Source organism: Trichosurus vulpecula, chromosome 2, assembly GCF_011100635.1.
Source record: "Trichosurus vulpecula isolate mTriVul1 chromosome 2, mTriVul1.pri, whole genome shotgun sequence".
In the NCBI taxonomy this organism is placed as follows: Eukaryota; Metazoa; Chordata; class Mammalia; order Diprotodontia; family Phalangeridae; genus Trichosurus; species Trichosurus vulpecula.
The window spans coordinates 53,495,548-53,567,636 of NC_050574.1; positions in this window are offsets into that span (position 1 = coordinate 53,495,548).

Below are 72,089 nucleotides of genomic sequence, written 5' to 3' on the forward strand. Positions count from 1 at the left end.
TCCAAGACTAATTAAATGTTGTGACTAATTTGATTTTCAGAGACCAGAACAGATAGCTTCTCTGGTTACCTTCATCTCCGTGACCGGTCTTCCCATCTATAAAATGAGGATTTAGGACAAGATGGCCTCTAAGGATTTTTCCAATTCTGGGACCATGATCCTGGCCCAGAACTATTTACCTAGCATTCTGATGATACAGGTTGATTAGACCAGGCCCCTTTCGTCCAGAGGAAGAGGGCATTCACATAGAGATAGCTAGAATGATTGATAGACAGCCATGAGCACTAGTAGTGAAATTCTTTCAGCCCTGGTGCTTAGTCTTACCTCCTTACTCTAAGACTGAACTATATATGTAAAGTGCTTCAGCTCCTTTTATTTATATCAATATAAAGACCCACAAACCCTAACAACAGTGGTCCAGCCAGTATTTGTTGGCTTCTGAGACTGAGACAGATTGCTCAGTTTCAGTGACCTGGATGGGACTTCACTTATCCATGTTAGTCCAAAAAGGTATTTAGGAGAGGCAGTGAGGTGGAGCATGTATAAATATCTGGTACTTTTTGAATGAGTGACTGACCCATAATGATATTTGTAGCACATGCAAACTCTGGGGCTATTCTCTGAACTCCTACAAACTGACAAGTTGTGTACCTAGAACTAGTCTGCTACATTTCCCTTCAGAGTCCAGAGGTAACCCTGAAGGGTTAGGGGATTATCTTTCTAATGCTATAGCTGATGAGCCCCCATTTGTGTACTCCCTTCATTTATTGTCAGTCAATATCAATTGGTAAACCAGACAGTTGGCTTTCAGTAAGGGGATATTTACTCAGGTGAATAGAAGAATAGCTGGTACAAAACATCCCTGCCAAAAGTCTGTGACATACTCTCCCATCAGCATATACAAAGTCCTAGGCAAAGTGATCTCAAGCTTAGAAATCATGTACGGCAAAGGGTAATTTGCGGCTTCCATAAATCTTTTTTTTTGGTAAAACCCTCTGGATGTTCCCCTTACGTACAGTATAGCTTTTCTGCTGGGTTCTTTTCTGCTGAGTTTTGACTCTATTTTTTTGAGTTCATCTAATATGTCCCTGTCTCTTGATGCAGACACTGCTATCAGCCATTCATTGCTGTTCTAGGATGCTGATGAAAAACTCCCCAGAGTCACTAAGTTCTCCTCTGGCCAAAGGGTGAGGGGAGGACACTGAAACCTAGACATACCTTAACACTCTCTATTCTATTCTTTCTTAAAGGCTTGAATAGAAAGCTTCTACTATAAGCTACCTGTTGCTTAAACCTTTCAGTCCCTGAACTGGATTGGTATTTTATAGATGACCACAAGGCATGACCAAGTTTTTCCAACCAATCGGAACAGAATTTCTCTTGCACCTAAATGAAACATCTGATTGAATTCAATTAAGATGCGTTCTTCATTGGTTATGGTATCATGGCTTAAGGTCTTTCATTTACTCTAAGTGGGGTGAGATAATTCATCAATCTATTCAGTAACCCCTTCTCTTACAATTACATGCTTTTTTTCCTAATGGGTCTTGTAGTAGGATTAAGGTAAATGTAGCTGCATTTCTGTTCCTCGAGTCTCTTGAACTCAACTAGCTTGTTACCTAAAGAGCAGCACTTATCCAGTGAATCCTGGAAGTACCCTCCAGCATTTTGCTTTTTGGTTTTGTTTGGTCCGAACCTTTGATTTTATTAGCTAAAAAGAACTCTCAGTTCTCTGGCAGTGCAGAAACTCTTCTCTAAAGCTGACGATTCATTGATCAATAACTCATAGTCTTAGAAGTTTGCTCAGGATCACTTAGAGCTTAAGTGATGCCCACAGTCACATACCTTGTACATGTCGGAGGCAGGACTTGTACCTCTTCTTGATTCCTAGGCTAACCCTCGGGGCCTCAGTTTCTTCATTTGTAAAATGAGGGAGTTAATTGCATTAAATAATCTCTAAGGGCTCTTTTAGCTCTAAATCTAAGATCCTCTTCAATGTACCATGGAACTCTCCAACTCACTGGATTTAAGACAACAAACTCTTTGTCTATCTCCACACACATAATGATTACAAAAACAAGAATATTGGACATTTATATAATACTTTCTAGCTTGCCAAACACTTTAGATTCATTATCTTAGTCAAACTTCCCAACAACTGTGTGAGGGAGGTACTACTGTTATTGTTACATACAATTTGTAGATGAAGCAATTAAGCTTCACAGATGTTAGAATATCCACAGTCATACAACCAGGAAGTCTTTGTCATAAGGTTAGAGATTTAGAACTGGATGGTGTCTTTGAGCTCCTACAAACAAACAGAGCAATCTCACAGTGATTAGGTGACTTGCCCAGGGTCACAATGTTAGTAAACACCAAAAAAATTCAAACTCAGTCCTTCCAAGTCTATGGTTCTATTTCTCATAAAATTACGTTTGCTGCTCCTCAAGCCTATTTCTGACATTTGCCAAATGTTCTACTAAATTAAAGTTACATCCCCAGATGGCAGCTAAAAATTCTAAGCCAAACCATTCCGAATCCTTTTTTAAGCTGGTGTGTAGTTCAGCATCTGGTTTGGGGTTCTCTTCCTTTATATTCAAGTTGCTTAGCTAAATGGGGAATGAGAGGAAGGAGGATCAGGCAACTCTCAGAGCCAAACCAAACCTCTTAACCAAAAGTGTCCCCAATGAAGCCGAAGCCAAGAACCAGCCAACGTCATTGTCTACCCACATACCTTTGGCATGGAGTAACCTCCTAATACAATGCTCTGTATGTAGTAGGTGTTAATAGATGTTTATCAAAGGAATGTTTTATTAAATTAAGTGTGAATGCACAAGAAGAGTCCAACAGGAGATGAGAGAGATCAGATGAGAAGGAGATGACAATTGAGATGCGCCCAGGTCTCCACGCCATTTTCCAGCCCTGAACTCAGACCATCACCATTGACTGGGGTCCTGGATTCTAACCCAGGGCCCTCAGCCCAGGTGGGTAACTTTTGCTTTATCTTGCTAGGGCTCAGGACTACATGACACTTCTCAGCCCCGCTTCATATCATATTACTAAGTGTGTATCCTGATCTCTTTCTTTCTTGCTCCCCTTAGTGTTTTATTATCCTGCATTAGAATGTAAGATTCTCAAGGACAAGAACTACCTTGATTTTTTGTATTTGTATTCCCTGCACTTCTGTCTATTTATTTAGGCATATTCCAAAAACCCAGGTGGTCCAGGAAAGACACAGCTTGGATATTTTGCATCACCCTCCCTCCCCTACACACCCACACTCACACCCACACCCACACCCACACACACACACACCCACACACACACACACACCCACACACCCACACACACACACACACACACACACACACACACACACATGCACACACACACACACATGCACACACACACACACTCCCTCCAGTCACTGTTTCCTTAACTAGGAAAAGGAATATAGAGAACCCAGAACAATTCCCAAAATCCAGTAGGTCCAACATGAAGGCCTTGGGAACACTGGATCTCAACCTTGCTTCTTCCTCCCAATGTGGGCCATGGATTCAGGAAAACCTCCAGGGTAGAGAAAAGTACTTCCAATTGTTGCTCTTCTACTCAAAAGTCCTCTTTTTGGAAGGGTCACCATGGCTCACTTATCACTTGTGGAACAGGTTGGCCCTAGCACGGCCTTGCCCATGGCAGATATCTCTCCCTCTTGCCTCCAATCTTGAGAACATTGGTTCCCATTTCTGGTGGTGAAACCATCTGTCCCGTGCCTTTTGTCCTTTTGGCTTTCCTCACCTTAATGGGCAGGGCCAATCTGAGCCTCATTAGTCATCAGATAGAGAGTGGTTATTTAACCCTGGTTCTATAAATACCCAGAGTCCAGGATTTCAGAGACTAGAACTCAGATCTTCTCATGACTAACTCAAGGATCTTTCTAATACGTCCCTTTGTTCTGACATATTAGAGTCAGAAGATCTAGGCCAGGGATAAGGAACCTGTGGCTTCGAGGCCACATGTGGCCCTCTAGGTCTTCAAGGGCACCCCTTTCACTGAATCCAAACTTCACAGAACATGGAATTTGTTCCCCACCCCTGATCTAGGCTTTCGCCTTCTGCCCTGTCTGGCTATTTAGATAGTTGTATAAACATGATGAATATGGAAACATATTTTACATGATTGCACATATATAACCTATATCAAATTGCTTATTGCCTTAGGGAGGAGGAAGGGGAGAGAGGGAAGGAGGCAGAAAAATTTGAAACTCAAAATCTTATAAAAAATGAGTGTTAAAAATTGTCTTTACATGCAATTGGGAAAAATAAAATACTATTTCGACAGTTGTGTAGTCTCAGGTAAATCATCCTTCTTCTTGGGCCTAAGTTTGTAAAATGAGGGGGTTGGATTACATAATCTCAAAAGGACTCTCCAATATACAATTCATATTTATGCAATTTACCTACTGCTTTTCTTTCCAATGTGTCATTGATGTCTAAATGTTTTGCAAATATAAATCCTTAGCAACTCCTGGTAAAGCACTTTAAGGGTGATGAGCAATGGGAAGTTTCAAAGCAAAGGATTGAGAAGTAATAGGAGGAAAAATTCCCTAGCCTTTAGAGCCAATCTGATGGATTAGAATGGGCTTCCCCAGTAGCTAGGGAGTTCCCCATCACTGGCTGTATTTGAGCAGATGATAGCTGACCACTTGGACCTCTCCTTCCTTCAAACTTCCTTGTTTCTGTTGAAAGGACCACCAGTCTTCCTATTAACCCAGGTTCATGACCTTGGTGTCCTCCTCAACTCTTCCCTCTCCATCAACCCTTATATCTGATAAAATCTTGTTCATCCTAATTCCACATCTCTCATATCCTTCCTCCTTCTTTCCCTGACATGGCCACCATCTTTGAGTCCTCATTACTTTTCCCTTGAAACTATTGCTATGGTCTTCTAGTTGGTCTCTTGGTCTCTAGTCTCTCCTCTGGTTTGGATACCACCTGTGGGATGGTTACTACCTGTAGGATCTTGGAACAGTCAGCTTCCTGGCCTCAGTTTCTTCATTTGTGGAATGAGGGATTGGACCAAATGGCCTCTGAGTTCTGTTTCAGCTCTAAATCTACAACACCGTGATCCCACAATGCCTCTCTAATAAATCCTCTGCACGGCTATCAAACTGATCTTCCTGAAGCATATTTGATCAAGGCATTTCCCTATTCTTCAGTGGCTCTAGAATAAAAGACAAAATCTCTAGGCTGGTACTTAAAAGTCTTCACGATGTTCTTTTTACCCACCTTTCTAGTCATTTCTTATTGTTCTCTTTCACTTACTCTCCATTCCAGTCAAACAGTTGGAAATCATGAAACTTCATTTACCACCTGCACGCCCTTGTACTATCTGGAGTGGACTGCCTCCTCATCTCCACCATGTAGACCCCTCTTTTCCTTAAAAGCATGGCTCAGATGCCATCTCCTACACAAGGCCTTTCATGATTCCCTTGTTTTTATCATGTCCTCTTCTTACTGAAACCACATTATATTTATTTGTGATTCCCCCTCTAGTAGAATGTAACTCCTTTGAAGATAGGGACTATTTAATTTTTACCTTTATTAAATCTGCAGAAACTAGCCCACTACTCAGCACATAACAGGCTTTTACTAAATGCTTGTTAAATTTAACTTAGTTGAATTGAGATTATAGAAGGCATTTTTGTTCAGGTACCAGTGGAACTACCTGACTCCTGAGGTTCGGGGATTCCAAGAGTCTCTGATTTAGTAGAACTTTTTCTGAGAAGATCTTAAAAATGTATTTGAAATGCCTTGGCCTGCCATAAATTATTAAAATAGCCCTGGGGAAAATGTTCCAAAGCAGGCCAGCCGGTCCAATGACGTCTTCCCTTTAAGGTCATTCCACCTTCTCACTTTCTTGGCCTAGTCAGACATACCTGTCCACAAATATGCATTAAGTACCCATTAGGCTTTGTAAAAGTTTCTGAGTTGGTAAAGCACACAGACTCCATTCTTGGGGAAGTTTACAATAGACAGTAGGAAATAACAATGGGAAGGACTGAAGAATTCCACTCCCCTAAATGCTCACAAGGTGTCTTTGGCAAAGTTGGTAGGGTGCTAGACTGCAGTCAGGAAGTCTTGAGTTCAAATCCTGCCTATGGCACTAGTTGTACAGCCTTGGAAAATTTCCAAGATCAGAGATTTTGAAATGGAAAGGACCCTAGAGACCACCATCAATAAGTTGAACCTCCTCCTTTTAACTGAGAAAACTGAGAACTGGGAAAGGATAAAGGACATGCCCAAGGTTGTAGTAAGTTGGTTGGTTGGTTTCTGTTCTTCATGGTTGAAGAGGACCAAAGCAACATTACTATGTCGGGCTCATGGCACAGTTTGTCCAACTGCGGCTGCTCAGATCAATACGAGCTCAGAAGGCTCTACCAGAAGTTGGACACAAATAGTTCATATGAACATTTGGAGTGGAGATGTTTCTAAATTTGCTCATCTCACATTTCAAGTAAGTATGTATGTGCGTATGTAAGGAAGTGTAGGAGAAAGGATAAGCACCGGAATTTTCTTTATTCTGAGTCTAATGGCCTAATCACGTTCTACAATTTAGCCTTTCTTTAAGCCCCTGGTTCCCATGTCTGTCAAACAGAGATAATTATATTTTACCTTACAAGGTTGTTGGGAGTTAATGTATACAAATCATTTTGCAAATGGATGATGGAGTGAATGAAAAGTATTTATTAAGGACTTTCTATGTTCCAAATATTGGAAATTCCAATACAAAAGCACCATCTCTGCCCTCAAGCTATTTGCATTATAAAAGAGAGGGGCGATATCTAAAGGGGATGATACCCAGGAAAGGGTACCACCAGGGTCTGGCAAATTAAGAGGAGGTGAGTGGCACATTAGAAATTTGGGTTCCTCTCCATGACATCCTTTTCTAAGGCAATAGTAGGGTTAATTTGATTGCAGCTCTGGAACAAGAGTTAGAAAGGAGGGTAGGACAGCCCAGAAGATGCCTGGAGCAAAAATAAGTGAAAGGCCACGGGCCCTGGGAGGTCAGAGACCAGTGAGTGGGGGCTGGTTTCAGGTGGTAAGGTTTGAAGATTGGAGAAGCAAGGCAGAGGCAGACTTTAAAAAGCCATATAAATGTGGTGCAGTGGATAGAGCACCAGTGACACCTGGGCAAGTCACTTAACCCTGTTTGCCTCGGTTTCCTCATCTGTTAAAATGAGTTGGAGAAGGAAATGGCAAACTACTCCAGTATGTTTGCCAAGAAAACCCCAAATGAGGTCATGAAGAGTCGGACACAACTGAACATCATCCTTGAAGTAGAAGTTCATTTTTGTAATTCTTCTTTGTTCTAGATCCTGCTTTCCCCACCTTTCCAATCTGTGTCTACCAGGACCAAGTGGTGCAGTGGACAGAGTGCTAGATGTGCAGTCAGGAAGACCTGAGTTCAAATCCTGCCTCAGACACTTACTAGTTCTGTGACCCTGGACAAGTCACTTAAATGCTCAGTTTCCCCATCAATAAAGTAGAGACAATAAATAGCGCCTCCCTCACGGGGTTGTTGGGAGGATCAAAAGAGATAACGTTTGTAAAACACTTGGCAAATCTTAAAGGTCTATATAGATGCTACTGAGCTCTTATACCAGAGACCATGTCCTGGAGGGATGTCAGTCCCCTAGCTCTAATCTACTGATGGATGGCTGCTTCCAGAGGTTCCCAAACTTATTTGGCCTACTGTCCCCTTTTAAAAAAATTACTCAGTACCTCCTCCCCCACCCTGGAAATCTACTTGCTTTAACCCTTTAACAGTTTTTTTTTAATTTGCATCATTTAAAAAATATATAATTTTTTTTCAAAGTGGCCCATCTTAAATTTAATAATTTATTGCAAATGTGTGGGCTTTTTCCTGCATTGACATTTTGATGATGCAATATTGTATCATGTAACCATATAGTATCGTATTGTAAACAAGTCATTACACACACATATTCCTGTTGATGAATGCTGGACTCCCCAACAACATGCGACACGCTTGCCTGCCAACATTTGTTTCTTAAGACCTGTGGGCAGACTTGACCACAGATTGGTAATAACTTGCATTTTGTGTGTTTATTTGGAAAATAATGTAATCACTGTGACTTTAACTCTGTTACACAACAGATGAAACATGTACCAAGGATTTTTTCAAAATTTTCTTCTCTTCTCTCCTCTTCTTATGCTTCCACATCTCCCCCGTTATTTTTATTCAATTTCACCAGAGGCTACTGTCCCACCCCCAATCGTTCCAGTGCCCCCCCCAGGAGGCAGCATAGCCCGCTTTGGGAACCTATGGCTGCTTCTCTCCGAATGAATGCTATTTCAGACAAGCTCCGGCCATCCCTCACGTCATTCCCTCTTCTCAGGCTTCCATTTAGCGACAAGAGTGACATAGTTGTGCATATTTTTGCAAATCTCTTTAATGTGTGGCTCAATAGAAGACAGCTGGATTCTCCTATCTGCTTCCACGTTCAGTCTGTTGAGATGTGTTGTTTTGGTTGAAGTGTATGAAGACAATCTGGCTTCACACAGACATATAGTTGGAAAAGGAACTATAGAAATAGTAATAGCTAGCATTTAGGTAATCCCTACTATGTGCCAGCACTATGCTAAGCAATTTACAAATATTATCTCATTCAATCCTCATAATAATCCTGGGAAGTATTATTAAACTCATTTTATAGTAGAAGAAACTGAGGCAGACCCAAGTTAAATGACCTGTCCAGGGTCACACAGCTACTAAGTGTCTAAGGCTGGATTTGAACTCAAATCTTCCTGACCCTAAGTCTAGCACCATTTCACCTAACTGCCTCTAATGGGCAAATGAGACACTGCTTAATGGGCAAGTGTTATTATACATCTTAGAATTATTATAAAACATCTTAGGATTATTATAAAACTTAGTATTGGTATAAAAGTAGTTTTTAACCTAGAGGACCCATGAAAGGATCTTGGGAACCCCCAGCGGTCCACAGAACACACTTTGTGAACCACATGCTGCTTCAGTAGATTGAGAAGGCGTAGTCAGACAAAAAAGAACTAAGAGAGATCAGCGTCTCAGCAGAAGAGAGTCCAGGAAGGAATGGCCAGAGTTTCAAAAAAGAGCAAGGGGGATGGATATTTACTAAAGGTCATCAAATTTAGTAACTAAGAGATCATGAGATCATATATTTAGAACTGGAAGAGTACTCAGAAACCACCTTGTCCAACCTCTTCATTTTGCAGATGAAGAAACTGAGGCACAAGTTGCTTGATGGCTTGCCTGGGATAATATAGCTATTGAGTGTCTGAGGGAGGATTTGAACATTTCCTGACTCCTAGTCCATCACTCCGTCCACTTCAACAGGCTGACCAGGAAAGTGGTTTTAGTCTGGTGGTGAGGTCAGATGCCATATTGCGTGGAGGCGGGGTGGAGAAGTATAGGCAGTGAGTTAAAGATAGTTTTCTAGGTTTTTCCAGTGAAAGAGAAGGAAAAAGCAAGGGAGGATGACAGCTTGATAGGGTCAAGGGAAGGATTTTTAGTGATGGGAAGATGAGCACATTTATAGATTGTGGGTCAGAAAGCAAAAGAGAAGGAGAAAGAGCAGATGGGAGAGAGACAAAGAGGGAACGATCAATGTGGAAAGGTCCTAGAAGATGTAGGAGGGGGGAGGATTGAAGGCACACATCTCAAGAGGTGCTAGTCTTGACAAGGAGAAAAGCTATTTAATCTTCTGAGATTGGGATCAAGAAGTGATTCATGCTCTTCATTCATTCATCCATGCACTCATTTCTGAGATGGAGTCGAGCAACCTGGGTTTAAATCTAGACTTAAACTCTTCCTAGCTATCTGTGACCAGGGATAAATCTTTTAACTCCTCTGTCTATCCCTGTGTTAGCCATCCCTCCCCACTTGGCGTCATCTGTCAATCTAATGAACATGCCAAGTCAAGGTTCAAAATGTCAAATGCCATGAAGCCAACCAGTGATCCCTGAGGCACTCCACTGGAGATTTCTTGCAAGTTGACGTTGAACCATATATGACTACTTTTTCAATCTGGCCATTCAGCTAGTTCCAAATCCCTCTAACTGTATTTTCCTCTAATCTGTGTCTCTTCATCTTTTTCTATATACTCTTCTTTCTTTGTCTCTCTGTCTGGGACTTAAAGTATTAGAGAGTTGCAAGGGCATTGAGATATTAAATGACTTATCCAGGATGACAAAGACAGCATGTGTCAGAGATTGGACTTGAACCCAGGTCTCCTTGACTCTAAGGCTAATTGTCTCTCCACCACACCATGCTGCCTCTCCTAACATTCCCTACATTTCTAAAATCTTATGATTCCACCTTTCAAAACTTACCCCCTCCTATTCCTTTATGTACTCTGTGTTCCTGCCAATCTGGACTATTCCAGAATTACTCAATCCTAAGAAGTCAGGGTTGGAGAGGCCCTCAACAGCCCAGCCATCTGGTCCAGGCCATATCTGTCACCTCTACAAACATACCTGACAAATGGTCCTCTGGCCTCTGCTTCAAGATCTACTACAGTGAGCAGGAACCCCGCTTCCCTCCCAAGGCATCCCATTCTAGTCTTGTATCATCTCTTACACTCTTTCAACTTCTGGTGGTTTTTCTTGTCATCCTCCCTATGTCTGAAATGCACCTTCCTTCTTGTGCTGAAATACTCCCCCTTTTCTAGAATGTTATCTAGTGTGTTACCTCCTAGCTTGGTGACATCTGCCAATCTGATAAGCATACCATTTATGCATTCCTCCAAGACATTGACAAAAATGTTAAACTACACAGGTCCAGGAATGTTCTGGGGCATTCAGCCAGAGATCTGCCAAGTGGACACTGAACCTTTAACAACTATCCTTTGGGTCTAAACATTCAAGCATTTTTTGGAGGGGGAAGGCAGGGCAATTGGAGTTAAGTGACTTGCCCAAGGTCACATAGCTAGTAAGTGTGTCAAGTGTCTGAGGCCAGATTTGAACTCAGCTCCTCCTAACTCCACGGCTGGTGCTCTACTCACTGCGCCACATAGCTGCCCCCATTCAAGAATTTCTTAATCCAAGTAGTTCATACTTTCTACCTTTTCCACAAGAATAGTATGAAATACTTTGTCAAATGTTTTGTTGAAATCCAAGACCATAGAATCATTTGCCAGTTTAGTAACCCTATCCAAAAAGGAAATAAGGTTAGTCTGGCATGAGGCCAAGCTGGTTCTGTGTGATCACTGCTTTCTTTTCTAGATATTCATTAACCACCTCTTTATTAATCAATATGTAATTTCCTTGGGAATCAAATCATTATTTTCAAATCCCATTATATTTTTTTTGAAAAGGGTGTATGATGTAGGGAGTTTTCTTGGTCAGGTAAAGGGATGGACTCTCTCTCTTTCAACTCTGAGAATCTTTGATTCTTTTTGACCCTCAGCGTCCACATCTGCAAAGTGGAGATCATAACAAACTCCCTGCCTCAAAGGTTGTGAGGAAAGTATTTTGCAAACCATAAGGTCCATAGAAATGTGAGTTACCACTATCACTATAGCTATTGTCCATTTCTCCTCCTGGATCACTGCTTTGTCACGGCAGAGGGGCTCATATAGCTCAATGAAACTATGAGCTATGCCCATGCAGGATGACCCAAGATGGACAGGTCACAGTGGAGAGAGGTCATATTCATCACAGGGGATTAGAACGCTAAAATAGGAAATCAAATGGAATAACAGCAAATTTGGCCTTGAACTACAAAATGAAGCAGGGCAGAGACTAATAGAGTTTTGTCAAGGTAATTCACTGGCCATAGCAAATATTCTTTTTCACCAACCCAGAAGGTGACTCTACACATGGACATCACATAGTTAATGTCAAAATCAGAATGATTATATACTTTGCAACCAAAAGTGCAGAAGCTCTATGTAGTCAATTAAAATACTACCTGCAGCTGGCTGTGGATCAGATCATGAGCTTCTTATTGCAAAATTCAGACTTTAATTGATGAAATTAGGGAAAACCTCCAGACGGTATAGCTACAACCTAAATGGCATCCCTTATGAATATGAAGTGGAAGTGAAATTAGATTTAAGGGATTAGAACTAAGAGATGGAGTGCCTGAAGAACTATGGACAGAAGTTTGCAGTATTGTATAAGAGGCAGGAAAAAAACATCTCCCCAAAAAAGAAGAGCAAGAAAGCAAGTCTGATGAGGCTTTACAAATAGCTGAGGAAAGAAGGAAAGTGAAAGGTAAAGGAGAAAGAGTATAATAAACCCAACTGAATGCAGAATTCCAGAGAATAGCAAAGAGAGATGAAAAAGGTTTTCTTAAATGAGCAATGCAAAGAAATAGAAGAAAACAGCACAATGGGAAAGACAAGAGATCTCTTCAAGAAATTAGAAATATCAAGGGAATGTTTCATGCAAAAATGGGCATGATAAAAGACCAAAATGGTAGGGATTTAATAGAAACAGAAGAAGTGACAAAAATATACAGAAAGATATATAAGAACATAAGAAAGATCTTAACATTACTGATAACCATGATGGTATGGTTACTGATATAGAGCCAGATATCCTGGAGAATGAAGCCAAGTGGGCCTTAGGAAGCAATGCTAACAATAAGGCTGGTGGAGGTCACAGAATTCCATTTGAGCTATTTAAAATCCCAAAAGATAATACTATTAAAGTGCTGGACTCAATGTGTCAGCAAATTTGGAAAACTCAGCAGTGACCGCAGGATTAGAAAAGATCAATTTATGTCCCAATTCTAAAGAACGGCAATGTCGAAGAATGTTCAAATCACTGGACAATTGTGTTCATTTCACATGCCAGCTAGGTTGGGCTTAAGATTCTGCAAGCTAGGCTTCAGCAATATGTGACCTGAGAATTACCAGAAGAGCAGACTGGTTTTCAAAGAGGCAGAGGAACTAGAGACTAACTTGCCAACATTTGCTGGATTATGGAGAAAGCTAGAGAGTTCCAGAAAAACATCTACTTTTCCTTCATTGACTACAGTAAAGCCTTTGACTGTGTGGGTCACAAAGAAGTGTGGCAAATCCCCAAAGAGATGACAGTAAAAAAAATCATCTTACTTGTCTCCTAAGGAGCCTGGATGCAGGCCAAGAAGCAACAGTTAGAACCTAACATGGAACAACTAATTGGTCTGATTGTCACCTTATTTTTTGAACTTATATGCAGAATTCATCATGTGAAATGCCAGGCCAGATGGATCAAAAGCCAGAATTAAGGTTGCCAGGAGAAACAGCAACACAGATATGCAGATGATGTCACTCTGGTGGCAGAAAGTGAAGAAGAATTAAGAAGCCTCTTGATGAGGGTGAAAGAGGAGAGTGTAAAAGTTGGCTTAAAGCTTAACATTAAAAAAAGCAAGATCATAGCAACTGGTCCCATCACTTCCTGGAAAATAGAGGGAGAAGAAATAGAAGCAGTGTCAGATTTCATACTCTTGGACTCAAAGATCACTGCAGACGGTGACTACAGCCATGAAACAAAAAGACGCTTGCTCCTTGGAAGGAAAGCTAAGGTAAGTCTGGACAGCACACTAAAAAGCAGAGACACCATCTTGTTGACAAAGGTCCACATAGTCAAAGCTATGGTTTTTCCAGTAGCAATGTTTGGCTGTGAGAGTTGGACTATAAGGAAAGCTGAGCGCTACAAAATCAATGCTCTTGAATTGTGGTGCTGGAGGAGGCTTTTGAGAGTCCCTTGGACAGCAAGGAGATCAAATCAGTCAGTACTTAAAGAAATTAATTCAGACTCTTCATTGTAAAATCAAAAACTGAAACTTAAATACTTTTGTCACATAATGAGAAGACGGGACTCATTGGAAAAGACCCTGATTTTGGGACAGATTGAAAGCAAAAGGAGAAAAGGACAACAGAGGATAAGATGAATAGACAGTGTCATGGAAGCAATGAACACAAGCTTGGACAGATCTTTGGGAGACAGTGGAGGATAGAAGGGCCTGGAGTGCTATGGTCCATGTGGTCACAAAGAGTTAGATATGACTGAATGACTGAACAACAACAACAATTGTGAATATACTCACACATATATTTCTATATCCATCCATCCATCCATCCCTCTAGCTATCTATCCATCCATCATCTATCTATCTATCTCTCCATCCATCCATCCACCATCTATCTCTCCATCCATCTATCTAGTTATAGAAGGCATGAGGATCACACAGAGTGCAACAGAAAGACATATGGTGGGTGTGAGCAGGCTCTAACATACAACTAATAAGAAACTTTGAAAAAGAATCATAGGAGAGGATGTCATGAGAGAAATGCATGGGCAGAATAAAAGGGTGCCTTGGTTCTGTCACATGCTTCTTGACTTGTTCACTTGCCTTGACATGGAGGGATCAGAGGACATTAGATGAACACCCTGAGTGCTTAGCTGATGTCTTCACAATGGCAGAGGAAATTGTGGAAGGCCCCAGGCACTTTGGATGGACCCTCCAGGGTCTATTTATGGTGAGGCATGGACAAAGACCACATGGGAGGGATGGCTTGCAATCTGTATTATTGGAGGGGCTCACAGTTCCTTTGGAGTATCTGAGTATAAAAGGCAACTCTATATAAAGACAGTATGGCATGGTGGTTAGAGTATGGGGATTAGAGTCAGGAAGACTTAGGTTCAAATCTCATGTCTGATACTAACTAGCTTGGGCAAATCACTTAAACGCCTTCAAGCCTCAGGCAATGGACCCATATGAGATCGGGACATCCACACTAGTGGAGGGAGTTCCCATTCCAGGTCATTTACTCTGAGAAACCACAGATGGAAGAAAAAAAATTGCTAATAGGGCATTTTGTTCACTGTACTATTGTTCATCATTCATAGGCTCATAGAGCTAAAGCTGGAAGGGACCTCAGACCTCTAGTCCATTAACCCCATTTTACAGATGAGGAAACTGAGACCCATGGAGGTGAACAGAGTTCTCCAAGGTCACATAAATCCTAATCATCAGAGTATGAACCCAGGCCCTTCAAACCAGTGCTCATCCCACTCTCCTCCTCCCCATGCTTTTCGGTTTCATAAGGTAACAGCCCAAATCAAGTCATGTTCAGCCCAGAGCTAGAAATGTGCAGAGGAGAGCTCTCCATAGACTCAGAGACAGCATTCTAAATGTAGATGAGTATTTCAATATTATCCAAGCTCTCTAATCCTCCATGCTATGGAGCAAACCTTAGGGGAATATTTTGATTTGCTCTGCTTTGTTCTACAGTCTTATCTGTCGACAAAGTCAGCACATATGGCTCACACACTGAATGATAGTTGGGAGGGAAAATAGGAAGGAGGGGGGAATCTTGTCCCAAATTCCAGTCCTAAGTGGGTCTTCTACCCATGAGGTAAATATACCTGTGTGCTGGGTTGGCAGGGAAATGAATGAACAAAATAAAATCTCACATCTCTTAAAATGTTCAAGCTGGGCTAGGCTACCAGAGAGCAATATAGAACTCATTCAATTCAATTCTATTCAGCGAAAATTTACTATGCACCTGCTATGCTTTAGAGTATAGGAACACAAAGATGAAAAGGAACTACTCCCTGCTTCTCAGAGTTGACACTCTTGGGGAACAGCATACATGAGGTCCCCTGAAACTCTGAGCTCCAATCCAGATGTCTGATTCATCTTCCAAAGTATCAATTTTTTTTCTTTGTCTCAATTCCTCCATCAAGGGCTACTCTAGGACAGAGGGTCTTGAAATGGTCCTCAAGACCTTTTCAGGGAGTCTGAAAAGTCAAAAACTATTCTGATAATAATATTAAGACACTTTAATTTTGGGGGGGGGGGTAAGGCAATTGGGGTTAAATTAATTGCCCAGGGTCACACAGCTTTGGTTTGTTTTGGGAGGGTTTTTTTGCTTGTTTTGTTTTTTTGCTAGGCAATTGAGATACTTTAATTTCTAATCCCCAATTTCTATGCTCCTTTCTCTCCTGAAACTGCCTTGCCTCCCCTCTGGTCCTCATGAATCTGTCTGCCTCTAGTCTCTCCCCACTCCAATCCACCCTCCATTTGGCCACTAAAGTGATAATCCTAAAGCCCAGGTCTGACCATGTCATGAAGCAACCCTTCTTCTTCTCCACCCCTCCAAGTTGATAAACTCCAGTTTATCACCCTCAGGATCAAATACAAAATCCTCTGTTTGGCATTCAAAACCCTTCATAACCCATCTCCCTTCTACCTTTCCAGTCTTCTGACACCTTACTGTTGTCCTCTTTGATCCAGTGATGCTGGTCTCCTGGCCCTTCCACAAACAAGGCACTCCATCTTTTGGCTCTTGGCACTTTCTCTGGTTCTCCCTCAGGCTTGGAATGCTCTGTCTCTTTCTCTCTCTGTCTATCTCTCTGTCTCTGTCTCTGTCTCCCTCTGTCTCTGTCTCTCTGTCTCTGTCTCTGTCTCCCTCTGTCTCCGTCTCTCTCTGTCTCTCTCTGTCTCTGTCTCTGTCTGTCTGTCTGTCTCTCTCTCTCTTTCTCTTTCTCTCTCCATCTCTCTGTATCTCTGTCTCTCCATCTCTCTGTTTCTCTGTCTCTCCATCTCTCTGTCTGTCTGTCTCTCTGTCTCTGTCTCTGTCTCCCTCTGTCTCTGTTTCTCTCTGTCTCTCTCTGTCTCTGTCTCTGTCTGTCTGTCTCTCTCTTTCTCTGTCTCTCTCCATCTCTCTGTATCTCTGTCTCTCCATCTCTCTGTCTCTCTGTCTCTCCATCTCTCCATCTCTCTGTCTCTCTGTCTCTGTCTCTGTCTCCCTCTATCTCTGTCTCTCTCTGTCTCTGTCTCTGTCTGTCTGTCTGTCTCTCTCTCTCTCTCTCTTTCTCTTTCTCTCTCCATCTCTCTGTCTCTCCATCTCTCCATCTCTCTGTCTCTCTGTCTCTCTATCTCTCTGTCTCTCTGTCTCTGTCTCCCTCTCTCTCCCTCTCTCTCTCCTTTCTACCTACTGTCTTCCCTGGCTTCCTTTAAATTCCAACTAAAATTACAGGAAGCCTTTCCCAACTCCTTTGGGGTCTAGTGCTTTCCTACTATTTATCATTTCCCATTTATTCCATATATAGCCTGCTTGGCATATGTTTCTTTGCCTGTCTCGCCTCCCATTTGATTGAGTTCCTCAAAAGTAAAGGATTGTCTTTGGCCTCTTTTTGTAACCCCACTGTTTACTTAGCACAGTATCTGGCATACAGTAGGTACTTAAAAAGTGTTTATTGGGTGATTAAGCCAGTAAATGCCAATAGGTGTAACCCACATTAACAAAAGCCATAGGGGAGGGTCCTTGATAAATTTAAGAGTATAAAGGTCTCCTGAGACCAGAAAGTTTGAGAACTGCTGCTCTAGGAAATCTCCAAAAATACAACTTAAAGATAGCTTGAATGGAGATTAATCCCAAAGTAGATAAAATGGGTCCCCAGTTGCCAGAGAGGTATGCAAGGTATATAGATAGATATAAGTATCAAGTATGAGATAGCCTTTACTTCACCTCACAAAAAATGCAGAAGATACACATGAATGTATATGTCTGGATATGAGTATGATTACAGATATCTAAGTATATGTATGTGTATGTACATGTAAGTGTATGTACATAAGGGTATATGTGTGTGCATCTATATATGTATGTATTATATATATATAAATGTGTATGTATACACACACATATATACATATATGTGCATATGTGTGTGGGTGTGTATATATATATATGTATATATGTATGTATTCATAGTTTAATTGTAGCCAGGAGGGGGAAGAAGAGGGGGGTGAAGAACAAAGTAAAAAGCCCACAGCAGAGAGCAAAAGAAAACTTACAAGGAAGCAAAGAAAAGATGGACAGCTCTCAACACAACGCGTCGTATTTATGGTATAGGCTTTCTTGAAATGGAAACAAAAGAAAGAAAAACATAATAAACAAAAATAAAATTAAATTAAAAAGTGCAGAAGATGCAAAGAAAAATGCAGAAGAGGCTCACATACAGATACAGAAAACATACAAAGCGTCTCCTGGAAGAACATGAACCTTGGGGTTGTTATTGGGCCAATCCTTCGAGATTCCAATGAGGTCTTTCCTACATCGTCCCCAAGGGTAATAATACCACCTCATGATTTGGACACCCCTGGCAGGTAACCATACTTGGGGGTTGCTGGATTAATCGCTCCATTCCCATCAGATCTGCACTGTTCAAATAACTCAGTGGCCTTGCTGTCTAAGTAAGACCATGCTCGAGAACTAAATGTTCTCCTTTCTCCAAGTAGTGTGCTGCATCAAGAAATCCCTTTATCTCTTGTCAGCCAGTCAATAAGCATTTATTAAGCACCTACTAGGGCACCTAGGTGTAGAAGAGGATAGAGTGCCAGGACTGGAGTCAGGAAGACTCAAACCCAGCCTCAGACACTTACTATCTGTGTGATCCTGGACAAGTCACTTGACCCTCTTTGCCTCAGTTTCCCCATCTGTAAAATGAGCTAGAAAAGGAAGTAGTAAACCATTCTAGTATTGCTACCAAGAAAACCCCAAATGGGGTCACAAAGAGTTGGACACACCTGAAAAATGACCGAATGACAAGAAGCCTATTATGTGCCAAGCACTGTGCTAGGCATTGGGGATACAGAGAAAGGCAAAAGGAACTCACAGTCTAATGGGGGGAAAACATGCAAACAACTACGTACAAATGAACTATATATACAATCATTAAGAAATTATCAACAGAGGGAAGGAGCTAGAATTAAGAGAGGTTGGAGAAGGTTCCCTGTAGGAGGCAGAAGTCCGGAGAGCCAGCAGCCCAGCTGGAAAGGAAACAAAGAATGATTGGTTTGGGCCCAACACCAAAATGGAGACCCTGGAAAGAATTCCAGTTGGAGAAGGAGCCTGGCATGGCAGAAGGATGTTCCAAGACAAGAAGGCCGCAGATAATGAGAGAAATTCCAGGGGGATGGGGAAGGCAGCTGGGTCATGGTGGCAAAGCCCAGAGAGTGAGAAGGATGGCTGGGAGGAAAGGTAGGGTGGAGCCACGTTGCATAGGCCCTTAAACAGAGGCAGGCTGGCTTTGAGAGCCAATTGTTCAATTCTCAGCGAGAGCATTGACACCTCTGAAATCTGCAAACAAATCTGGGTTTGATTGATTGTTTAGACTTAAGAAACTGTTAATAATGCAGATGAGACTTAAAAGCGAGAGTAAATTTATTTCCTTTCCCTGACAGCCCAGTTGTTAAACATTTACCAGCACACCCTTGAATTGTTTGGGAAACATTGCTTGAGCTCAGCTGGGGTATAGTGGGAGGATCAGAGAACGAAGTCATCACCAGATTGGGGGCTCGGTGACAGAAAGGCAATACTGGTGATGGTGATGATGATGATGATGATGAAGATGAAGATGAAGATGATGATGATGATGATGATGATAACTGGAATTTGTATAGCAATTTAAAGTTTGCAAAGTGCATTACTTCCATTATCTCATTTGAGCCCCATGACACCCCTGGCCTTAAATTTTGGCCTGAAAATCTGGCATTTAATCTTACAATTAATGGAGAGCCACTGGAAATTTTTGAACAAAAGAGTGACATGGTTAGACCTGGGCTTTAGGAAAATTGTGGCAAATGTGTTACCAATGACTCAGAAAGGGGAGAAATTAGATAGAGGTAGAGTAAGGAAGCTCTTATAATAGTCTGGGAAGCAGGTGATAAAAGTCTGGAGTAGGGTGCTTCCAGCGTGAGTAGAGAGAAAGGGTCAGACGTGAGAGAGCCAACAGGATTCAGCAACTAATTAGATATAGATGGAAATATGTTTTGCATTACTTCACGTGTATAATCGACAGATTATTTGCCTTCTCAAGGGATGGGGAGGGGTTGGACGGAGGGAGAGAATTTGGAACTCAGAATTTTTAAAAATAAATGTTAAAATTTTTAATGTAATTGGGAATATTTAATGTAATAAATAAAAATATATTTTAAAATAATTAGCTATAGAGGGTGAGGGGAAAGGAAGAACTTGAGATGGCTCTGAGGTTTTGAGCCTTGGTGAATAAAGGGATTTAGCAGCAACAGAAAGAGAGATATGTGAAAGAAAGAGAGGATTACATGGAAGAAAATTAGTTTAACTCAGGACACATGGAGTTTGTAATGCAACATCGAGCTAGAGATATCCAATAAGAACTGGGAGACATAGGACCAGAGTTCAGGGAAAAGAGTAATAACTGCTCCCATTTATATATGCCTTGAAGATTTGCTAGGTGCTTCACAAATGGGATTTCATTGGATCCTCACAACAACCCTGGTAAGCCGATGCCTCTAATTTATCCAAATATTTTATAGGTTAGGAAACACAGGCAGGATGAAATTAAGCCCAGGGTCACACAGCTAACAAGTGTCTGAGGCTGGGTTTGGACACATCTTCCTTACTCTAGGTCTGGTGTTCTATCTACTCGATCACCTAGCTGCCTCAGTTAGATTAGGAATAGATATACAGGTCTGAGAAATGTCAATCAACAAACACTTAAGTGCCTACTGTGTGCCAGGCACTATTGGTAGTCTCTGGCGATACAAAAGACCCAAACAGAACACTCGCAGCCCTCAAGAACTTATATTCTATCAGGAGAGACAACATTACATAAATGTTCATTAAAAAATACAAGGAAAAGTGTGGGGTGGGGAGATATTGGATTGACACCCAAGGGTCGTGAGGAATGCTGAACTGAGCAGAGTTTTGAAGGAAATAAGGGATTCTAGGAGGCAGAGATGAATTCATTTTCCTGGCAACACATAGAGATGATAAATGAACCCATGAAAGCAGGTGAGATGACCAAGGGAGATATTAAAGATGCATTTATTAAGCACTTACTGTATGCTAGGGACTGTCCTAAGAGCTGAGGATATGAAGAAAGATAAAAACACAGTTTTGTTTTGTTTCATAGAATGAAATTGGACCAGTTGACTTCAAAGGTCCCTTCCAGAACTAGGACTCGTGTCCAACCTTGTTACTCCCCTGCCCAATTAGTTCCAGGGATTCTTCATCACCTCCAGAATCAAGCATAAACTCCTTTGGCATTTAAAGCCATTCATACGTACCCTGGCCTCTTCTTACCTTTCCTATCTTCTTACCCTTCCTTCTCCTCCACTTGCTCTACAATCCACGGACAATGGCCATATTCTGACTCTATGTCTTTGTACTCAATAGCTGCCATGCCTGCAATGCTCTGTTTCCTCCCCTCTTTGCCTTTTCACTTCTCTGACTTCCTTAAAGACTCAGCTCAAATCCTACCTACTCCAAGGGTCCTTTCCAGGTTCTCTAATTTCATTCTGCCTCCATTTCCTAACCTATAAAATAAATGGATAGATAAGGGGCATCTGCTTACCAGGGTTGTTGTGAGGATCCAATGAGATCCCATTTGTGAAGCACCTACTTTCCCTTAGAGTGCCTTCCGATCTACTCTGCATATATATTCTACCCAAGTCATTCACATGTTGTCTCCCATATTAGAATGTAATCTTCTTGAAGGCAGGAACTGTGTTTTTGTCTTTCTTAATATTCCCAGCTCTTAGGATGGTGCCTGGCATACAGTAAGTGCTTAATAAATGCTTCTTGCTTTGCCATATTCAACGCTTGTTGGCTGGACTTGATTAGCAACAACCCTGTGGTGGAGGTGTCACTGTTATTATCATTTTACAAATGATAATACTGAAGTTCAGGGAGATTGTGACGTGTCTAGGGACCCACAGTCCCTAGGATCATAAGCTTAGAGCTGGAAAGAACCTCAAAAGCCACCTAGTCCTGTTCCTCTCATTTCATACATGGGAAAACTGAGACCCAGTAAGTCAAGTGACTTTCTTAATAAATAATAACATCTGAGATAGGATTTGAACCCAGACCTTCCTGTATCCAAATCCAGAACTCTATCTACAGCACGAAGCTGCTCCTCTACATCTCTGAATGTCCTACTTGGAATTCCTATCTTCTGAGGTTGTGGGGAGGAAAATGCTCTTCCCAATCCACTCTTCTTCCTCCCCAGGGACAGAGCTGCATCTTGACTTGCAGACCGGTGTTCTCTCCACTAAACCAGGCTGTGCTCCCTTGGGATGCCAAAAGCCCGACAGCATTACTCACACTTTTTTCTTTTGTTATGGATGTCTCATCTTCTTCCAAGCAGAGACTCACAGTGTCTGCAAGGGAAGAGTAATAATGGTAATTAATAGCATGATTCTGCCCTTGGAAATTTCCCCAGATAGCAGCAATGGCAGCAGCAGCTCAAAGACTAATTCCTCATTCATCCATCCTTATGCCTTTGCTTTCTTACCTGTATAATAGAACCAAGATGTTGCCTAGCCTCTATCATAATGCTGTTTCTGGAAAATGCTTTGGACAACCTGGAAATGTGGTGGCATTAGTTTTTGTTCCAGACTTGTGATTTCATCAGCGTTGGCTGATTCCTCCCAGAAGCTCCATTTTAAGAAGGACATCTAATCCAGCGATGCCTTCATCCCTTCCTTCTCTTCACTCTTGACTCTAGACTTTCTCTACCCTTCAGTGCCAAGCATACAGTGAGCTTAATAAATTCTTGTTGATTTGACTCAACTAGGGAGTTTCCAGAGAGGACACTCACTCTAACAAGGTAGCTCAGCAAGGGCTCTGCAACTTCCGGTCTTGGAGAGTCTCCTGGGGCACAGAGAAGTCAATAGACCCGCCCAGGATCACACAGCCAATACATATTAGGAGTGGAATTTGAACCCAGGTCTTCCTGGCTCAAGGGCAAGCATTGTATCCACTTCCCCATTCTGCCACCATCCTCTTCCCCATCATCTTTACCATCCGAGGTAGCAGTAGAGCACCAGGCTCGTAGTCAGGAAATCTGGCTTTGAATTTGAGCCCCAAGAGTTAAGAGCTATGCAGCCTTAAGTCCCAGTGAGTATCTGAGCCTCAGTTTATTCATCTGTTCTATGGAGATAAGAACATCTGCAATGGGACTGTTGCAAAGAAAGCACCTTGTAAGCTTTAAAGAAGTCGGAATTATTTTTTTTATTACTATTGTTATTTTCATTAGGGAGAAATTAGTTATGGTGCTAGACTTGAAGACAGGAAGACCCGAATTCTAATCCCTTCTCTGACCAATGCTGAGCAACCACTGACAAGTCATTTAACCTCTCTGAGCCTCAGGCAATTCTATGATCAATCTATTGAGTATAATGGGCTGTGATCTGTGTTGGTGGAAGGAGTTTCCTCACTGACAAAAACCATAGGTCTTTCAAGTATCATTATCATTATTATCATCATCCATTAGATTGGAAACTCCTTGAGGGCAGGGACTGTCTTTTCTTCTTTTTGTACCCCTAGCTTTCAGCACAACGCCTGACAATTAGTAGGTACTTAATAAATGTTTGTTTATTGATTATTGTTAATCAATGATCATTTGTTGAGCCCCTACTATGTGCTCAGCCCTGTGTTGAACAAGGTGAAGGCAACTGAAGAAATCTTGGGAATGGTTCCAATCCTACATGGGTTTCCCAGTTTAACTAGAGAGACAAACTGCATGCATCTGAGCACACCAAAGACAATTTTAAGGGCAAACACGTAAGGATGAAGCTGCAGCTCCGATGGTAAGCACTGTGGTTCAAGAGGAGAAGGAGCACGGTGAAGGTCAAAATGCAATGGGAAGCAATGAGATTTTGAGATGAGCCTTAAATGATGAGTAGAATCCAGAAAAGCTCAAGGGAGGTCATTTTAAGTGAAGGGACTAATCTGAGTGAGAACAGCATGACTGCAAACTGAGGGTCATCAAATTTTCGAGCTGGTGAGCATTTCTGATATCATTTAGTCCAAATGACTCTTCTATAGTTCAGTAAACTGAGGCTCTGAAAAGTGAATTATAACTCACTTTTTCTAGCACTTCAAGGTTTACAAAGCCCATTCTTCCCAACATCCCTTTGAGCTGGGTAGTTCAAGAATTAGCGTTTCAATTTTAAGATGAGGAAACTGAGTCTCAAGGAGACGGAGCGATTTGCCCAGTCATACAGCTAGTAACTAAGGCAGGATCTGAACCCAGTTCTTCCATATTTCAAATCCAATGCCTACTCAACTATGCCAATTTAACCAGTAGGCACTTGGAAATGGGCTGGAGAACATCCATTAAATTTGGAAAATTGGAGTGGGGGTAGGGATTAACATTCTTAGACACAGCCAATGAGAATCCCAGGGAAGAATGTCCCTGACTAACTGCCCTCTTGCCTTGCTGTAGAGTAGATGCCTGCCTTTGGTTATGTCTTCCTCCACTCCCTAATTGTGGCATGGAGATGTTAAGGGGCTGGACATTAATATGACATTTTAAATCTTGCAAAATTTTTTATGTACACTGCCTCATTTGAGTTTCACAATAACTGGCAGACGGGGGCTCTCATTATGTCCATTTTGCAAATGAGAGACTAGGGGTGGTTTAATGACTAGTCCAGGGTCACACAGCTAATAAGTATCTGAAACTGACTTGAATCCCTGTGGTCTGTCAAGCTGCACTTCACTGTCTCTACTGATGTCATGGATCCTTGAAGAACTGACATGTCAATTAATCAACTGAGAAATATTTATAAAGTTCCTACTATATATGTGCCAGACATTTTTTAAGGTGCTAGGAATGCTAAGACAAAAGCAAAGTGATGCCTGCCCTCCAGTAGCTTATAGTCTGGTGGAGGACCCATATACAAAAATTGGGACATCCAAAAGAAATTAAAACTAAATTTACATGATACCTCCAAGCTCTGGCATGCTATACACCAGAAGACTTGGGCCAGATAAGTTGCAAATATGAAGCATAAAGATCTGAAGGCTTAAAAATATCTTGTGCACAGTTTACTCCTATAAAGGAGGCAGTGTGGTTGCTGTAGGGGAGAGAACAGAGCTGAGAGTCAAGAGACCTCACCACGGGACCTTGGGCAAGTCCCTTCATCTGGTCCTGGCCATCTCCACAACTGCCCCCCACCCCATCACCCTCACCCACTTCCACACACTTGAACCTCGGATTCTAAGCCTGGAACGCTTGGCTCTGATAGGCAAGCTTTCACCTTGTCTTGCCTGGAGCCAGGCTTTCACAGCATATTAGCAACCTTCTCCAGTTCCCTTTTATATGTGGTCTGCCCCCATTAAAATGTAAGCTGATTCAGGCAAAGAGCTGTCTTTACATTTATATGTATCCCTAGCACGTTGTACACTGTCTAGCACTGTACACATTTAATAAATTCTCTACCTGTCCACTTATCCATCCATCTGTCATCTGTCTACCCTCCTATCTATCTGCCTGTCTATCTGTCTTTCTGTCTGTCTATCCATCTATCTGTCTGACAATTCATCTATCCATCCGTCTAGCTGTCTATCTGTCTGACTATTATTTATCCATCTAATCATCTATCTATCCATCTATCCCTCAGTTTCTTAATCTATCAATAGATAGATTAAGATAGTCTTTAAGGTCCCTCCTATGTCTAAGGGATGTCCTCCACTTCTGACATTCTATATTTTAAGGTTCCTGAGTATATTCTGCTTTTCCAATTCAGCTGTCAATCCTTAGGTCTACCCCAAATGTTACACTGTCACTTTTGGAAACCCTGTCCAACTCTGTCTTAAACTTTATATTTTCTTCTGAAGATCACAGTTTTCTTTGTCCTGGACATTTTGCTGTGAATAGCCTTTGGCCGAAAGCCCAAAAAATGTGAGACACTCAGAGTCTGAAGCAGGAGGGAGATGTGAAATCTTGGGGGAAGAGTTGGATTCCAACAGGAATGCTAAGTATTTGCTTCAGAGTAGCAACAACCAGCCATGCATCTCTGGAGAAGTCTTTAGAAAGTTCTTTGTTGCCAGTGCTACCTGTATGTCCCATGGAGGTCTCTGATAAAAAGAAAGGTCTGATATATATCAAAATATTTTTAGCATTTTTACTTTTGCAAAATACTTTAGCACTTTTGTGTAGTAAATGAGAATTGGTAACAAAGTAGATGGTCATTGACTGGGGAATAGCTAAACAAACCATGGTACATGGAATGGAATGGAACATTAATGCACCATAAAATACATAGAATATTGTGAATACAAAGAAATATGGGAAGATTTGTATGAACTGATGTGAAGTGAAGCAAGCAGAACTAGGAAAACAATATTCACAATGAACACAGCAATGTAAATGGAAAAATTGATAACTAAACTTTCAAAATTGAATTTTGTGGAATTATAATTACCAAGCTCAGCCCCAAAGGAGAGATACGAGAATTCACTTCCCACTTTTTTTTGCATAGATATGGAGCCATAGATGTAGAACATCACATTTAATGTCATCTTTTGATGGGTTGGTTGATGTTTCAGAGATAACATGCAGGAGGCAATGGAGTTTTGGGACTTCAGCCTCTACCAGGTTCACTCTTGATCTGGTCGGACAGACAGACACCTTTGGGGGGTGGTTAATAATCTTCATTCTGGTCTAGTCCTCTCAAAGAGTCACTGATAATGGGAGAACTAGCTCCAATAGCATTTCTTAATCACCCTTCTCACAGGCGCTGGCATGAAGTGGGGGCGCCTACCCCTATGTCTCAATGGGGTCAACTGAGACAGGCACAGCTTGTGCACTGCCCTAAATCTCCTCAAGCCTCAGTGGGGGCCAGTTGAGGCAGGTACATGCATTCCTCTATGCATTACCCCATGGGCTCCCCAGTCACTGACCAGTGCCCACTTGCTTTATAGGGCAACAGACAAAGAAGGCGTCTTGCCAATATTAAGCTCACAGGTTGACTTTAGCAATATTGTCATTCTACACAAGTGTAGTAAATACTGATTATGTCACCCCTTATCTCATGGTGCAGCCTCAGTAGGACTGTCTTTCACTATGATTCTAAGAATTACTATCTAGGATCCTTGGGGCTATTCTGGGAGTTACTATCTAACACCTGGAAACTAGACATTGCTACGGCCATGGATCCTGAGAAACTGAACTCTGAAAAGGATAACAAAATCCTCCTTACATACAGTTAGTTTTGCTGAACTCTTTTTTGAGGGAGCTTTCTTTTTTTATTCTTTATTATAAGTGATAGCTCTCTCGGAAAGGGAGAGGAATAAATTGGGAAATGTAGATTATGTAAAAACAAAAAAAAAGGTCAATAAAACTATTTTTAAAAAAGAAAATTTCCTGTTGCTAAGGACAGTTCTCAGTTATAATCGTCTTCTCTTCAATTTCCCTGCCCACACGTGAGATCTTCTCTGAGCTGTGGCTCTTCTCTCCCCAATGGACTAATTCAGGGCTTTTGCCCCTTGGTCTTTTCTGTCCATTGATAAGGACACATTTCTCAACCTCTAGGACTTCCACCTGCCACCTTCCTTCCTTCATTCGTGGAACAGAATCCTCATTCATGGTGATGATCAGTACTCAAAAGCCATTTCTTACATTTTGAGGAAGAAGTCACTTCTCTAGCTCAGGGCTTTTTTTTTTAATTAGATTTTTTATTTTTAGTTTACAACACTTAGTTTTACATGTTCTTGAGTTTCAAATTTTCTTCCCTTCCCTCCCCTCTCCCCTTCCCCCCCAAGACAGCATGCAGTCCAATATAGATTCTACATTAACCTTCGTATTAAACTTTAAACATTAAACACAATAGTCAAGTTGCAAAGGTTTATGACCAGTGGAATGAATCATGAGAGAGTAGAAACAAAACTAGAAAAAAAAAAAGAGAGAGAGAGCAAATAATTTGCCTCCATCTGCATTCAGACTCCACAGTTCTTTCTCTGGATGTAGCTAGCTTTTTCCATCATGAGTCCTTTAGAGCTGTCTTTGAGCCTTGTATTGCTGAGGAGAGGCAAGTCTATTAAAGTTAGTCATCGCAGTATCAACATGTCTGTGGTTATGTACAATGTTCTCCTGATTCTGCTCCTCTCACTCAGCATCAGATCATGTAGGTCTGTCCAGGTTATTATAAAGTTCGTATCTTCCCCATTTCTTATAGCACAATAGTATTCCGTTACAGTCATATACCACAGCTTGTTCAGCCATTCCCCAATTAATGGGCATCCCCTTGATTTCTAATTCTTTGCCACCACAAAAAGCAGCTCAGGGCTTTTTAAACTCTTTACACTCACCACCCCTTTTCATGTTGTCATTACATGGCCTGAAGGCATGCACAATGCAAAGTGTGCATGCTGGGCATTCAGAACCAAGGCTGCAGTAAAGTTGTTCCATACAACACGGTCAAGCGTTTCCAGAAACGCCTCAGATTCATTACAAAATTGATTTTAGTTAATTTTTAGTCATTGCGCATTCAGAAACCTTTTAGTGTTGCCAAATTTTCTGCAGCCCCATGGGGTTATGACCCACACTTTAAGTAGCTTTGCTCTAGCCCATTTCTCAGTCACAGAATTTTTGAGCCGGAACACCACTAACAATTTTCTTAACCTTCACCTCCTTTTCTTTCTTTTTTTAAAAAAAACTAACCTGTATATATGTACAACTTTGGGAAACATACTATTAGAGTGTTCCCTTTGAGATTACCTCCAACTTATTATATATATGTACATATACAAATAGATGCACACATGTATATATATATATATATATATTGTTCATACATAGTTATTTGCATGTTGTGTCACCTGTTAGACTGAAAGCTCCTTGACAGCAGTGTCTTTTGCCTTTCTTTGTATCCCCAGCATTTAGCATAATGCCTAGTATATAGTAGCTATCCTACCTTCCTATTGAAAGTAGGGAAGAGTGTTTCATCAAGACCAGGACCACAACTGCTCACCACAACTAACTCAAGTTCATCTGCTTTTCAGTTTTGTCTTCATTTATGTTATTGTGGTCTTTGTACATGTTGTATTCCTTGTTCTGTTCCCTTCACACTGCATCAGTTCATACAAGTTTTCCCATGTTTCTCTGAATTCCTTATATTCATCATTTTTGACTTCACAATATCTGCTGCCTTTTGCTTGGCCATTTCCCAATTGATGGGCATCTGCTTTGTTTCTAATTTTTTGCTACCACAAAAAATGTTGCTGTAAAAATGTTTTCTGTCTTTTTACCCCCTTAGGGCACATTCCCTAAGGGACTGCTGAGTCACAGGGTATGAACAGTTTGTGGATTATTCTTATATAATTCCAAATTGTTTCCCAGAATGGATGGTCCAATTATAATTCTACTGTTAATTCAATCAACACCCACATACTTCAGCTCAAGTCCCTAACTCCTCCACAAGCCCTCTCAGGTTACTCCAGCTTCATATTAGTCCTTTCCTTCTCCAAAATCCTAACACATCTAGTCCAGACAAACAAGATACCATATTCAGAGAACAGTGAGCAGAGAATATGACTTATCCACATAGAATGGAGTTGCACCAATGCCTCCTTCCCTAGTTGTACTGGCTAGAAGAAGACCTGACTTATGAGAAAGGATAGAACTGGTCCTTTCTTATAATGTCTTCCCAACAATAGCTATGGAGAAGACAGATATGACTTCTAGGGTATGGTAATAATGAATAATTCTTGCCAGAGGCATCGGACTGAAGCAATCTCTCTGCTGGGCTAGTGAGAAGGAGTTCCTCAAGTAGGGAACTATGGGAGCTACAGTGATCTCATGGTGCCATATAGATTTCTGTGGAGTTGTAGGACTGGGAACTAGGAGATGGGATGTAGACTAGGCACCTGGATGCTGGGCCAGGGGAGTAAGAGGAGACCCTAGAAAGAAAGAAAGCTGAAAGACTGTGACAGACACTTCTAGTGAAGGAGGTCTTCAACTCAAATCAGACTAGTGGGATTTTACCCATCAGACTTTGAAGTGTTTGTTTGTAGGGCCCATCAATGACCTTCTAGGAGAACAGAGAAAGGAAAGAGTATTTATCAGAAAGTGGGATCTAATTACCGTTTTGCTAAAAGAGCATGCACCAAACATCGCTGGAGGCAGTTAGTGGTGCAGTCAACAGAATGCTGGGCTTGGAATCAGAATGGCCTGAGTTCAAATCCAGCCTCAGACACTCATAAGTTGTGTGACCATGGGCAAGCCACTTAACTGCTGCCTGCCTCAGTTTCCTCAAATGTAAATAGGGAAGATCATAATATCACCTACCTCCCAAGGTATTGTGAAGCACAGATGAGATAATATATGTAAAGTGCTTAGCACAGTGCCTGGCACATAGTGGGTGCTTAGTAAATATGTGGTTCCTTCCAAATAGAGGGAAGCCCCCAAAACTGAATTCAGTGAGTGCCTCTCTACTATATGACCAGAGTTTTAGTAATAGGTGAGAGGTTACAATGGGAACACAAGATTTAGGTAGGGAAGGAAGCTTAAAGAGCCCTTCCTCCAACCTTACTTTACAGATGAAGAAACTGAGGCCCCCAAAGATAAAGTGACTTGGCCAAGGTTATACAGATAATAAGTAGCAGAACCAAGATTAAAACCAATTTCTCTAACATCCTTACAACCTTACAACATCTAACGACCTGCCTTCTTCAGGATATTAGAACAGTGATGTCACATTCAAATAAAAATGAATCCCTGAAAGTGATATATTGACTTAGAAAACCATAAATAAACATTATCTATGTTGTATGGTATTTTTATTTATTTTGTTAAACATTTCCCGATTACATTTTAATCTGGTTCATCTGCATGGGAAGTTTTATGGGCAGTGAATTGGACATCTCTACTTTTATCATTGTGGGTTTTCCTTCCATTGATATAGTTCTCTGGGGTGGCCCAATAGATGCATTCAGCCTCAGTACATACATACATACATACATACACACACACACATAAATACACACATACATGCATAAAGACAGACATGTATATATACATACACATTTATGATACAAGGAAACATGTGTGTTCTCTAATCTACCTCACTTTCATCTGATGGGTCTCCATCTTTGGCCTGGGGAAATGAAGCTTTCCCTATAACTGATCTGAGGAGGTCAGCGCTACTCAAATAATAATAGCCTGACCACCAGATGGTCCATCTTAGATAGGGGCTGTGAGGTTTTATATTAAGTTAAAGGGAGCTATTGCCTCTTACAAATGCTCCAGTCTAACATATTGGATATAGGAGTTTTCCCCCTCCCTGCCACCTAACAATGAGGGGGGTAGAATGAAAGGTAGGAGGGAGAAAAAAAGTATTTTTCTTCATTAAAAAAATTATATTTTAAGATATATATGCACTAATCTAGAGTAAACAGATAAGACAGCAAGGTGGTGCAGTGGATAGTGTGGTGACTTGGAGTTAGGAACACCTGAGTTCAAGTTTGGCCTCTGACACTAACGGGTTGTGTGACTCTGGACAAGTCACTTAACCTCTTCTCCCTCAGTTTCCTCAATTTTAATATAGGGGTAATAATAGTGCCTGTCTTTAAAGGGTTATTGTGAAGATCAAATGAGAATACTCATTAAGCCCTTAACACAGTGCCCAGCACATAGTAGGCACTTAATAAATGCTTGTTTCCTTCCTCCTCCCTCCCTCCGTCCTTTCCCTCCTTTTCCTCCCTCCCTGCCCTCCCTTCCCTTCCCTTCCTTCCTTCCCTCCTTCCTTCCTTCCTTCCTTCCTTCCTTCCTCCCTCCCTCCCTCCCTTCCTTCCTTAACAAATTGCTAGAATTCCCCTTGAGTCAGTGGATGCATTCCTAAAGCTAAGGCCTCTAAGGTAAAAGTGGTCAGGAAATAGAAGACCTGTGGACTCCTTCTCCTTTATGCAGCAGTAACTTCTAGGCCTGTGTGTTACATTAAAAGCAAACCCATGACCATATAGATTGAAGGCCTTGCTCCAGTCCCAATTCACTGTGGCACTTTGGAGGAGCGGGGGCACTTGTTTCTAAGCCTGGACTTGTTACCTGAGTGTGGCCACCTTGACCTCCCAGTCATGCCTACACCATCCGATTCAAATGAACAAAGGTTTATCAAGTATATAGTACATTAGGGACCAGGTGACTCTCCATGATGATAACTTTTGGAGCATACAGGTTCCAATTTTGTTTCCTCACTGGGAGTTCCCAACACCTATGAAATTGTAGGTCTGGTGCGGAGAATGTGGTGAATACTACTCTAGGTGCTGAAAATACAAAAGACAAAAATAAAATATTCCCTGCCCTCCAGGGATAAATAGAGTCACGTTCTGCCTCTCCACTCTGTTCCCTACCATCCTGTTATCTGATCATCCACGTGGAACTCAGAGCCCAGATTTAGAGCTGGGATTATCTACTCCAATTCCTCATTTAATGGATTAGGAAACTAAGACCCTAAGAGGTTGGATGACTTACTCAAGGTCACACAGGCCTTCAGACAAGGATTCAAACTCTGGTCTTCTGGTTCTGAATCTAGTGCCTTACAGGCAGCTGGTAGAATGATGGATAGAGCCTTGGCTGGTCCTGGAGTCAGGATAGACCCGAGGTCAAATCCAATCTCAGACACTTAATAGCTGTGTGACCCTGGGTAAGTCACTTAACTTCAGCTTCCTCAGATGTAAAATGGAGATAATAAAAGTACCAGGATGTCATGAAGATCAAATGAGGTAATATTTATAAAGCGCCTAGCACAGTGCCAGGCATACAGTAGGCATTCTATAAATGCTAGACTTTATTATTATTAGACCCTCCAGGTTGTATTGAATCCTCCTCTCCTTGCCCTAGACTTCAAGACCCCCGGTTCCTTTTCTTATTTGTTTGTTTGTTTTTGGGGTTTTTTTTGGCAGGGCAATTGGGGTTAAGTGACTTGCCAAGGTCACACAGCTAGTAAATGTGTCAAGTGTCTGAGGCCAGATTTGAACTCAGGTCCTCCTGACTCCATGGCTGATGCTCTAACTCACTCTGCCACCTAACTGCCCCCTAAGATCCCCAGTTCCAATACAGTCTTTTCTAGCTCAAGGGACTAAGCAGTCCTATTGGCCAAGTACGTGGGAGATTCATGCCATTTAATTCCATATCAGTTCTCAGCGTGGCTCAATAATCTTCTCATTCTCCCGCTTTCTCCCTCATATTCTTATCACAGTGGTTGTTCCAACAACCACGAGCACTTATGAAAGGCTTACTATATGCCAGGCACGGTGCTAAATACAAAGAAAGTCACAAACGTTCTGTGCCCTCGAGTACAGTCAAATGGAGGGGACAGCATGCAAACAAATACATACATATTGGCATGTTTATGTGTGTTTGTATATGTGCATGCAAACAGGTATGCATATGAACATCTGTATACCCAGTGATACCAAAAAAAGGCAAAAACATGTTTTCCACCCTCAAGAAGTTTACATTCCAATGGGAGAGACAAAACACAAACAATAATGTACGTGTATATGCACGTGTATGTACACATATATTACCATACATATATTTAGCTATGAGCCTACATATGCAATATAGATATTTATATTTACACATGCACATGTGTGTATATTATTATATCTGTACATATATGTGTTTGTATATATACATATATTTCTATTTCTCTTTAGAGCTAATCTCACAGGGAAGGCTCCAGGCGGGGAAGGAAGTTTTTTTTTTTTTACTTTGCTTTTCTAAAATTTAAATACACAATAAGAAAAAGAAACATATTATAAACATAAATATTAAAACAAATAAAAAATAAGAAAAGAAAAAAACATGTCATGTACACAGCAGAATGTAAGAGAGGATTCAAAATATATAGCAATAAATTTCTATTTCAAGAAATCCTATGTATTAAATGCTGTGTGTTGAGAGCTATCCATCTTTTCTTTGTTCCTTATGTTTTCTTTTGTTCTCTGCTGTGCTCATTTTACTTTGCTCTTTTTTCTCCCTTCTTCCCTTCCACCCCAGATGGCTACAATTCAGTGTGGATATATATGCATATATGTATGTATATGTACATGTATGTAGATATGTATATCTACATATCTACATACATACATGTATAAATATATTTTCCTAACAAATTCTACTCCTGATCTTTGTTTTATGTTTGTGTGTTTCTCTTATTTCCTATCTCTCCTGACTCCTTCTTCACTTCTGCCAGCTACCTTGCCTTCCTATTGCTTAACCTACTTTACCTTCTAAGGGTCCTTCCTTTATCCTCCCATTCCCATAAATCTAAACCCCTTTCTATATCCCCCTTTGACCTATTCCCACACCCTCCTCTCTAAAAATCCCTCCCTTATCCTTCCAGGGAAGGAAGACTTTTTGCAGCACATGGGATTTGAGCTGACTCTTGAAGGAATCCAGAAACACCAAGAAGTAGTGGAGAACAGGCAGGGCATTTCAGACATGGCAAACAGCCTGAGGAAAGGCACAGAGTCCAGAGATGGAGGCATGCCGTGTGTGAGGAACAACAAAAAAGCCAATGTGACTGGATTTTAGAATACATGGAAGGGAGTAAAATGTGAGAACACCAGTCTAACATATCTGGCTCTCTCTTAGCTAGGAAGGCTCCATCTGCCTCAGGGTTCCAGGGAGCAAACATGAGGGTTTGGGAGTGTTTCTCCTCTGTATCCATTGGCTTGAGCCCCCATCGGATGTTTCCCTCATTATTAGGGACCTGTCCACTTATCCTTTTAACATTAAGTTGCTTTCACAAAGGGATATTTACTTGAAAGATACATCAAGAACATGAACACAAGTATTTCCCCCAGTGCCTCCAGAATATATTCTCCTCTAGGCCCTTTTGGTCTCTGGGGAAGTATGCTGAAAACTTAGCTCACTTCCCACATGGCTTTGGTCCCACCAAGTTCATGTCCCAGATTTGGCACAAATGCCACATAAATTCACAAATTGTTCTCTCAGTGTCTGCTGGCTTGGGACCAGAAGTTGTTTCTCACTCCTTGGAGATTTCACGGCGGCTTAGCTACAAAAATACCTGATGCTGGTGTCCCCTCCAGACCCCTGGAAGGAAGGAAGGGAAGAAGGAAGAAGGGAAAGGAGGGAGGGCGAAAGGAAGGAAGAAGGGGAAGGAGAGGGAGGAAGGAAGGAATTATAGAAGGAAGGAAGGAAGGAAGGAAGGAAGGAAGGAAGGAAGGGAAGAAGGGAATGTGTATAAATAAAGCACTTACATGCCAGATACTGTGCTAGTGCTGAGAATATAAATACAAGCAAAAAAAAAAAAGACAATACCTGCCCACAAAGAGCTTATATTCTGATGGGAGAAGACAACAGCCAAAAAGGAGATGAAAAATGGAGGGAGAGGAGAGACAGATGAAGCCTGCTGACAGAAGCATAGTTTTAAACTCCCCGGGGTTGGGACAGACATGGAGGCAGCCCAGGCTCAGAATCTCCACAAAATACGGGCCCCAGAAGGAATTCACCAAGGAGAGAAGGGCGCTAGGCCTTGCCAGGGATTATCCAGATAAGCGGGCCCTAGAGGTGGGAGGCTATTCTAGGGGGAAGAGGACTCAGACACTGAGAGAAGTTCCAGGATGAGGCAGCAGTGGAGGGAGCGTGGAATCTGAAAATCAGGAACGAGGCTAGGAGGGGACTCCAAGAGTTAAGGAAGCTCATCCCTTTCACAAACAAATGCAGAGGCCAAGGCCTTCCTTGGGCCATGTGGCCTCAGAGTGGACGATGACCTCAGGGCTCTCCTCCTTACAGGATGGACTCTTGGTGGACACCATGAATGAAGGAGTCACTGAATGGAGCCAAAAATATATGGGTGAAGTGGGCAGAGGTGTGGTGTGTGTGTGTGTGTGTGTGTGTGTGTGTGTGTGTGTGTGTGTTGAGACTAGGTTGCTCTATTTCTCCCAAACTGGAAGTACAGCAACCACTCATGGGCTGATTTGCCCAAAAGCTTTGACCAGCTCCATTCCTGACCCGGGCTGGTTAGCCCCTCCTTAGGCAGCCTGGTGGCGAGCCTCCTAGAACCTCATCATTTTGGCAGCAGACTCAGTGTAGACACCAGGTCTGTTTTAGCCCTGCTGAAGGTCAGCCCTCCTGAGATCAGGGGATCTACCAGCCCCAGCCCCCCCCCCCACTTGGAAGCAGGGACTTCAGGCATGTGCTGCCTCGCCCAGCTCCACAGGCCTTTCTGAATGCCTCTAAATCCAAAAAGTCTCCCCTTAACCAGTCCATTAGCCAGATAGATACAGTTATAAAGTGTCCACACATGTTCTACAATTTCTCCCAGGCATTTCCCTTTCATATCAACTCAATTCTCTCAGAAGCAACTCCCCAGCACCCTCCATGCGGAGAGGATGCCTCAGTGGAACAAGCTGAGGGGATCTGGCAATTGTGCAGAATCCCATCGCTCCAGAAATAAAGGAAAGGGGCAGACTGGGAGAGGTTCTAATGCCAAACAGAACATTTTCTGTTTAATCTGGAGGTAGTCACCAGAGTAGATTGAGAAGGGGGTGACGTGGTCAAGCTTGCATTTTAGGACAATCACTTTGGCAGCTGAATGGAGCCTGGACTGAGAGGGGAGAGGCTGGAGGTGGGGGAGACCAACCAGCAGGGTGTTCTAATAGTCTAGATGGGAGGCAATGAGGGTATGCATCAGGATGCATCAGTGGGTGAGTGCATAGAAGAAATGTTGGAAAGGCAGAAACAACTAAATATTTCTTTTTTCCTTAAACCGAATCTCTATTTTTCCACAATTCTCAGTGAATAACCTCACCTTCTTTTGTATCGAGGAGACCAAAACCATCTATTCAGCCTCATGCCTGTTCCCTCACCTTTGCCCCATGACTGTTCCTATTTCCTGCCCCTACTGAGGAAAGGGAGAGACATTTTAAGTGCCTGCTATGAACCAGGCATTGTACTAAGCGCTTTACAAACATCTAATTTGATCCTCACAACAACCCTAGGAGGTAGGTACGAGCTATTATTATCCCCATTTCACAGCTGAGGAAACTGAGGCAAACAGGGTAAAGCAACTTGCCCAGGGTCACACAGTTAGTATGTGTCAGAGGTCAAATTTGAACTCAGGTCTTCTGGACTCCAGGTCCAGGGCACTATCCACTGCACCACTGGTTCTGCTTGTGAGGTGGAAAGGGTGAGAATAGGGAAAAGGAACCAAAGGACCTGAGGTTCAAGGCAAGCCTCTTAGGTCCAGTCCCAAACATTCATTAGGGGAACGGACACCCTCAGCAACTCCCCAACACCTTGAGACGTGGGGCTCACATTTTAAGCCCTTGCTCCCCAGGCATGCTAAGAGGAATCTCAGAAGTCAGCTTTTAAGGGTTTCAGACTCTCTGGTCCAGGATTTATAAATTCCAGTGCCAAAGTGCCAAGGCTATAATGCCAGGACCCATTACCAAAGGTTGGGCATGAAAATTCTCAGGAGGACCTTAGGCATCTGCAAAGATTGCAAAGATGAGAAGTAGGTAAAAAAAAAAAAGCAGATTTAATTAGCACATACTCATTACCAGAAACAGCTTCAGCAGGGGTAGGGACACCTGGAGGGGTCATCTTCAGGCAAAGAGTGATGCCAGAGATTTGGGGGATATACATAGTAACTAAAACAGGGGCAGCATTAGGGTCTTTTCCCAAACCTAGTGAAGGAGCTTAGACCTGCTACCAAATCAGCTCCATGGAGGCAGAGGTAGAGGTACCATTGACTGACAAATAAGGCAGTGCCAGCCTTGGGTCCTGATGTGTTAATTAGGCAACCCTCAGGGACTGGGGAAAGATCCTGATCATGAAGGGGCTAAGTCCTTATGACTGCCACACTGGACACCCAGAGTAGTAGGTGGGCCAAAGATCATTTCAGTCTACGTCTGCTTTCTCATTCTTCCCTTTAGTCTCAATGGGACTTTTTTTTAACCTCTTTGAAGTTCTGTTCTTCCAGCCTTCTCACCCTGGAAGACATTTCCTCCCCCTAGGGTTCCATCATCTCCTTAGTGAATTTCTCCCAGAACCTCCATTTTGATGAAGTACGCAGGCCAGCCATGTTCACTCCCACACTTCTTTCCCAGCTCTGCTCCTTATTCTTTGACCTTCTCCACTGTTCCCTATTGTGGTACCCCCAAAGCCACCCTCTTCTGCTTTTCAGCTCCTTCTTAAGTGTTGTCTTCCCCATTAGACTGTCAGCTTCTCGAGGGCAGGGTCTTTTTGCTTGTATTTCTATCCCTAGCACTTTTACAGTGACCAGTACATAGTAAGTGCTTAATAATTGCTTGTCAACTTGATTACACAAACTGAATATGACACTCTTGCAGTTTATGGGCAGCTAGTTGGGACAGTGGATAGAATGCAGGGCCTGAAGTCAGGAAGACTCATCTTCCTGAATTCAAATACAGCCTAGCTGTGTGAACCTGGGCAAGTCACTTCATCCTGTTTGCCTCAGTTTCTTCATCTATAAAATGAAATGGAGAAGGAAATGACAAACCACTTCAATATCTTTGCTAAGAAAACCCCAAATGGGGTTATGAAGAGTTGAACATGACTGAAATGACTGAGCAAGGCACTTTGCTAAGAGGTGGGGACACAAAATGAGGCAAAAGATAGTTCCTGCCCTTCAGGAGCTTACAATCTAACAGGGAAGATAAGATGCAAAAAAAAAATATACAAAACATGCTATAGGCAAGATAAATAGAAAATAATTAATGGATGGAAGGCACTAGAATTAAGGACTGTTGAATTGGATTGGTTCCTAATTTTTAATATAGTAACAAACTGTATTTGTTGGCCTGGACCTTTGCTCATACCATGCTGGACTCCTGGACTCTACTCTCTTTCCCTTTGCCTGCTGAATGACTACCCGTCAAACTCAACTCAAATACTGCCTACTGTAGGAAGGCCCCCATGATTCCTAACCAGTAACAATAATCTCTTTCAGATCTCATACATCTCCACATGACTTTGGGACCTCTCCCTACTTTTCAGGTTTGTTATATTGTTTGGAATAATCAGCCAATTTAAAATCTTGTCCTGAGCCCCCACCAGTGCCATTTCTTTACCATATCATAGAAAGAGACATTAAGCCAAGAAGCAAAAGACATTAAGGTAGAAAAGCAAGGTAAACATGGAATTGAATCAGGCAGCAAAAGGTCTCTGCATCCATACACAAAATAGATGCCATTTCCCATTACTCCATGGAAGTGGCATCAGTATTCCTCCTTATTTCCCCTGTTTTCCTTGCCCTAGAAGGAGAAGGATGCCATTAGTTCAGCCTCAGTTGCACCATGGCAAAGGTGAGGATCTAATACCGTCTGACTCTTAAAATTTCTTTCTTTCCAGGTTTAGGGAGTTAGGCCATAGCAGCAGTGATGCCCTGGAATCCGGTTCTTTCTCAGTGTGGCTCTGGAACCATCATGCCACAGCCAAGCTACCACTCTATGCTGCTCCTCCTGTGTTTTTCCATGCCCTCTAAATCCCCTGCCAGCTTCTCCTCTCCCCAGCTGCCCACAGTTCTCACACTCTTCATGGGTCCCTGTTCTCTTGATCCCTCTTCTCTCTTGATATGCTTTTTCTCATCCAAGTTTGAATTAAGGGCAGGGGCCATCTCTGCCTACATTACATAATATTGGATATTTCTATGTTTTCTATATTTGTATCTCACCACCCTCCCAGATGATTAGCTCTCTGAAAGCATTTGTAGCACAGTGAAGAGAGCACAGGATTCCAGGTCAGAGAATTTGGTTCTGGCTCTGCCATCAGGGTAACTTTGGGTAAGTCATCTGACTTCTCTGAGTCTCTGTTTCCTCTTCTGTAAAATGGGGGTGAGTAGAAGTGAGTGCTGAAGTCCTTTAGATCTTGAGCTATGAACTAGGAAGAGCAGGGATCCTTACAAGCCTGGGATTCTTCCTCCCCCAAAACAGTGCTCTGTACACAGTAATATCTATTGAATGAATGAATTAATGTCAGCACTCATGATGAAGGCACTTTATTGGTGCAAAGATGAGAGGAACAGAGAGGTGAGCTGAGAATTACAAGTGGGCAAATCCACTGTGCGTAGACTAGCGTGATGCCTGATTTCTTACAGCTCCACCTTGGCAGCACAGTTCATTTAGGGGTCTTCTAACTGGATTGCTCTTGAGTGACATCATAGCTGGTACCATGGCAACACCCAGCTATGCCTTTGGGCAAGCCGAAGTCCCCTCCCCCCTTCTTCCTCCCTCTCCTCCATCCATCCCCACTAGCTAAAAGGTCAAAGAGACAGACAGGAAGGAAGCATTCAGAAAGAAGGAGAGCACTTGTCCTGAATTTGTAGTCAAGAGGGAGCCAGGTGAGGCTGCTGCTCCTATTGCGGGCATGATGGGGAGATTTGTCCCCATCTGCTGAGGATTCATGCCTCCTCTCCCCTGTCTATCATCCCAGGATAATTCCCTGGGAGCAAGAAATGAGATAGGTAAAGGTCATTTTCAACACATGTGGATGGCCACATGGCTATATACAGAAAGGTATTAAGGAGTCCAGCCTCTGACCCCAGATCCTGTTAAGGGGGGTAAATTAGGGAGTGTGATTGGCTTTGAGAGGTATCTTCTCTTAGGTAAATCTATGCAGGGAAACTCTTAAGTCTGTTGGCTCTAGAGAGGACCTTAGAAATCATTTACTTCAGGTATAGTGAAAAGAGCCCTGACTAGAGTCTAAAGGACCTGGGTTCAAATCTAGCCTCAAATCCTGTTGTTTGACCAACAATAAGTCAGTTCATCTCCATGGCTTCAGTTTCCTCATCTGTAAAGTGATGGTCCAGATGGCCTCTGAAGTTCCTTCCAGGACTAGATCCGGTCCCAGAGAGGGTGACTTGCCTCCTTTCACACACAGCAAGGTCATAACAGACCAAGACTTGGCTCTCCTGAGTCCCAAGCCCTATTTTCTTGCTTCTTTGCCTTGGTGCCCTTATGAAATTATAAAGAGAAGTCTTTTATTCAAAAGTAGAGAGAGTTGCCTTCTCCAGATTCAGGTGTGGGAAGTGATTTCTCTTATGCAAATGTAGGCAGGTGTCTTTTCTTATGCAAATGTAGGCAGGTTTCTTCCTTTATGCAAATGTAGGGAGGAGCCTTTGATAATCACATCTTTGAATTCCCCCACAACAACCCCAAGGGGTAGATAATAGTAGTGATAATAGCTGACATTTATATTGCGATTTAAAGTTGGCACAGCACTGTATACATTATCTCATTTGATCTTGGCTGCAATCATATGTAGGGAGTGCTGGTAATATGCCCACCTCACAGATAAAGGGGCTAGAGGGCTCTGAGAGAGGAAGCAACTTGCCCAAGGTTGTTGGTTGGTTAATTGGTTGTTGTCCTTCATTCTTGAAGAGGACCAAAATGACTTTGCTACGCTAGAGTCAGAATTCCGTGTGTCCGACTGTGGCTGATCAGACCAATTCGAGTTCGGAATGCTCTACCATAGGCTGGGCACAAATAGTCCAAGTGAACATTTGGGGTGGATACTCCAAACTTGGGCATTGAGTGTTTCCTTTGAGCTGTCTCAATTCTGCTTTGCTCATGGAGCACAGCACCTTTCTCTGATGTGGGCATGCCATGCTGGGTGGTCCTGTGCCAGTGTCTCCCATACCACACAATCAATTCCAAAGTTCTTCAGAGAGACTTTGAGATGGTCCTTGTATCGCTTCCTCTGACCACCATGTGAGCACTTGCCCTGAGTGAGTTCTCCATAAAATAGTCTTTTAGGCAAGCTTAGGTTTGGCATTTGAACAATGTGGCCAGCCCACTGAAGTTGCTCTCTCTGCAGTAGAGTTTGAATACTTGGCCATTCAACTCAAGAAAGGCCCTCAGTGTCTGGTACCTTATCCTGCCAGGTGATCTTCAGAATCTTCCTTAGACAATTCAAATGGAAGTGATTCAGTTTCCTGGCATGGTGCTGGTACACTGTCCAGGTTTCACAGACATACAACAATGAGGTCAGCACAACAGCTCTGCAGACCTATGGTTCCATAGTCAGTCTAATACCTCTTCCCTCCCACACTTCAGAGCCTTGGGGCAGCTAGGTGGCCTAGTGGATAGAGCACTGGCCCTAAGTTCACATGCAGCCTCAGACACTAGTTATGTGACTCTGGGCAAGTCACTTAACCCTAAAATGCATATACAGAAGATGTGCAAATGGGGTGCTGCCAGTGCAAAAAGCTCATCTCTAACCCAATTAACTAATCAATTAGAAAGCCTTTATCAAGATGTGACTAAGTTCAAGAACTTAGAGAAATTGGCTTCAGAGCTCAGGCAGACCTGGTTTGCAATCCCTCCTCTGCCAAATGCTGTCTGTGACCCTGGGCTTAGACAGACCATCAGTGCCTCACGTTACTCTCAGTCTATAAGGCACTGGTCTGCATTAATAAAGTGAGTTTTCACACCCTACACAAATGAAATCAGAGGTATGGCTTTTAAAAATATGTTGGGAGCTGAAAGTGAAAAGACAAAAATGAAACATTCCTTTGCAGACTTCAAGGAGCCAACATTCTATTCTGAGACAAATGTAAGGATATCATTTCTTAGGTAAATGTATGGAACTGAGAATGTAGTGTGCTAATAAAGCACTGCTACTTGCTTGGGGGTTGTTGTTCAGTCACATTTGATTCTCCATGATCCCATGGACCACAGCATGCCAATACTGTCCATGCAGTTTTCTTAGCAAAGATACTGGACTGGTTTGTCATTAATTTCTCCACTGGATTTTAGGCAAAGGTTAAGTGACTTGCCCAGGGTCACACAGCTAAGAGGTATCTGAGGATGCTTACTATGGCAATATTCCAAGAGGAAGGTAATGATAGTCTACACCGGGGCAGGGGCGATACCAGAGGAGAGAAAAAGGGGCCAAGAGAAGTTCATAAAGGTAGAAACAATGGAGCTTGATAATTGATAGGATATGGTGGGTGAGAGATAGTGAGGATCGCTATTGACATTGTATTTGGGGGGCAGCTAGGTGATACAGTGAGTAGCGCACCAGGCCTAGAGTCAGGCGGGCCTGAGTTCAAATCTGTCCTCAGACACTTGACACACGTACTAGCTATGTTTCCTTGGGCAAGTCACTTAACCCCAATCGCCCTGCCTTCACCCCCTCAAAAATAAAACAACACCAAACATTGTATTTGGGCATATCATTGTTGTTTATATGGGCTTTGGTGGGCTAGTCTGGGAACCAAGTAGATGAAGAATGTCTAGGCTGTGATATATGTTTAGATGGACAATCTTGGACTGGTACTCCAAATGGATGATGAATGGGGCCTAAAACTGAACAGGAGGAGGAGGAGGGGGGTGGGCTGGATTGCTTTTGAGAAACTGCAAAATTCTTTTAAAGACCCCAAGTGACTCCCTGAAGAGAAGGGCCATCTTTTTAATACCAATAGCTTATCCATGTTGTTGTCTGGCTGTGCCTTGTGGAAGACTCCAATCTCTGAAGAATTCGTTCCTATTTAGTTAGTTACCTTTTCCAGTTCTCATGAACATTATTCCTTTGTTTCTCAGAGCTATCCCTTCAAATCAAGAATTCTAAACCTTCTTGTGTTTGCAGACCCCTCTGGTGAATCTGATAGATCCATTTTCAGAATAATGTTCTTAAATACATAAAATAAAATTTAAAGTATTACATAGAAAAAAAGAAACAATTATATCGAAATAAAGTTGTAATTTTTTCCCAAGTTCACGGACAGCCTGAAATCAATCCAAGATTAAGAACCACTGGTTTAGCCTTTTCAGATCCTCAAAAAATTAAATTCTGGTCTCGCCTTCCCCTCCCTTGATTTCTCTGGCTATCCCATTAGCCCTTTATAATTATCTGGAAAGTTCAACCCTGGGTCACTCAGTCTCTTTCTTTGATTTCGGGAGTTGAGGACTCTCATGCTAACTAAGGCCTTGGCTACTTGGGGAGTTACATGTGTCCTCAGAAATGAGGATCATGCAGGAGATAATACAGAGGCACAATGTGGTAGGAAGCAGGCTGCCATACAGAGCAAATAAGGAACTGAGAAGAGCTGGAATAAAGGGTGCCATTAATATAAAGGTATAAAGGAAAGAGATGATGGGCTAGTCACATGACAAGAAGGATGATGATGGCAATGAACAGCCCATGGGCTCAATGATTGTCTTCTTGGTAAAAAGGAAAATAAAGGAAAACCCTCAGCATATTGGGTACCACCTCCATTCCTTCCACCCCTCGATGGAGAAAAGTTACACAGGATGGGGATAGAAGGATAAGTCACCACCTGATCACTGTACAACCATAACAAGGTCTTGTGGTCTCTGTTACCCCCATTTCCTTAATGAGAAAATTGAGGCTCTGAGGCAAGTAACTTCTGCCATCACACAACTAGTAAGTGTTAGAGGCCCGGTCTCCTTCACCAGAACTCTAACACTCTTCTCCATATTGCCTTCTAGATCCCTGAAGGTACAACCTATTGGCCTTAGGGAGCATATGCTATAGATGTCCCTTGCCTTCCTCCCCACTCCATCCCATTGAAAGCCATGGGGACCAACCCATCCTGGCTATACTGAAGACCAAATGAATCAGAAACCCAGGCACAAGGTGCCGCGGGGTTGGGGGGTGGGGCTCCATTCTCTTGGCAACATCTGCTCCTATTTTCCAGGCGTGAGCTGATGCGTATCCAGCCAGTCTCTGAAAGGCCCAGGCTATGGTGAAGAGAAATGAAGACTGCCATGGCAACAAGCCCTTCTCAGGAGGAGTCCTACAATTTGGTGTTTCTGGTGATGCCTGAATGACGGCCTTTCATGGGCTCTTAGGACTTGGCTCAGAGTCCAGTCTCAGAAAGACAAAAGTACCTGACAACCAACAGCCGTGTTCAGCTTTCCCAAGCCGCCACTCTGATCAATGGCTTCCCTTGACTCTGTGATGCCCATAGACCTTCTGATCTATGGACATGCCATCAACAGCTATCACAGCACAGGAAGAACTAAGCACAAATATAGGATTGGAAGAGTCTCCCATCTGTTCCATTCTCTCCATGAAGCCACCACCCTAATTCAGGCCTCTGTTACCTCTGGACTATTGCAATATGTGGTCTCTCTCTGCCTCCAGTCTCGTACTCCTCTAATTCATCCTCTCCACAGCTGCCAGACTGATACTCCTAAAGCACAGGTCTGGTCATATAACTTCCCATTCCCCCTGAAAATGATTCAGCGTCTCTCTGCTAACTTCAAGATAAGAGCCAGAGGACCTGCATTCAAATCCTGCCTTTGATGATCCCCTCTGTGCCCTTGGGAAAATCATTTTCCCTTTCTGGGCCCCAGTTCCTCAACTATAAAATGATGGGGTCAGACTAGATAGCCTCTGAGGTCCTTTCCAAGTCTAAATCTATGATTCCACCACCATCTTTCTAGACTATCCACACATTATTTTTCCTCACCTTTGTTTTGTTCCTGGCTTGTTTGCTGTTCTCTGTGCTCAGCTATATTCCATCTCCCACTGCCATGCTCGTGCCAGGCCTGGAAGACTCTCCCTTTTGGAACCCATTGTTTCATTCAAAGCTCATTCAGCTCAGTTTCCACAGCTTGAAAGAAGATTTTCCTGAACCGTCAGGTATGGTTTACCATTTGTGTTTACTTATCTGGGGTTATGTTGCATCCTTTAGCAGAATGTAAGCACCTTGAGGGCCAGGACTATTTCTACTCTTGTTCATGTATCGCTAGCCCCATACACAGTAGGTACTTGTCACAGGGAATTGGCAGCATGGCGTGTAGGAAGGCACTCTGAACCTAGAAGCTACGCCGTAGACCAGAGGTCAATACTCCTTTTCAGTGAGGTGGAACCAAAATGATAAAACCTGGTTTTCAGGTACACAGCACAATATCTCCAGGCACATAGTAGGGGCTTGACAAAAACTTGTCGATTGATCGCTAAGGTATAATAAGCACGCTGAGAGTCAGGAACCTGGGGCAGACAGTGTCAACTCTTGTGAGCTAGGGGAGAGGCGGTGTCCTTCAGCTGGAGCAGTGGCCGTAAGATTTAGTACTAGAAGTACTTTTGTTTAGTACTTGTCTCCTCCAAACCTGTTCTCTTACAGATGAGGAAACTGAGGCAGATGGGAAGGAACTTAAGATCAGATAGTCAATTACTGGCAGGTCTTGGATTTAGAACCTGGATCCTGTCAGAATAGAATCGGAAGGCAGGAATTCGGGTCCTGGAGTTCAAAGAACCAAGCCATCAGGTAGGACAGAACCAGACGGAGGACAGCTTATGTGTTCAGTCAAGGCAGCAAGCATTTTATTCAGCACCTACAACGACCTGGGCACTGAGAATGCAAAGACAAAAACTAAACCCAGTCCCTGCCCTCAATAAGCTTGTATTCTATTGGGCAGGGGAGGTATGACATTCATATAAGTAAATATATATGTAAGTAAATATATAATATGTAAGTAAATAAATAGTAGAGCATAAGTAAATATATAATAAGTACAGGTAATTAAATATATAATAATTCGAGGTTGTTGTTACTGTGTTTGTACTTCGTTCTTGAAGAGGATCATGGCATCAGGGAAATGATGACATGCCTTGCAATTGACTCTGATTTGAGTGAGGGAGGGCTGTGCATGGTCACCACCCTCGCTTTCTCCTCCAGAGCCTGATATTAATAATTTGGAGAGAGAGAATGTTAATAACTGGGGGATAAGGAAAAACTCCCCAAATAGTAGCACCTGAGGTTGAGCCTTGAAGGAAGCTGAGAACTCTTTGTTTTGGCCAGGCAATGAAAGTTAAGTGACTTGCCCAGAGTCACACAGCTAGTAAGTATTGTATCTGAGGTCAAATTTGAACTCAGGTCCTCCTGACTCCAGGGCCAGTGCTTGATCTACTGCACCACCTAGCTGCCCCCAAAGCTGAGGACGCTTGAGACAGATATATCAAATGCCTGGAGCCGCACACAGGTCACCCCACACCGGAGGGAATTGGGAAATGTTTAATAAAATAAACAAAAATATAGCAAAATAGAGATAGCATTATATTTTAAAACAAAGTCAAGATGTAACCCGCAGAATTCTTATGTACAGATTAGGAGCCCTCTTTTCAGTTTGATGTTGACATTACCACTAAGAGGTAGCTACTGGGTTTGGAGTAAAAAAGACCCAAGTTCAAATCACGCCTCAGGCACTTACTAGCTGTTTGACTCTGGGCAAACCAATTAAGCTGCCGGTCTCACTTCCTTCCTCTCTAAAAGAGGGGATATTAAAAGCACCAACCTCCCCGGGGGTATTATGAGGATCGAATATATGTGAAAGTGCTTTGACAACCTTAAACTACTATAAATGTGAGGAATTAGAGATGAGACAGGAATACATTCAAGGCATGAGAGACAGTCTGTGCAAATGCACAGAGGTGCGAACACTAGGTCATTTTGGCCAAAACCTAGAATATGTGAGGGAAAAAAAATATGAACTTGGTCTGGAAAGAAAAGCTGGAGCAAGTTTATAAAGATCTTTAAAGGCCGAATTGTACAGTTTGTGTTTTATCTTAGAGGTAATAGGGAGTCACTGAAAATTCTTGAGCAGGAGAGAGACACGATCCGATTTGCCCTGTAAGACTCTTTGCCAAAATAAAATTATTTTGGCAGCTGGGTAGAGAATAGGTTGGAGAGAACAGATACTGGTAGCAGGGAAACCTATTGGAAGGAGGTTATTTTAGGAGGATAGGCGAGAGGTGATGGACGAAGGCCTAAATTAGGAATGGTGACCATGTGAGGGAAGAGGAGCAGATGCAAAAGATACAGTGGAGGGATGAGCAGCAAGACTGGGCGATGGATTGACAAGGGGGTGGGAGGGAAGGGGAAGGGAGAGGGAAGAATTCAGAACAACTCCAAGGTTGCCAACCTTAAAGACTAGAAGGGTGGTGACACCCCCAAAAATAGGGAAGTTTGGAGGAGGAATAGATTTAGATGAGAAGATAAGTTTTATTCGGGAGATGCTGAGTTTAAGTGAGATGCCTAAGGAACATCCAGGTGGTATTAGTTTTCCCGCATTGCACTCTGTTCCTTCTTGCCAGGCTCGCTTGAGTTCAGTCCCTAGATCTCCTCAGCACTGTGGTCTAGACTGGAATCCTCATTAGGCTAAGATAAATCAGTGCTCACCACTAGTCCAGGGATCAGGCATGGAGATTTCATCTGCTCTGGGTACAGCAGGGAAAGAGGAGACTTTGTTCTATTCAAGGGAGAGTGATGGACAATGGACGGGCATCTCCAGCTAGCCTTCCTGATGGACTGAACGTGAGCTTCAAGGAGCACAGAGACCCCTGAACTTGGGCCTTCTCCATTTCTGAACAAGTTAAATTATGGAAGTTTGCTCTGTGACCTCGGGCAAGTCACTCCCCATCTGGGGACTTTGGTTCTCTTGCCTTTTAAATAATAGAGATGTGACTAGATGATTTTCAAGGCCCCTCCCAGCTCTGACATCCTGTGTTCTAAGGGCCCTCCCAGTTCTGACATCCTGTGTTCCAAGGGCCCTCCCAGCTCTGACATCCTCTGTTCTAAGTGTCTTCCCAGCTCTGACATCCTGTGTTCTAAGGCTTCTCCCAGCTCTGACATTCTGTGTTCTAAGGGCCCTCCCAGCTCTGACATTCTGTGTTCTAGGGCCCTTCCAGCTCTGACATTCTGTGTTCTAGGGCCCTTCCAGCTCTGACATCCTGTGTTCTAAGGGCCCTCCCAGCTTTGTTTTAGGGGCCTCCAAGCTCTGACATCCTGTGTCATCAAGGAACTGTGGTATAGTAGACAGGGCACTGAACTTAGAATCAGGAAAACCTGGTTTCAAATACTGATGTATTTTCTGTGTGATCCTGAGCAAATCATTTACCCTCTCTGTGCAAGTTACAAGTTTCCTTACTTGTAAAATGAGAAGGTAAGCTCAATGGTCTCTCAGGTCTCTTCCAGATCTAAATCTATGATTCTACGTTCTAAGTTCCCTCCCAGCTCTAAAGGGTCTAGGTTCTTGGGCCCCTTCCAGCTCAAACATTCTGTGCTCCAATATCCATTTTAGCATTGACATTCTATGTTCTCAGATCCCTTCCAGTTCAGACAGTGTGTTCTAGTGTTCCTTCCAATTTTGTCATCGTGTGCTCTAAGACCTTGTCCATTTCTGATATTCTATGCTCTAAGGTCCCTCCCAGCTCTGCCATTCTGTGTTCTAATATAATATTCCACATGCTAATAAGCATTATATGAGTGTTACCTACAAGAGAGGGAGACACAAAAGGAATTTCCTTCAAAAGGATTTGAATACTTACTTTCATTCTTCTTTTCTTTCTTTTTGATGTATCTATTTTTAAAGCTTTGGAGGAGAATCAGGTGCAAAAGGAATCACTCCAGTGCCTGGGACTTTCTTTTTCACTGGAGCAGCCCCCTCTCCTTCCTTCTCTGAAAAGCCACCTGTTTCTGGCTCCAGCACCTGCCCTGAGCACCCTCCGCCTCCTGGCTGGGCTGGGGGCTAGGGAGGCCCCATAATGAGGGTGCAGAAAGACATGCTCCTGAGTTTAGGAGAGTTCTAAAGCTAGGATGCTGCCCTTGCCTATTGATTTATATGGAAGGTGTGAGTTTGGCAGATCTAGCATGAGAAACAGGCCAGTGCCCACACCAAACAGCCTCCTTTTCTCAACCTGCTATTCAAATTAGGTGAGATCATCAGACTTAGGGCTGGAAGGGACCTTAGAGATGACCTAGTGTGATGCCTTCATTTTACAGAGAAGTAAACTAGGAACAGTTGGTGTCACAGAAAAGGATTTTCAGGGACCAAAGACCCTTGACTTCCAGGTCCAGCTCTGATACTCTGGAGCTCATTCTTAGATGCATACATGTGGGTTTACACACACACACACACACACACACACACACACACAGACACAGACATATATATATATATATATATATATATATACACACATATACATATATATGCATCGCATACATACCTACTGTGCAGCTAGGCAGTGCAGTGGATAGAGCGCCAGGCCTGGAGTCAGAAGATCTGAGTCTAACTGCAGCCTCAGACACTTACTGGCTGTGTGACCCTGGGCAAATCACTTAACCCTGTTTGCCTCAGTTTCCTCAACTGTAAAATAAGCTGGAGAAGGAAATGGCAAACCACTCCAGTATTTTTGCCAAGAAAACCCCTAATGGGGCCACCAGGAACTGAACACAACCGAAATGATTCAACAACAAAGCGTATGTATTGTATGCAATATTGATATACATACATACGTGTGTGCATTTGTAGACTGGTTTGATCCTTATAAAAGACCCTTTCCCCTCCATTGTCCTTTTAAATATCCCCTCCCCCTCTCTTCCTTAATATACAACTACGCCATGTTCACAGAGTTCTGAAGGACAAAGAAACCAGCAATCAATTCAGTTCGATTCAATACAAATCAATTTTTAAAAAAATTGCAGAAAGCCCAAACAATCAGCTGCCACTTGATTTAAGCGTTTGATAGAACAAATATTTAAGATGATACCATGGACCAGGCACCAGGCATACCAAGGCAAAAACTGAATAAGCCCTCAGAGATCTTATTAAGGGGGAAGAGAGCAGCAAGAGAGGGGTGAGTGGCAGGTGATCAGAGACAATGTGATGAACTCACAGAGTGTGAGCCTTTGTGTGGAAGAGTGGGTAGGACAACAGACTGGTAGTCAGGAAGACCTTGGTTCAAATCCCACCCTGTGTCACCCTGGGCAAGTCACTCAAACTCCCTGGATCTCAGTTTCCTTAAAGAGTCCATGACCTCTAAAGTTCTTTCCAGCCCTAGAGCAATGATCCTATGAACATCCATACCCCTCTGATAGAGGCAGGGACATAGCCATTGGCATTTTGATTAAAGGACAAAAGAAACCTGCTGATTAAGCCTCAGGGCAACTCAGATGAATTGATGGGTTTGGAGCCACTCCTTGGCATCTCCTAGGGAACTAGGTTTCCATGATCGAGACTACCTACAAGATGACTTTAGCTCAGACTCTAAGGAGAAAGAACTTTTGGGATAGGCATCCTCTACTTCCCTTGGGTTGCTCTATAAAAGAGAAAGCCAATAGATTTGCTTGGTCCTGTTGGCTTCTTTACCCATTTTGCCTCTCCTGGAGAGGCAAAGTACAGCAGAGCTAAGAGCACTCATGGGTCCTGGTGGGAGTGGAGGTGGGGGTAGGGAACGGGATCCCTTCAAGTAGTCACTAACAGCTGCCTTGGGGCAGAAGCACATAGGAGTTCTGTGTACTCAATCATGAAACCAGAGAGAAGGGTTTGTGTCTGACTTCTGACTTTCTTTCTCCCTTTCTAAGCATAAATCAGAGACCCAGAGACCAGAGAGTTGACCTCCTGGACCAAGAGATGACCACAGTTGGGGCAATGGTAGAATATCCTGGAGAAGCACAGAAGAATTCTCTTCTCTCCAGGCGCTCACCCACCTGGCCCCAAAGAGGAATCCATGGACAAGGTCATCCCTAAACCATAACTACCTAGTTAAAGGAAGGGGATTCTTGGGCAGACATCTCAAAAATCAGTTTTCTAGCAAGAGAAGAAAGATTTCTTGTACAGTACCAGCCTCCAAGATTATCTCAAGGCTGACCCCTAGTTCAAGAATTTGATCTGGTGTCCTACGTAGTGTTCCTCTTAGAGAAAGAAAAGGAACACTAGTGCCCCGATACTGGAGGTGCGAAAAGGGACTAGAGCCATGACATGGGGAGATAAAGCATCTGTATATTATCCCCTATTATCATGAGTTATTTGGACAATATAAGGAAAAGGGCTGTCTGTACATCAGCCCCAAAGATGGTGTGCTTTCTGGGGGGAATCCAAACCGAGGAGTAGTAATGCAAGTCTTGGAAGGACTGGCCAGGATCTAGGGATGCACCAAATGTTGGGTCGTTATCCTATTGGCAACCCAAGTTCAGTTCTCTTCTGAGGAAAACGTAAACCATGCCAAAGCAGGACTTTAGGACCTTGGAAGAGAAATGGGATTTGCTGGAGTGGGAGAATTGTGTTGATTGTTTATGGGCTACTGTGAATCTTTATGGGCTTTTGGAGTCTTTTGTGTCTTCTGCTTTCGCTATAGTGTGAAATAAAAACTGCACTGTATTTAAAATGATTTTAAAACTTCGAGTGTTTGTATGGGAACTGGGGACCTTGTTACATTTGTGGAAACTTAGACATAAACTATGCATAAGTTATATTTGGGGACAATAAATCGGACTGATTCTAGGTGGGCCAAGAGCTTGGCAAGCCCTGGGTCACTGGTTATGTATTCTAATGGGAGGTGTATATGGTATCTATGAAGATAAGGAAGTAACAGGAGGAGGAAGAGTGTATTAACAAGTCTGGGGACCAGGGAGGCTTCCCAGAGGAAGTAATATCTAAAGGAACATAATTCTGAGAAGAAAGATGAGACCAAATAACATTTCAGGAGTGGAAGAATGGCTTATAATACTCTATCCTCTGCACTCCCACTGATCATTGTGAATGTCTTGCTTTGTTCCATACTCCTTACCATACTAATATCTAAGATCCCATTTTTGTGTAAGGGGGCAGTCCTAGGTTATCAATAACCAACAAGCATTTCTTGAGCACCTACTGTGTGCCAAGAACCATACCAAGATAAAGGCAACTTCTCAATTTCATCATAGTTCAGCAAATATTTAAATGCAACAACTGGTCCATGTCCAACTAGACCTGATGAGAAGGCAGTGATCTCAGAAGACATTGTCTTGTAGTCAGTACAATTTGTTGAATGTGAGGCACAAACTCATCATCGAGTGCCTTCTTAATGGTACTATATGTGCCTGGGACTCAGAACAGCAGGACAGGCATGACAAAATTTGCTAAGGAGCCACATATGGGACATATGGGAGGCCTTAAGCCAGAGCTGTGTGGCTTTCCTACAGGGACAGTTAGGTCTGGTGCTTTTCTTCTCTCTGCTCAAACTCAATTGTACCATGTCCACAGAATTCTGAGGATTGATTTAAGAGTACCTCAACTTAATGCAACATTTATTAAGCATCTGCTATATGCACAGCACTATGCAAGGTTCTGAGGGGGACACAAAATTTGGAACAGTGCAAGTGCAAAAGCTCTAACCCTCTTCTAGCAGAGCGACTACACACATGGTTTTCTTTCTTCTATGATTCAGCTCTATAGCTGCCCCTGTCGTGTTAATTACTACTTTGTGACAAACCCTCGGAATAAAAAGGTAAAGTAGATACGGTGCTTACCTTCCTTATATTTCTCTCCAAAGTCTCTCCCCTTCCTAACTTCCCTGTTTCAGTCAAGGGCACCACCAGTTCCAGTTACCCAGGTTCACAATCTCAGAGTCATCCTTGACTCTCTCATCCCCTATATCTCATCAGTTTCAAATCTTGTCACTTTTACCTCCACAACATCCCTCCAATCAGCCCCCTTTTCTTCACTCACACAGTTACCAGTCTAGTTCAGCTCCCCCTTACTTCTCTCCTGGATAATTGAAATACCATCCTAATGCCTCTCCCTGATTCCAGTCTCACTCATCTCCAAGCCATCCTCCACAGATGTACCAAAATCATCTTCTTAAGACACAGGTCTGACCATGTCATTACCCCACTCAAGAATCTTCAGTGTTTTCCTATCTCTAGGAGGAAGTATAAACTCCTCAGCTCAACATTTAAATAGGCTCTTCAGATTCAAGATTGATTTCATTTAAGATCCCCCTCACAGCCCTTACATTTCAACCAAACTTGTCTATTTTCGCCCATACTCAACATTCCATTTCCCACCTCCATGCTTTTGTATAGACCTTCCTCCCTTCTCCCTCCAAGAATCTTCGCTTCCTTTAATGTTCAGCTCAGGTGCCACCTCCTCCAGGAAGCCTTCCCCATGCACCTCAGTTGTTGGTATTCTTCCCCTCCTGAAAATAGGATCCTGAAGTTCTAGAAATAGCAATGAGGCCAGCCCCCTGATTTTACATATGAGGAAACTGAGTCCCAGAGAGGTGAAGTATATTTTTCATTTACTTAGCTGTGTCCATGTTGCAGCTTCGTAACAAGATGTAATCTCCTTGAGCTAAAGGGTAGAGGCTTTTTCTTTTTTAGTCTATATTCCAGCGCTCAGCATGGTCCCTCACATAAAGTTGGTGCTTGATAGCTAGGTGGTGAAGTGGGTAGAGTGTAGAGCCTGGATTCAGGAAGACTCATCTTCTTGAGTTCAAATCTGGCCTCAGACACTTACTAGCTGGGCCTGACCCTGGGCAAGACACTAAGTTACTTAGCCATGTTTGACTCAATTTCCTCATCCATAAAATGTCCTGGTGAAGGAAATGGCAAATCAGTTCAGTATCTTTCCCAAGAAAACTCCAAATGGGGTCATGAAGAATAGGATATGACTGAAACAACTGAACAACAAATATGTGTGTGGAAACAACTGAATGACAAATGTGTGTATGTGTGCGTCTATGTATGTGTGTCTGTGTGTGTGTCTGTGTGTGAAATCAATGAGTTAAGAAAATGAATCTTCTGTTCTACTTCTCTCTTGACGGAAGTCCCTAATTGCTCTCTGCCCCCTACTCCCCAAAAAACCAAAACAAAACAAACAAGACAAACAAACAAAAAGCAAAAACATAATCAATAAGAAAAAGAATCCTCAGTAAAATCCCACATAAAGCTTTCAGGTTTGCAAAATGCTTTCCTCAAAACAAGCCCGTGAAGCTAGGTCATGCAAATGTTATTATTCTTATGTTCCAGAAGAGGGAGAGGAGGCCTACTGGACATGTTAAGTGACTTGCCTACGAGTCCCACAACTCTTGAGTGTATTTGTGCTTCCCAACCTAGCTCTCCTGGGCCCCTAGCCACCACTCAAAGCTCCTGCTATGTGCTAGTTCCTCTTAAACTGTCTGTCACCCACCAACCTCAAGTCTTCAGTCTCACTCAAGGCAGCCATTCTTGGGAGAAAGGAAAAAAAGTATTGACTTTACACCAGGAATTTCCTCATAGGAGTGAAATCACAGATCTAACTAAACCAAAGAAAAGGGAAAGGAGAAGGGGAACCAGCCTTAAAGGCAATGTCAAATCCATTCATTCTGTAGATGCAAGATCTTGGGACCCTGGTAGAGGGAGTGATTTACCCAAGGTCACATAGGTACTAATGTGGCAAAATTGGCACTAGATTCTTGGTATCCAGGAATCCAGACTTCAAATTTTAGTGTTCTTTGACTCTGGACAAAACTGTTAGAGGTTTCTTTCCTTCATCCTCCTGGTTCTCTGTGCACCTATAACTTTGGACTATGCCTTTGGGAATAACCATTGCCCCCATGGAGAGCTTGCATATAACCCATAATAAAGGGTTAGCTGAAAGCAGGATGTGACTGCTCCATTAACCCCTTGAGATTACTTCCTATCTAGCCAGAGGGTCCGGAGGAGGCAAAAAGGTAGAAGACATCCTCTGTCACCCGGTGAGGATCCCAAGGGGGATATTGCTCTCTAGTACAATGTTTTGTGGCTGGAAGGAGACTGAGTTGGGAGTCCTCGCATCATAGGCTATCAAGCTTGCAAGGGACCACAGAAGCCGGCCAGCCTAACCCCCTCGTTTTACAAATGAAGACCCTCAGGACTGGGGCAAGGAAAGGTGGGGTTTGAAGTGACTGGTCTGGCATCACATAAGTTGGGATTCAAGCCCAGATTCTCTGACTTTAGAGTGAGGTTCTTTCGGAGAACTATGCTAAGCACCATACCAAAATAAAGACAACTTCGCAATTTCATTATATTTCAGCAAACTTTTAAATGCAACAGCTAGGTTGCCCTATTCCTGACCACCTGCCCCTGATGAGAAGGCAGTAATCTCAGAAGACATTATTTTGTAGTCAGCACATTTCAGTCCAGATCTATTATTCTCTGTGTGATCTTGGCCAAGATGCCACTTGCTCTGGGTCTCAGTTTCCTTATCTGCAAAATGACAGTGATGGAGTAGTTGATCTCCCAAGCCCCTTTCAGCTTTATACCTTTCGCTCTTGTTCTCCTCCCTGACCTTCTGTACTCCTGGGCTGTGCCCACTTTGCCATATGGAATTACTGGATTACTACTGGGTACCCCACCACCGCCATTATCACACTATTCCGTGTCTCCTCCAAGCTCCTGGATACTAGGCCTTCCTTGAATTTTTGAACATGATGACAAGGCCCTTCACCTGGTACCAAGCTTGCCCTGAGGCTGGGTGCACTCTCCTTCTGGTACCCTGCCTGATATGAGACTCTGTCCATAGGCTCCCCACTGCCTGTGTGACAGGAATCTTGTAACTCCAAGCAAACTCGGCTTGAGGCTGATGAGGGCAAGACAAGTTTTGTGAAACTCTCCAATCAGGCGAATGGGCCCCTCTGCAGTGGCCCACCAATGACTTTAGTAGAGGACCCTCCAATGATGTAGCAATTGTTGTAGCATCCTGGAGTCCACAGAGAGATGGCAGGACAGTTTGTGGCACTTTAGAATCACAGGAGGAAAAGATGGTGAGGGAAGGGGAGACAAGAGGGGAGGTACCCAGAGAATAAGGAGGAGGAAGCTAATGGGATTCTAGTCTGGACCCTAGGAGATGGACCCAAGCAGGCCTGGGCCACAGGGCAGGGGATAGCGGAGCTAGACTGCCTGATGGGTATGTTCAGTCTTGTGAACAGCAAACATGTATGACCATGCATGTGCCTTGGAGGTGCCCAGAAGCAGGGTCATGGGTGAGGGCCCCCCATAGACCCTGTGTGACAAGGCTCTTCCAGTGTCTTCTCCTCTCTCTCCCACATTGATGGTGCCTGATGGCTTTCAATCAGAGCCAAGGGGCAATAAATGTGCGGAAAACCTCTTCACGGACCTAACAGGGGGAGAGGGGAAAGGCAGTGGGTTAAGGAAGGGAAGGAGGGTGGGGGTTGGGGGACAGGGATGGAGAGGGTGATTGTCATGGTTACATCTCTGACAAAACAAATGGCCCTGCTCTACAGCGGTCACCTAAACAGCTACCAAAATGTGTGTATTCATCGGCAGGCTGGCTGCCAGTGGGGCAAGAGGCTGGGCAGGCTCTGGGTAGCTGGGCGCAGGCAGAGACCTAGCAGCAGGCGGGGCTCCCTCACAGCTGCAGGGAGTTGGGGGGGGAGGGGGCGGGACAGAGGCACAGCCGCCACCAAGAACACTCTGGCAGGGACACATGTTGCTGCTTCTCGGGCCAAGGTAAGGCAAACTCCCTCCTGGCCCCGCCAGCCCCAGGCGGTGGCAGCGTCAGGGAAAGGGGAGCCAGCCAGCCTTGCTGCTGTGGCTGCTGGGAGCCGGGGCCATGTGGGGCTGCCCCCCACCCGGCCCCTCTGCATCTCTCTGTCTCTGTCTCTCCTTCTCTCTCTCCTTTTCTCTCTCTCTCTCTCTCTCTCTCTCTCTCTCTCTCTCTCTCTCTGTCTGTCTCTGTCTCTGTCTCTGTCTCTGTCTCTGTCTCTGTCTCTCTGTCTGTCTCTCTCCCTCTCTCCCTCTCTCCCCCCTGGCTGATCTCTGCCTCTCTCTCTCTCTCTCTTTTTCTCTCTTCCTCCCTCTCTGTCATTCTCTCCCTTCTCTTCCTCTTTTTGTCTTGTTTTCTCTTTCTTTATTTCTTTTTGTACCTCTCTCTGATTCTCCCTGTATCACATTCTGTTTCTTTGATTCTTTGTCTCTTTCTCTCTCCCTGCACCTTCTCTGTCCCTTTGTTTCTCTGTCTCTATTTCTCTCCTTTCCTGAACCACTGTCTCTGTCTCTTTGTTTCTGTCTCTCCCTCATCTCTCTGTTTCTAACTCCCTGTACCACCCTGGGTATCTGTTTCTCTGTATCTGTCTCTTCATCTCTTTTTGTCTCTGTCTCTATCTCCCCATCTCTTCCATCTATCTCCCTTTTCATCACTCTTCTCTCCACTCCATCTCTCTCCATTCCTTCTTTCTCTCTCCATCCCTCTTTCCCGTCTCTCCCCCTCCCCTCTGTATCTGTCCCTTCAGGGCCCAAGGCAATTGGCAGCTCAGAAAACTCCCCTCCCTTGGATTGACAGTTAGCTCAGTCCTGCTTGCCCAGCCGCCGTGGCCGGATTTTGACGCTTTCTGAAGCTAGCCGGCTGGGTGCCATTGACAGGATCCCGTCTGACCCCTCCTCTCCAAGGTAAGCTTAGAGGCTCTCAAACAGCAGGATATGGAGGGAAGCAGGAAGGATTGTGTGTGTGTGTGTGTGTGTGTGTGTGTGTGTGTGTGTGTGTGTGTGAGATGGGGGGGCGCATGCTGGGACTTGCCTTCTCAATCTGTATGCAGTGTATCTAGTTGCCACACAAAACCTCACCGAGTGTTACAATCCCGTCACAATATTTTTGTATCCACCAGCCCCAACTGTTCAGCACAGACAAGTCTCCTGCTCCCTCTAAAGCAGACAAGTGGTTTTTTGAGGCAGGGAAATCAGAGAACAGAGAATGTCAGAGCTGGAAGGGAAAGCTTAGACTGTACAATGTCAGAGCTGGGAGGGACTTTAGAATGCAGAATGTCAGAATTGAAAGGACTTTGGAGTACAAGATGAGCAAAAAGGGACAGAATTTAGGACACCAAATGTTAGAACTGGAAACAACCTTAGAAAACAGAATGTTAGAAGAGAGTATCAAAGCTAGAAGGAATCTTAGTTGATAGAATGCCATGATATAGAACGCCAGAGCTAGACGGGAGTTTACAACAGAGAATGTCAGAGCTGGAAGGAATTATAGACATCATTTAGCCTTATCTCATCATCTGACAGATAAGTAAACTGAGGTACAGAAAAGTTGAGGCTAATCCGAGATCACAAGGCTAATAGACACGGCAGTCTCTCCTAATTCTCTTCTCCTTCCACTACCAACAAAGGGGGTATTCCTTGCAGTCTCTGAAAATAAAATGAAAAAAAGAGCTAAATGACACCACTTTTTAATTAAGTCCACCTTTCTTCTCTGGGCCTATTTCCTTCTCTGAATTAGGGGAACTGGATCTCTGAGGTTTCTTCTAGGTGTCAATAGTCTGTGATGCTATCTACAGTCATAGCATGAGCCTTCACTGCTAAGACTTTGGAGTTCCTCCTCCCCTTCCTCTCTCTGCTCCCCCAACACCCCACCCTAGGTCTGGCTCTCCATGTTAAGATCTCCATTCTGGAAATCTTGAAAAACTAAAAGATTGTGATGAACTCCTTGGGGAAAATAAAAATTGGGCTCAACTTCTTCACCTTTATTTGGATTTTGTTAGGCTATATTGCTAGCTGACCCCACTGCCTGACTCCCCCAAACACGCATGCACACTTGACCAGCATGAGAGTCAGCAAGGTGTTGTGGAAATAGTCCTGGATTGGAGGCCTGCCTCTGATACTTACCAGATCTGGGATCCTGATCAAATAACTTAACCGCTGGACCAGTTTCTTCATCTGCAAAATGGGACTACGCCTTCTTGAGCTATCTACCTCACCAGGCAACTGAGAGCAAAGCACTTTTCAGACCTTGAAGCGTTAGAGAAATGTGAGCTCTTATCATGGTTATCCCACTTGGGAGCCCTGAATTTAGTCTTTTTCTGACAAACCCTGTTGATAACCCCAGATGGTACTGCTAATAATAATAATTAATAATAAATAATGGCTAGAATTTTATTAGGCACCTACTATGTGCCAGGCACTATACTAAGCCCTCTACAACCATCACCTCATTTAATCCTCACAACAATTCCAGGAAGTTGGTGCTATTATTATCCTCTTTATGTTTGAGAAAACAGAAGCAAACAGAAGTTGAGTGACTTGCCCAAGGTCACAGAACTAGTAAGTGAGGAAGAATGGATTCGAACTCATCAGGTCTTCCTGACTCCAGACCACCTAGCTGCCTCAATGCCTTCCCCCTTTGGCTTAACTTCATTATCTTTTGTATGAACCTAGATATTTACATGTTGTCTTCCCCATTAGAATGTAAGCTCCTTGAGGGCAAGTGCTATATCTGCTTGGTCTTTTTTCCCCATCTTTCTTTGTATACCCAGTGTTTAAGCAGAGTGCCTGGCACATAGTGATCATTTAAGAAATGCTATCTGACTGATGACTGATTGACTCTGGGCCCTGGAGTTGTGGCCAGGTTGGGGATAAGACTATTGGTCTATTGCATGCCACCACCTTGGCATAATTGCTGTTAAGGCAACTGGCTTAACAGGGATGGTAGCATGACACCCCACGCCTAGCTTTGCATAGCAAATAGTCTCTTGAGAGCCTTAGCTCAGGAGGATGATGGCAGAGGATGTAGGAAAGGGCTTATCTCTGTTCATGTCATATCATCCAGCTGGATTGTAAACTCCATGAGGTCAGGGACCAGGTTTTATCTAAACTTTGAACCTCCCCAAATGCTCAGTGCCCCACACACAAATGACAATAATATAATCAGGTTGGTGGCACAATGAATAGAACACTAGATCTGAGAGACTGAACCTAGAGTTCAAATCCAGCATCAGATACATTAATTTAGTGACCCCGGACAAGTCACTTAATCTCTGTTTCCTCAACTTTTAAAATGGGTGTAATAATACTACCTACCTCCCAAGATTGTTGTAAGGATATTATGAAACAAAATTTGTGAAGCAGCTTGCAAATCTCCAAGTGCTCTGCAAATGCTAGCAGTTATTATAAACGCTTGGATTTAAATTAAAAGTCAAAGCAATATTCAGTTATGACTAAGATCTCAAGAGGAAGCCCAGTTATTAATTCATCCTTCCATGAAGTAGGCCATTAAGTTGATATTGGATCTTGGACATTATCATAGAAAGGGGAAAATGACTGTCCTACTGTCCATTGTCCTGGCCAGATCACATCTGGAGTACTGTACTCGGTTCTGGGTACCATGTTTTAGGAAGGGTATTGATAAAATGAATCACACCCAAAAAAGTGTCAGGATGCTGAGGGGACTGGAGAGAGTAGGCCATAAGGGAACAACTAGTTAAAGGAACCAAGGATATTTAGCTTGCAGAGAAGACTTAGAGAAGATGAGATAGCCATCTTCACGTATTTGAGGAGCTGTCTTGGGGAAGGGGGGATTCCATAGCTCTGCTTGGCACTAGGTGCAGAGGTGGATTTCAGTGATGGGGGAAACTTCGTGACAATTGTTGGTGTCCCAAAGTGGAGTGAGTTGACTCAGGAGGTCTCCACCCTTATCCCTGCCAAATGGAGTCCTTCAAGCAAAGACCAAATGACTATTTATGGTCAATTGTGAACACTGATTAAGTAATAGAGGATCTATAAGGTGTCTTCCAACTTTTATTTTCTGTGATTCCTCTCCAGCCCTCCTCTATAAAATGAAGAGGGTGGAATCAATGGGCCTCAGTACAGATCCTGCCTCTGAAGCTTGTGATTTGTATTACCTTTGGCTAGGCAGTTAACTTCCCTGGGCCTCAGTTTCCTCATCTGTTAAATGAGAGAGTTGGATTAGCTGGCCTTCCTTCCCACTTCCAATGAGTGAGATGAACCAGAAGACCTCCAGGTCCCTTGAAGCTCAAATTTTATCTTATGATTCTACATGATTCCCAAAGTCTATTCCAGCTCTAGGTCCTATGATCCCATGGAATCAACCATCAGTAGTAAAATCCATCAAAGGAGAGGAAGTTTGGTCCTGACCTCCCTAACCTTCCTAAGGATAGGAGTGTTGTGGTACCGTTAGGATCAGAGCTCTCTCTCCCTTCTCTCTCCAGCTGTCCTCTGGGAGTTCTCACTGGTTGTCTCTTTGCTTCCGTAGTCCTCAGGGATTGCGTTCTGACCTTCTGCTGATCTATCAGCAGACGTCTTTATTGCTCAGTTGGCCTTTCATTAGAGACAGCTGAGTTAATTGCAGATACTTAGGAGGAAAGGGAGAAACAAGAGAGCCCAGTCTGTAGTTGGGGGAAGGGAGAGGTTTGCTGGGAATTGGAGATCAGGCTGGCAGATGGTCTCCATAGGACTGCATCTATAAGCAAGGTGGTTGAGGTAAAGGGTGTTAGCAACCGAGAAATTATGGGGTTCTTGGTCATTAGTCTTGTTGGGTGAGTCATCTGTTCTTTGGAAAATGAGTTTTCCTGCAGGTCTCAGTCTCCTAAAAGGCATAGCATGAGGTTGTGGGAGACAGTTTTGGGCATGGTGGGCCATGGCGTAGTATATGAACCAGCTCTCTTTTCAGCAGAGTGAAAATCCTAGGTCTATCGTTTGGTAGCTATGTGACTTTGGACCAGTCATCTAATCCTTCTGGGCCTCAGCTAAGGCATTTAGCCTGAAATATGTTCTCAGTCTAAAGCCTAAAATCCTAGGAATCAGGAGACCTAGGTTTTAGCTGGATGTGCCTGGACAATTCTGTTTCATCTTGGGCTGGATGAGTGACCTTTCTGGCAACATTTCTTTAGGATGGCCCAAGTTGCTGTTTGGCTCCAATCCTTGAATTCTAAGAGTAGGTACTCAAATGGAGTCAAAAAGCTATGAATAAATGAATTTTGGAAACACTGTGGTAAACACTTAATTTATTGTGGGCCAAGTGTCAGGGATACAAATAAAAAAAATGAGTCAATCCCTGCTTTCAGCAAGCTCACGTTCTAAATGTGAGGGTTCAGCTACAGGGTGGATGGTAATGCCCAGGGGCCTCAAGGACAATCAATGGGGATGCCTCTTTTTTAAGTTGACATCAAATCATTAATGACTAAGTTGTTTACATAGTGTTCTTCCTTTACTTTCTTCCAGTAGAACAAAGCCTCCTTCAGGGAAGAATTGTTTTTTCTCTCTCTTAATGTCCTCATCACTGAACACAGAGTCTTGTCCGTAGTAGGTTTTAAAACCAATGTCTGTTGGACTAGATTGGACTGGTTTAGATCTGGATGCTCAATCAGTTCTGAATCGGGGGCCCTGCTCTCATATAGCCCACCTCAACAAGAAAAGTATGAGAACCTTTGTCACACACTTGGTGAAAATGTACTTAAACTATCCCTACAGCTATATTCCATTAGATGGGCCTAGTAATCATGTCAAAAAAGGAAATACATTTAATCCAGAATAACTTGTTCTTACTGAAGCTGTGTAGCTTTTTGTGATCATTGCCTCTTTTTCCAGATTCACAAACCATCCCTCTAATAATATACTCAAGGATTTTCCCTGGAATTCAATTTGGTTCAACAAACCTTTATTAAGAGGCTACTCCTTACAAGATATTGTGCTGGGTTCTTGTAATAGGAGGGCAGAGTTTATAATCTCAAAGAGGATCATAAACATGTCTGAAACGTTCGGAACCGCCGGATATAAGAAACTCTCAAAGTAGAAGGCAGAAGAATCAAAACATTTATTTAGGCTCCACAGTAACCAACCCATGAACCAGCAACCCCATTTTGATATATTGATCAAAAGCTTCCAGGCCCAATAAGTACGCCTTGAAAGAGTAACCAGGAGGCTACAGAGAAGCATGATTGCGTAAAGCAAAATCATGTTTCCCCCTCTATGGTAATAAGATTACCCACTGGACTGAAGTCTTTGTTCAGCTTCCTCCCGTAGGTCAGCTCTGCTACTGGCAGCTCCTGCTTCAGCTGTGGCTGTGGCTGTAACTGTAGCTGTAACTGTCGCTGTAACTGTCGCTGTAACTGTCGCTGGCTCCAACCGGAAAAGGAAAAGAGGATCTTCAAGCTGTCCTCTCCCCTCTTATAGAGTTTTTGACATCATCAAGCACCGCCTGAACGACCAGGGCCGATTGGTTCTTGACTTGGCCCCTCCCCCTAGCATAGCCGTTAACACCTCCCCTCAGCCAGCCCCATGACTCATCACACAGGAAGTTGTCTGCTTCCTGGAATGCTCTTTGGGCTTCCTGCCCCGGAAGAGCAAGCCACAGTGTCCAGAGGCTCAATGAGGTAAGCTGAGTCATTCAAAGAAAACAAAGGCCATTCTGGCTACAGTTCTGAAGATCCAAAGGCGCAAGGAAAATAGCCCTGCCCTTAGGGAGCTTAAATTCTACTGCAAGACATGACATGTACACAGATGAGGAAATACAAGGTTATTTGAGGACAAAGGGGGTCAGGAAAGATTTCACAGAGGAAGTGGCGCCTGAGCTGAATCCTGAAAGAGAAGCTTAATATTCTGAGGCAAAGGTGATGAGGGAGTGAATTCTGAAAATGGAACCTGTCCCATGAAAGGGCACAAAGGTGAGACATAGAATGTTGAATTCAGGGAATGCCAAAGTAGGCCATTTTGACTGGAATATAGAGTTTATAAAGGATTAACATGGAATAAATCCAAAAAAATATGTTGGAGTCAGACTGTGAGGGGCTTGAAATTTGTTGGTGAGAAGTTTGAATTTTATCCTAGAAGTAACAATGAGCCAAGCCCAAAGGCCTATTCTCTTTCCTTTTTCCTGTAAATTGGGACATTTGTCCTGCTCCAGTCCCCTGGCATCTCTCCCATTATCCACGAGCTTTGATTGCTGACAACAGTTCAGTTATATCACATTCACCAGTATGTTTAGTTCTTCCGGGCCTGGTCACTTGAACTCATCCAGGGCAGTCAGGTGCTCTCTTACTTTCTCCCTACTTAACTAGCCACTATACCTCCTAGCTATGGCCCAGTGGATAGAGCACAGGGCCTGGAATCAGGAAGACCTGAGTTCAAATCCAACCTCAGATACTTACTAGCTAGCTGTCCTTGGGCAAGTCAATTCACTTGTCTGCCTTGGTTTCCTCAATTGTAAAATGGGGGGGGGGGGTTAATAATGGTACCTACCTCACAGGGTTATTGTTAGGATCAAATGAGATAACATTTGTAAAGTGCTTACTTAGCACAATGCCTGGCACATAGTAGGTAATATAGAAATAATTATTCCCTTGCCCCTTTCCCCCCGCCCACATCTTCAGAATTAAATTTCTGAGAGCTTCCCGCCCCTCCTGGTCTGACTTATCTTCTAAAATTTGAGTTCCTGAAATTCTCCCATCCTTTGTAATCTGCTCTCCCTAGAACTAGAGTGAATGATAGACCATGGTCAATTGTCCTCTTCTCCGCCACGCATTTTAAGATGGAGCATTCACCTCCACCAAACAAGGTTCCCAGCATTTGCATGTCAGCAATTGGAGAATCAGGTTCAGAATGGAAGTTTTCTTCATTGCTTCCTCTATTTTGAAGGATGAAGTTATTCCTGATGCAAATCAAAAAAATTTTTTTTAGCAACTCCACTTTTGGCACAGAATTTCCAGGGATGTCTGGACAATCGAAGCCCCTATCGCTAGTACTTCATTACTCTGTTCAAGTTTGTGTTCTCCTGAACTTTTTATCTATTCTTCTTTCTGTCCAAATGCTCTGTAGATACCCCAGTGACAAGATGGCCTCCATTTCTGCCTCCGTTGATTTTCACCAAAATGTTCTCCACCAAGCTTATCCCTCTGGTTTCTAGAGCTCCTCATTTTTCTCACATGATAGTATATTTTCTTTTTTGTTTGTTTGTTTGTTTGTTTGTTTGTTTTGGAGGGGGGAAGACAAGGCAATTGGGGTTAAGCGACTTGCCCAAGGTCACACAGCTAGTGTGTCAAGTGACTGAGGACGGATTTGAACTCAAATCCTCCTGACTCCAGGGCCTGTGTTCTACTCACTACACCACCTAGCTGCCCCAGTACATTTTCTCAATATACAATGCCACTCTGCTCTTCACTGCCACCCTTTTAACTATCTTAATTTTTGAATAAGGTATATCCATGCAGAGCCAATTTTTCCATCTTGAGTTTCACCTGCCAAGTCTCAGGAATACCTATGAGGTCAAATTTACTCCATTGAATGAGGAGCTCTTTTTTTACTGGAATTTTTAGCTATGCTTTGTGGATTTGTATAGAGGGTATCCTCAAAGTGTTAGTGCAGCTGACTAAGATTAAAACTGCACTAAGATTTTTGGGACCTCCTGTATAGCCATAAGAAACTGTGGGTTTTATTCCTTTCTTAGATTTTGTTTCCTGTGAATTTCTGGGCATCCTGCCTGCTATTCTTCCTGTATTGTAATTACTCTCGGTTAATATGGTGAACACATGTTATAACATGACAATAACATGGCAATTTTCAATCCCTTCTTCATTTTAAAAAAGTCCTATTGTTTAGATTTGCAGGCATATATATTATATATGTGTGTATATATATATGCATTTATATATAATCAGCCCTTGTTAGATAATATTTAGCTACGCTCCATCCCTGTCCAGGGTCCTAGCATTCCTGTATTTTGAGGTGTAGTCCAGAAATCCAAAACCCTTTTAAAGATATTTTTAAACCAGATTACTTGGTCTAACCACCTTATTTTAGAAATGAGACTAAGATGCATCCAGACTCATTGCCTCCATGCCTTGTCCTTTCTCTTCTTTCTCAACTCCTGGCAATCTGGTTTCTAACCATATCACCGAACTGAAACTGCTCTCACCAAAGTTACCAAAGCCTCATTGGCAATTAGCAATACAGTGATTTTTTTTTGTCTTTATCCTTCTTATTCTAATCTGTAACATTTGATGCTGTTGACCGCACTACCTACCCTCATTAATTCCCTCTCCTGGAGGTTTCATAAACCTGTTCTTTCAGTTCTCCTACCAGCCATGTGTTGTAATGCATTGACTGCTAGACTGGAGTCAGGAAGATATGAGTTCAAATCCAGCTTCAGATGCTTGCTAGCTATGTGACCCTGGGCAAGTCACTTCCTCTCTGCCTCAGTTTTCCTCATTTGTAAAATGGGGACAATAATAGCACCTACCTCCTGAGATTATTGTCAGGATCAGATGAGATAATATTTGTAAATTTACTTTGCTCTAAATGCTAGCCAACAGTGTTATTATTACCTGTCTGACTACTACTTCTAAGACTCCTAAGCTGGATCATCATGCATGCTCAATTCCCCTACTGTGGGTGTTCCTCAAAGCCCTTGTGGATCCCTTTTTCCTCTTTCTGTGCTCTTTCTAGGTGACCTCATCAGCTCCCATAGGTTCATCCATCATCTCTAAGCAGATGACTTCCAAACCTATATATCCAGCCCTGTATAGTCTATGAGCTCCATTCCCTCAGTTCCCTACTGACTGCCTACTGGACATTTCCAACTGAATGTCAGGCATCTAGAACTCAGCTTATCCAAAATAGAACCCTTTACCTTTTATCCCAAACCCACTGCTCTACTTAACTTTTCTCTTTCTGTTGAGGCCACCACCACACTTAGAATTATTCACATCATCAAGCGTCAATGTTCCTCACTCATTTCCAATGACTTGTCAAATGTTAATTGAGGTGACCTACTCTTCTTGAAGATAGTTCTCCTTGTTAGGAAATTTTTTCCAGACCTCAACACCCTTTGGAATATCTACTTGCTGCTCTCTGTTCTGCCCTCTAAACAGAGCTAAGACAATAAATCTAATCCCTCTTCCATAAGACAGCCCTTTAGATATCCAAAAAAGCTATTCTGCTCCTCCTGAAACCCCTCCAGGATTATGTTGCCATCATCTCCCTTTTAAAGCTTCTCTTCTCAAGGCTAAACATCCCTAGTTCTTTCAACCAGTTCTCTTAAGACACTGACTCAAGGCCCTTATGATCTTTCTCTAGTCACTCTCCTATTTATCAATATCCTTCCTGAACAGTGGTACCCAAAACTGAGCAGTTAGTCAACAAGAATTTATTAAGTATTTACTACAGGCCCATCTCTGAGCTAAGTACAAAAGATACGAAAAAGGGCAAAACATAGTCCTGGCAAATAAATATGTACCCACGAGATATTCTACAGTGTAAATGGAAGGTAACCTCAGAGAGAAGGCACTGAGGATAGGGGAGATGATGGGAAGGACTTCTTACAGAAGGTGAGGTTTGAGTTTAGATTTGAAAGAGGCCAGGGGAGCCAGGAGTCAGAGGGGAGGAGAGAGAGCATTCCAAGCTGAGGGATGGCCAGTAAAAAAGGCTGCGATGGAATCTTGAGATGGAGTGTTGTGTTCCAGGAGCCTCGTGAAGGCCAGTAACAATGGATTGTGGGGTACATGAAGCTGAATAAAGGGTAAGGACTGAAAGATAGGAAGAAGCCCTGGCTGTGAAGGGTTTAATAAGTCAAACAAAGGATTTTATATTTGATCCTAGAGGTCGTGGGGTGCCCCTGGACCTTAGGAAGTAAGGAGGTGATGTGACCAGGCCTGCTTTTTAGGCAAATTACCATGGCAGCTAGCTGAATGAAGGATGGACTGAAGAGATTTGAGGTAAAGGTGATAAGCCCTGCACCAAGGCTCAGGCTGTGTGAGGAAAGAGGAGGAGATAGATACCAGAGATGTTACAAAGACAGAGACAAAAACCCCCCAGCATTTTGGATATGTGGAGTGTGAGTGGGGGTCAAGGACGACACTTAGGTTTCAAGCTTGGGTGACTGTGAAAATGAAAGTGCCCTCAACAGTAATGACAAAGAAATATGGATGACAGAAAGGTCTGGGGGTGAGGAAGGCAGGGAAGGGAAGAAAATGAGTTTTGTTTTGGATATGTTGAGTTTGAGAGGCCTGTAGGGCAGTTGGTGATGCAAGATGAGAGCACAGAAGAGAGCAGATGGTGGTAGGATAAAAGGATTTGGGAATCTTTTGCTTAGATACCATAGATGAAAGAATGAGGGCTGATGAGATTACCAACTGAGGGTATGGAGGGAGAAGATAAAAGGGCCAAGAATAAACCATTGGGGAGGCACCCATGGTTAATGGGTGTGACCTAGAGAATGATTTTGCAACAGAAATTGAGAGTGTCTAGACAGGTTAGGAAGAGAACCAGGAGAGAGAAGTATCACAAAAATCTAGAAGAGAGAGTTTCCAGAAGGAGGAGTATGCTCAAGGGTGTCAAAAGCGGCAGAGAGGTCAAGAAGAATGAGGACTGAGAAAAGGTCAGAGGGACTGTCACCTCCTTATATTGACTCCTGATTCCTGAAATCTACACCTCTCTTAATGCAGCTCAAGACCATATCAATTCCCATGGCTGACACATCACACTATTGACCCTTCTAATTAAGCATGCAATCCACTCAGACCCCCAGATAGTTTTTAAACACACTCCTGTCTAAACATGTTTCTACCATCTTATGAAGTTGATTTTTTGAACCCAAGTGTAAGATTATTCTTGAGAGTATGTCCTGTGTATATAGTTTGTTTTTGTTTTTCTGGAAAGACAGTTGTTGAAAACACACCACTGCTTTCAAGTTTTACTTATGATGGCTCAGCATTCATCTCTACCAGTTTTTTCAGGACTCAAGCTGTAGTTTACCTGAGCCAGGTGAACTCATTAAGAGCAGTTAGGTGTTCTTTTATATGCTATCCCAATATATTTTTGAGTAAGAGACTTTAAGTCAGGTTTGGACTTTAGGAATTTCAGTTTGGCCACTATATGGGTCTAGATTGGAGAGGGTAGAGCAGGAGTCAGGGACACCAATTTAGAAGGTATTGTAGTAGTCCAGGTGAAAAATGATGAGAGCCCAAGATAGAGGCTGTGTGAGTGGGCAGAAGGGGTGAAGCTGAGCAATGTTGTTGAAGTTGTGACCACAAGATTTCACGACTGATTGGATAAGGCCATATAAGGGAGAAGGAAGAATAGAGGTTGATTCCAAAGTTGCAAACTTAGGTGATTGGAAGGAGATTATTTCCCTCAATGTGGAAATATGGGAGTATGGATCATAGATTTAGAGCTAGAAGGTACCTTAGAGGCCAACAAGTTCAATTATTTTCCTCATTTACAAGTGAGGAAACTGAGGCCCAGAAAGATTCAGGGACTTGCCTAGGACCACACGGCTATAGAGTATCTGAACTGGGATTTGAACATAGGTCTTCCTGAGTCAGAGTCCATTGCCTATAATATGTGTCCTCTAGGGAGAAGGGTGGATTGGAGAGGAAATATATTAAGATCTTTTTTTGTTTGTGTTTGTCTTGAGATCCTTATGAGTCATCCAGGTGGAGATATGCAGGCAGCCACTTGATAATTCAAGGCTGGAGCTCATGAGACATATTAAAACCAGACACAGGATTTTTATGTTATCTGCAAGAAGATAACAATTGAGCCTGTAGCTGCTGATGAGATCACCAAAGGAGAGAGAGAGAGATGGGCCCGGGGCAGAATTTTGGAAGGATGCTCATCATTAGCAGACTGGAGAAGGACAGTTGGTGATCCAGCAGAGGAGACTGAGAAGGAGCAGCCAGGGAGGACCAAGAGAGAACAGGGTCATGGGAGCCAAGGGAGGATTATGCCAACCATGTGGTAGAGGGTGGCCTGTAGGCAAATAGAACAAAAACAGAGAAAAGGCCATGGGATTTAGCCCTCAATAAATCATTGGCAAGCTTGGAAGTAAACAGACATCAATGAAGCACCTACTATGTGCCAGATATTGAGCCAAGGGCTTTACAAATATTATCTCATTTGATCTTCACAATTACCCTAGGAAGCAGGTGGTCCTATTATCCCCATTTTACAGCTGAGGAAACTGAGGAAAACAAAGATTAAGTGATTTGCCCAGGAACATGCAATCATTAAGAATCTGAGGTTGATTCCATTGGTCCATCCACTGGACCACCTAACTGCTTCTACTTTTAAAGAGGCCAGGGAGCTCTTTCTGAGAGTGATCAGGGGAGTGTGCATAGAGAGCCTGCCTCAGAGTCAGACCAGGGTCTGGGTCCTGCCTCTGACACCTACTGGCTGTGCAACCCTGGGCACAAATGATTTAACCCTTCTGTGCCCCCCTTGTAACTCTCAAAGGCTATCAATTGTGCACAGCAGGCACTGATTGGCTTTGGTAGAAAGAATTTCCTCTATATGAATGATCACAGACATGGTAAAAATGAAATAAAATTTTGCAGAGAGCCATTTCTTTACAGTGGCAGAGTCAGACTCCACATTGCAAGGGATGGAGAAGTGAGTGGGAGATAAGGTGACGGAGGCCACAAGTGTAATCTACCCTTTCTAGACAATTGGCAGTAAAGGAAGAAGAAATAGGGGGAAAGCCAAGCAGGTTTGTCTGTTTCTTAAAGAAGACCTAGGTATGTTTGCAGGTTGTGGGGAAGAAATCAGTTGCCAAAGAGTGAAGGAAAATGAGAGAAAGAGAAGGAAAAATTGAGAAAAAAGGTTCCTGGAGGTCATGAGGAAAGAGTACGTTAGTCAACAAGCATTTATTAAGACTTACTTTGTACCAGGCACCGTGCTGAGTGCTGGCTATTCAAAGAGAAGCAAAAACTGACCTGCTCTCTGGAAGCTCGAATTCTAATAGGAGAGGCAACATGTAGGTAATGAGGTATATACAAGATATGTACAGAGAAGATGGGAAATAATCTCGAAGCAGGAGAAGGGACTAAGAGAGGCAGGGAGGGTGGAGGGAGACAGAATACAGTGGGAGAAAGATCAGGAAAAGCCTCCTGCAGAAAGTAGCAATTGAACTGAGTCTCGATGGAAACCAGAGATGCTAAGAGGAAGAGGCCTGGGGAAAGGCAGTGTAAACTCCCGAGAAATAGAGACAGAGTTTCTTGTGAGGGAAACAGCAAGGAAGCTAGTATCACTGGATCTCAGTGTACATGAAGGAGATTCTGGTGTAAGAAGACTGGAAAGCTAGGAAGGGGACAGAAAGAGGCTTTAAAAGCTTTATGAAGAGCTAGGAAGAGCTTTAAAAAGAAGAAGAGCTTTAAAAGGCAAAGACATTTAAAACTGACCTTGGAAATAACAAGAAGCTACTGGAATTTTTTGATTAGGGGAGTGAGTGATGAAGTTAGACTTGAACTTTTAAAAAAAATCTTTTTTATTTATTTGTTAAATATTTTCCAATTACATTTAAAAAATTAACATTCATTTTTTTAAATTTTGAGTTCCAAATTCTCTCCCTCCTGCTCCCCCCTCCCCCCTTGAGAAGGCAATGTGATAATTATACATGTGAAATCAAGCAAAATATTTCCATATTAGCCGCATTGAAAAAGAAAGCACATACATAGACATAAAAATAAGAAAAAGTGAAAAAAGTATGCTTCGATCTGTGCTGAGAGGTCATCAGTTCTCTCTCTGGAGGTGGAAAGCATTTTTCATCATGAGTCCTTTGGAATTGTCTTGGATCATTGTCTTGATCAGAATAGTTAAGTCTTTCACAGTAAATAATATTCTCCTGGTTCTGCTCATTTCACTTTGCCATGAGTTCATGTAAATCTTCCAGGTTTTTCTGAAACCAACTTGCCCATCACTTCTTATAGCACAATAGTATTCCATTACATTCATATACCACAACTTGTTCAGCCATTCCCCAATTG